Source organism: Babylonia areolata, chromosome 6 (genome assembly GCF_041734735.1).
Source record: "Babylonia areolata isolate BAREFJ2019XMU chromosome 6, ASM4173473v1, whole genome shotgun sequence".
NCBI lineage: Eukaryota > Metazoa > Mollusca > Gastropoda > Neogastropoda > Buccinidae > Babylonia > Babylonia areolata.
The window spans coordinates 28,651,496-28,712,503 of NC_134881.1; the positions used below are offsets into that span (position 1 = coordinate 28,651,496).

At 42.7% G+C, this 61,008-nt stretch overlaps 3 protein-coding genes across 3 annotated transcripts; 2 read left to right on the plus strand and 1 right to left on the minus strand.

The window, feature by feature from the left end:
* The first annotated feature begins 4,794 nt into the window (after nucleotides 1-4,794).
* On the plus strand, nucleotides 4,795-5,646 carry LOC143283488 (beta-1 adrenergic receptor-like). The gene has a single exon (XM_076589730.1). It carries the CDS (start codon nucleotides 4,795-4,797, stop codon nucleotides 5,644-5,646), a length of 852 nt encoding a protein of 283 aa, XP_076445845.1.
* A 9,324-nt stretch (nucleotides 5,647-14,970) lies between these two features.
* LOC143283349 (uncharacterized) lies at nucleotides 14,971-26,334 on the plus strand. Its single transcript, XM_076589556.1, has 3 exons — nucleotides 14,971-16,576; nucleotides 22,545-22,760; nucleotides 25,511-26,334. Exons 1-3 carry the CDS (start codon nucleotides 16,289-16,291, stop codon nucleotides 26,303-26,305), a joined length of 1,299 nt encoding a protein of 432 aa, XP_076445671.1. The 5' UTR covers nucleotides 14,971-16,288; the 3' UTR covers nucleotides 26,306-26,334.
* A 5,606-nt stretch (nucleotides 26,335-31,940) lies between these two features.
* LOC143283350 (uncharacterized) lies at nucleotides 31,941-37,312 on the minus strand. Its single transcript, XM_076589557.1, has 6 exons — nucleotides 37,236-37,312; nucleotides 35,822-36,044; nucleotides 34,868-34,895; nucleotides 34,314-34,511; nucleotides 33,957-34,075; nucleotides 31,941-32,546 (listed from the first exon to the last, which is right to left on the minus strand). The coding sequence occupies exons 2-6, from the start codon at nucleotides 36,008-36,010 to the stop codon at nucleotides 32,427-32,429; spliced, it is 654 nt and encodes a 217-aa protein (XP_076445672.1). The 5' UTR covers nucleotides 36,011-36,044; nucleotides 37,236-37,312; the 3' UTR covers nucleotides 31,941-32,426.
* Between the last annotated feature and the right edge of the window lie 23,696 nt (nucleotides 37,313-61,008).

Below are 61,008 nucleotides of genomic sequence, written 5' to 3' on the forward strand. Positions count from 1 at the left end.
CTTCACAAGTGACTGAGAACGTTGATGTTTTTGACTTTTTGCATTCATTATCAGTTGTTTCGCTTGTCAGTTTAACGACTTCTCTTTTACGAAGTCCTTTAAGTAATTTCCTGTAATTGTATTTAGATTTTTTTTCACATTTCACCCTCATTTCACCCTCAGTTGCCCAGTTTCCCCCAACCCTCCATTCATTCACATCTCCTACCCCTTCTAACCGATAATACTCGAATGTATTCATAAATACTTTAACAAAATGTCTTCAATCACCGATATGTGTGACGGGACATTAAACAAAATTCCTCCTCATCAAATAAGGGACTTCAAAAAACACTTTCTCAAAGATGGTGGATAGGTTTATATTTCATACGAAAATTCTGTCAGAAATCTTGACACACATACTTCATGGCTCATAATGGAAGGGTCTCTTCAATAAAACAATATATAGCAAGAGGAAAAACTTGAATACAATTAACTCACTGAGGACAAAGTTGTTGAGACCCAGAACTTACCATACGTCCTAAAGATAGTCTTTGCCAAAATATAGGGGTGCAAAAATATACTATCAACATTTGATTAGCTTTACATCGGATGATGATTGACCAAAATATTCCGTGTTCAAAATAGATTGGAAAAAACATACAGATATAGATAGACAGATAAATACTGAGACTGATAGTAAAACTCAAGCGAGGTCTTAATTGGAACACAAGTAATTCAGGGCAAGAGGTCCCCCTTCAGTGAGAAGTCAGATTTCTCTTCTCGTTGAAGCCACAGCACTTAGTAACCAAGTGTAAACGATAGAGGCCCTACCACGCTACAACATATCCCAAGTGATCGAAAATTGAAACAAACAATTATACGTGAAAGGTGATCAACTAAAAAAAAAAGTGTTTGGCCTTCTTGCCCCATACGTGGGGCAAAACACCCTCGCGTGAGGGGCAAAGCGCCTAGTGTGGGCGTTTTGCCATCACATTTCGGGCGTTTTGCTCCTCGATCGATCTGATTACAAACTTGATACTCCGGCAGAAAGGTATGAATCACGTTGCATTTAGATTGTAACTGGCCTACTCCAGTAACTTGGCAATGCTTATAGCTTTATTCATTACTCTCTCTCTCTCTCTCTCTCTCTCTCTCTCTTGTATCTTAAAGAAGCCCATCATTGTCCAGACTTTCTTCTGTCTTAGCTAGCGCAAATACTCAAATTTCATCTCAGTTGAAATTGTCGATGTAAATCTACCGAAGCACTTAAACAGAGAGAGAGAGAGAGAGAGCCTGAACAACAGGTAGATCAACACATGCTGCATGCACTACATTTTGCTGTCACTCCTGTTCAGTGTCATGGGCAGAGGCCCGAAAATTAAAACTTCTTTTGACTTTGACATTACTTTCGCTTTGTCTAGTATATGCCTGTCTGTCTCAGCCTCTCCCCCCTCTCTCTCCGTCTCTTTCTCTGTCTCTCTCTCTCTGCGGGGGTGTATGAATGAATGACGAAAGCGCACACATGCTTAGCCGGAAATTATCATCGCAAATAAAGAACTTTGTCTTGTCTCAGTTCCTTCTTTCACACACACACACACACACACACACACACACACACACACACACACACACACACACACACACACACACACACATATATATGTAGTTTTTTCATGACTTGACTCCTGAAGATAAAGTAACGCCAGTGTGGCCATACGTGGTCGCGAACCGGTCAGTGATGTCGTCAGTTTATTAATAATAATAAGCGAGCGTCTGGCGGTGTGGCCGAGTTTTGATGAAGAAAAGCTCAGCCAGCGATGGTTTGTTTCCTTTTCTCTTTCCGACCGACTGAGGAGCGAGACGATCTGTGGACTCCAAGCGTGTTTCCTCGTAAGGTTTTTGCCTGGTTTTCTCTTGTTTTCTTTATAAGGTCTGTGCTTTCTTTTTCTTTTTCTTCTTCTTCTGCTTCTTCTCCTTCTCCATTTTTGTTGTTGATGCTTTTAATAAAAAAAAAGAAAAAAAGTACAATTTATTTATCTGTCGAATAGCGTTACTCCGTACACGCAGTTATTCTGTTAAATCCATTTCAAATTTAATCTTGAAACATATTTGTTTAAAACAATAATATAACTTTTAATTAAACAGGCTATACCGGATACTCATCACGGACCGACTTGTGTGTGTGTGTGTGTGTGTGTGTGTGTGTGTGTGAGGGAGGGGGGTATGTGAGTTGTGAGTGATGTTACTATGTTTTTGAAAATGGTACTTTTAGTGAGTTCACTTTTTTTAAACTATATCTTTGTGTCTTTGTACATCACATGTATTGTTAAAAGCGCTTTTAAGCCGCAGGGTACACGTTACCATTATTATTATTGTTGCTGTTGTTGTTGTTGTCGTCGTCGTTGTTGTTGTTGTTATCATATTGTTTTTATCATTATTTGGCTCAACGCTTGGCGTGTACCAGAGATTAACATAAGCTTACTGTTGGGCCAATAGCAAGCTGAGAGCTGAGAGCTATATTTATGATCAGTGGTTCCTCCTACTGCAATGGGAATTCATTTACAGTTCAGTCTTTTGCCAAGGACTATGATTCTTATATTACGAGAAATTAAGATTGCACTAGTTCTTATTGCCTGCAGCCTCGGGAGCTAGTTGGCCTTTGGGGATGTAACCCCAAGATTACTCGCGACCCCACGATTCCTCTAAACTTCGAGAGAAATCATGGTATTGCGAGAAAGTGTATAGTCGTTCGATCCCCTCCAACGTTTTCTCTCGGTTGCGCCGGAGAAATCGTGGGAGCCGCCCCCATGTTTTCTCACAATGTGCGAGAAAGCATGGAAAGTCTTCCTTTTACATATATATCCCCACTCTCTCTCTCTCTCTCTCTCTCTCTCTCTCTCTCTCTCTATATATATATATATATATATATATATATATATAGTGGAGTGATGGCCTAGAGGTAACACGTCCGCCTAAGAAAGCAAGGAAATCTGAGCGCGCTGGTTCGAATAACGGCTCAGCCGCCGATATTTTCTCCCCCTCCACTAGACTTTGAGTGGTGGTCTGGACGCTAGTCATTCGCATGAGACGATAAACCGAGGTCCCGTGTGCAGCATGCACTTAGCGCACGTAAAAGAACCCACGGCAACAAAAGGGCTGTTCCTGACAAAATTCTGTAGAAAAATCCACTTTGATAGGAAAACAAATAAAACTGCACGCATTCATAAAGGTATCAGAATGAGGTCGAAGCAGACGTTGAATTTTGACATGTGTGTGATGAGAACACCACAACCCCCTCACATCAAACAAACTAACATATGGTGAAACTGGGAGATATCCATTGCGGATCAGAACGTCAATAAAATGCATAAAATATTGGTTGAAAGTAATAAAGTTACCCATGTCAAGAATTTGCAGACAGGCATATGAAATGCTTTTGTTACAGCATGAATCCGGTCATTTCAACTGGGCATCAGATATGCAGAAAACTTTAACTGGAATTGTTTGACTCAGCCAAAGTGTTGGGTATGAGTATGGTTTTATAACTGAGTTCAAAGATCGACTTAAAACTTGTTATAAGCAAATGTGGCATTCAGATATTGAATACAGTGATAAATATAAATATTTCTATTCATTTAAAAGTGTCTTCCAGGCAGAACAATATTTAACATTTATTACAAATAAATGGTACAGAGACAGTTTAATAAGATTCAGGCTGAGAGTAAGCGGATTAAAAACTGTAAGCAGTTGTTTCAAAATGCAGAATATTTAAATGACAGCATCTGCCTATCATGCAAAAACGATAACGAAAATGAAGACCACTTTCTGTTCCACTGCTATGCTTTTGCAGATAAACGCAAGCTTTGTAATGCAATGACTAATTACACATACCACCCTGGTGCAAATAATGTTTCTCATTTATTGTCGAGCAAGAACGGAAACGATATTGTAAGTCTTGCTAAATACATTGCAGAAGCAATGCGTATTAGAAAAACACATTTCTGAACGTGTGTGTGTGTGTGTGTGTGTGTGTGTGTGTGTGTGTGTGTGTGTGTGTGTGTGTGTGTGTGTGTGTGTGTGTGTGTGTGTGTGTGTGTGTGTAGAGAGAGAGAGAGAGAGAGAGAGAGAATATAGAAAGATAGATAGTTAATGTGTGTGTGTGTGTGTGTGTGTGTGTGTGTGTGTGTGTGTGTGTGTGTGTGTGTGTGTGTGTGTGTGTGTGTGTGTGACCGTACCCTCACGTTTTTGAGAGTGTTTCGTTCTGAACGAACAAAAAACCAAAAGGATTTTTCTTTTTGTCCCGTTAAGGTTTATGAAAACGCACTGGAGACCGTACTGAGACTGAACAGAAGACTGTAACCAACAGTGGACATAGAGGAGACACCGGAGACCTCCAGGAAGTGAATGTTGATAGGGAGGTGGGAGCTCCTGAGGTGGTCACCGCAGCTTGCACCGAGGTGAAGAACACAGGACAGAAACAGATCTTCTTCTGCGTTCGTGGACTGCAACTCCTACGTTCACTCGTGTGTACACGAGTGGGCTTTTACGTGTATGACCGTTTTTACCCCGCCATGTAGACAGCCATACTCCGTTTTATGGGGTGTGCATGCTGGGTATGTTCATGTTTCCATAACCCACCGAACGCTGACATGGATCACAGGATCTTTATCGTGCGTATTTGATCTGCGTGCGTATACACACGGAGGGGGTTCAGGCACAAGCAGGTCTGACCTGGGAGATTCGAACCCTGGACCCTCAGATTGAAAGTCCAACGCTTTAACCACTCGGCTATTGCGCCCGTCAGAAACAGAAACCATGGTGGACATCATCGTGGTTGTCGTCCCGGTGCTGGGTCTGGCTGTGATGGTGTTGAACTCCCTGGCTGTCATCACAGTGGTCCGCACCCGCTCCTTGTGGAACCCCAGTCATCTGTACATCTCTTCCCTGGCCCTGTCTGACCTTCTGCTCGGCGTGTTCATGGTCATCTCCGGCATCCGGAAAGTCACCGAGCTGTTCAACAGACCGGTATGTCTGACCATGTGGTTCTTCTTCGTGCTCTGTCTGTGGACCTCCATCTTGCTCACCGCCGTCATCTCCATCGACCGCTTCACCTGCGTGGCCTTCCCGTACCTCTACGAGAGAGTGGTCACCAACAGAAGGGTGATCCTTGCCGTGGCGGGCACCTGGCTGCTGTCCATCGTCCTGTCCGTGGTGATGATCGTCGTCGGTGTCGTGAGGGGCCCGGACAGCTGCATGGCCAGGGAGATCTTTGAAGACACCAATCTCCTGTCCATGGTGGTATTCCTGTTGTGCTTCATCATCAGCGGGGTGATGTATGGACTGGTGTCGCGTCTGGCCTTGCGTCAGCTGAAGATCGTGGCCTGCACACGTGTGCTGGTTCAGGCGGATATACTTCCGCTCAGGGAAACCTTTCGCCAGAAGATGCGTGCCGTCAAGTTGTTTGCCGTCGTCTTTGTCGTCTTCGTCAGTTGCTGGCTGCCGCACAACGTGGTACAGTTTGTGGAAAGGTATACTGATGTTCCGGCCTCTGTCAGCATGGCCTTGTCCGTTCCAGGGATGCTTCATTCCTTGTGCAACTTCTTCATTTACCTGGTCATCAGCAATGATTTTCGAACAGCCTTCAAGCGAATGTGGAAAAGGAACTAGACAATGGTGGTTAGTTTCTGTCTCTACCATCCTGTATTATCAATTATGGTGGTCCGATTGCAGTATAGGTAATCATCGTTGCTGACAGTTTGAAAAATATATCAAACTATGCCTGTTCCTTAAAGCTATCGTTGCTGGCCAGAAGGATGATGATGATCAGATGAGTTTGATCTCGATTTCAGTTCATCCAAAACACAAGAGTTATAGTGTCAAGATTCCTCAGCGAGCTACCGTTATGAAGTCTGAATGTAACTCATTATTTGTGAACATGGTTTGAATGACTCCTCCCACTACCCCTCCACGCCACCCCCACACCTTATCTTGTCCCCCCCTCACCCCCCCATATATATATATATATATATATATATATATATATATATATATATATATATATATATATATATATATAGAGAGAGAGAGAGAGAGAGAGAGAGAGAGAGAGCGAGCTGTGCTTCAGAAACAATATTTTATCAGTTTAAATGTAACAATGTGAGGAAAATCATGAGGATATTAGAAACATCGCCGCATTGTATTACGCATTCTTTTCCCCTGATATATAAATCTAAACGTGACTTTCTGCAAAGTAATTGTCAGTTAATATGATGTGTTGCTGTTGTTGTTTTTGTTGATGTTATCATTAGACTGAATTATTGAGACAAATCAAACCTCACATAAAAAAACAAACAAACTCAACTAATCACAACTTACGATATGACGTAATGTACTGAGAAGCACATCCCCTCCCCCACCCCTTCCTCCCAAAGAGGAGACAAGTATACCAAAATCCTTACCAAAATGCCCAGTACCACGGCTTTTACACAGAACTAAATGGGTGAAAGGCTGCTGGGATAAACAGTCACTTACCATGTATGCTGTCTGGCCTCAGGGCGATACCAGGCTGACAGACTCCTCAGGTGGACATCCATTACCCTTCCATGATAAGAGGCTCTATCAGTGTGACCGAATACATTTGCTCTCCACGTTGAAAACCCTTCTGTGGCTTCTAACAATAACTTGTCTCGTTTACACCAGTAGCTGTCATGTAAAAAGAAAAAAAAAATAAACAGCCACGTCAAATGTCTGTGTCAGTATTATTCTTTGTAATAATTTTGTGTCGTTTTCATTGCTCGAAAGACGTGTCTGTTATTGTTTTCTACTTGTTACTGGTTCGTGTACGTATTATAACAATCAGTGTCGCTATCACATCATATACGTCAGTGTCTGAGGCATGTCTAAATATTTCATGATATAGGTAAGTGGTACCGCTGTAATGACATGTCACAGACACTAACATTTCTATCAACAAAAAATGTTTAGTGAAAAATCGGCCAGTCAGAAACTTGGTGGCATTTGAGGTTGACATTTCCATTCATGACCTTGTTTTTTTTTGTTTTTTTTTTGTTTTTTTTTTTTGTTGTTGTTGTTTTGTTGGTTTTTTTTTTTTTTTTTTTTTTTTTTTTTGGGGGGGGGGGGGGGTTGGGTTTGTTTTGTTTTGTTGTTGTTTTTTTTTGGGGGGAGGGGGGGTTCCCATATCAGTGTCATCAGTGTGCATTTTGTGAATCACTATCATCGCTGAAAGCACCTGTGTCAAAATTCTTTTCTTTATATTTGATGTAAGTGGTTAAAGATCGATGTTGTAATGATTGTGATGCGAAATTATGTGTGAATGCCAGGTATCAATAAAATAAACCTGTATCACACACCTGTTCTTTCATCTCCTTATATCATATTCTTCTCGTTTTGTTATTTATACTGTCTGTCTGCCGTATATCTCTCCCGGATATTTGCTGTTTCGTTTATGAACGATAGAACAACGCGAATAATAGTAACAACAACAACAAAAATGAGAAGAAGAAGAAGATTTTATATTTACATTCAGACAGTCCTCTCTTTCCTCACCTCCACCCCCCACTGTGTGTGTGTGTGTGTGTGTGTGTGTGTGTGTGTGTGTGTGTGTGTGTGTGTGTGTGTGTGTGTGTGTGTGTGTGTGTGTGTGTGTGTGTGTGTGTGTGTGTGTGTGTGTGTGTGTGTGTGTGCACATCATGCAGGGACACCGACATAATATGCGTGTATGTAGGCGCGCGGCATGCATCCCAACGAATAACAACTATCATGATTATGATTCATAATATTAAGGAGTCAGAACAACAACATTTTCATGTAATAATCATACAATTCTACCGTCACGAACTCTATTTAAAAAAAAACCAAAAAAAAAAAACCCCATGTGTAACAAGAAGAATTAATACGCATCTGTCAGAGTATTATATACATTTTTAAATCCGAAAGAAATCTCAGTTCACACTCTACATGACCGCTGACAATCGCAGAGAAAAAACACCACCTCACTGTCTCAACGTAGCCTGAATAATCATAGCTGATACCATTACTGATTCCGGAATAATCAACTTGTATGATTGTGGGGCCCTCAACAACGACGACGACGACGACGACGAAGAAGAAGAAGAAGAAGAAGATTCCGCGGACACAGGGGGCAAAAACCTATACCTCTTCACTGACCATACGTCTGGAAATGAAGTCTGGCACATCATGAAGATCATGGAAGGAAATTATTAAGGAACCTGTTTCCCATCACTATGATAGTCTGCGAGAGGATAATGACTTACGGGTCGATGAGTCAGCGTGCTTCTTCCTTTGTATGGCCAGCAGCTCGTGTGTGGTTCATTGAAGCCAAGTATGATCATACAGGTGTATCTAAACTAGGGTGGTGGCCCAGTCGGTACATATATAATACAGTACAATACAATACAAAACTACACGGTGCAATATAATAAAATGCAAAACTAACGATGCAATATAATACCATGCAAAACAAAACGATGCAATATAATACAATGCAATACAAAACAACACGATGCAATATAATACAATGCCAAACTACACGATGCACTTTTATACCATGCAAAACAACATGATGCAATATAATACCATGCAAAACAACACGATGCAATATAATACCATGCAAAACAACATAATGCAATACGATATAATGCAAAACAACACGATGCAATATAATACCATGCAAAACAACACGATGCAATACAATGCAATGCAAAAAATAACAACAACAAAAACCACGATGCAATATAATACCATGCAAAACAACAGGATGCAATACAATACAATACAATGCAAAACAACATGATGCAATGCAGTGCAAAACAACACGATGCAATATAATGCCATGCAAAACAACACGATGCAATATAATACAATGTAAAACAACATGATGCAATGCAGCGCAAAACAACACGATGCAATATAATGCCATGCAAAACAACACGATGCAATATAATACAATGTAAAACAACATGATGCAATGCAGCGCAAAACAACACGGTGCAATATATACTATGTAAAACAACAAGATCCAATATAATACAATGCGAAACAACTCGATGCAATATAATACAATGCAAAACAACCTGATGCACTATAATACAACGCAAAACAAAACGATGCAATACAATGTAAAACAAAACAATGCAATACAATACAATACAAAACAACACGTTACAATATAACACTATGCAAAGCAACATGATGCAATATAATGCAATGCAAAACAACACGATATAATAAAATACCATGCAAAACAAAACGATGCAATATGATACAATGCAAAACAACACGATGCAATACAATACAATGCAAAACAACACGATGCAATATAATGTAAAACAAAACGATGCAATATAATACAATGCAAAACAACACGATGCAATAGAATGCAATACAAAACAACACGATTCAATACAATTCAAAACAAAACGATGCAATATAATACAATGCAAAACAACATGATGCAGTATAATACAATTCAAAACAAAACGATGCAATATAACACAATGCAAAACAACATGATGCACTATAATACAATGCAAAACAAAACGATGCAATATAACACAATGCAAAACAAAACGATGCAATATAATACAATGCAAAACAACACGATGCAATAGAATGCAATACAAAACAATACGTTGCAATATAATACAATGCAAAACAACACGATGCAATATGACACAATGCAAAACAAAACGATGCGATACAATGCAAAACAACACGATGCAATGATTGTAATACAATGCAAAACAATACAAAACAAAACAATACAATACAATACAACACAGCCTGTCCAACACAGTACGATACATTGTCATTAACCCGACTGGAAATTAACTGCACGCCCACGGCCAAAGGCTCGATCGTCGAGGAAACGAATGAAGAGAGCCCAAAGGCAGCGCTCAGTCGGCTACACCCTTTTGCTCATAAATTACTCCAGTATTTCTAAAGCGCTTAGTCTCTGATCGAGTATATAAGTATTGATATCCATCAATAAATCATCATGCACACACACACACACACAGATCACGCCCACGAAGCTTTCAAAATCAGAAGTGCAAAATGTCGTTAACCCTTTCAACGCCAAGCTAGCATTTATGCACAGGGGTGGAAGACGACCCCTGTCACTGAAGGGTGATCATTCATTGGTCTGTTATCCATGAACCTACTGGTCTTAATGTTCGGTGGTAGGATAGGCCATATTTTCTATACATCGCATGGGGAATCCCCAAGTATTCTTAGCCACTGTCTTTTCTGTGTTTATACCACAAGGGAATTTTGTGCTCTAAATTGACTGGCGGTGAAAGGGTTAAGTGATTGTATGCTTGTTTTTTTTATAATTAGAAACGACAATTTCGACTTATAATGGTGCTATTTTTACACATCTGAATTGCTGGGTTTCACCACCGCTTGATGAGGGGGCCATAGGCTATAACGAACCAAGTATCCATATCCACCACCATATATACAACCTGTCTCTCTCTGCCTCTCTTTCTTTCTCTCTCGGTTGTTCAGGGGGTACACTTTTTTTCTTTTTTCTTTTTTTACAAGGGAGTAGTCTTGACGAGTACAATTAGAAAAGTGTATACACACATTTTAAATCGCAGATAAAGAAAATGGGCAGAAATAAAAGGAAAAAAAAATAGAGAGGAACAGGCGTGCTTTAGAACAGGTTATAGCACTGTTGACCATACATTCGCTTGATACGCTCAAGTCCAAAATCATCTTTTACGCAAGACTAAGCTATACGTAGCATTCGTAGACTTCAAAAAAGCATTTGATTCTGTGAACAGAAAGATTTTGTGGAGTACACTAAGAAAAAGCGGGGTACATGGACAGTTTTACATGGCCATTAAAAGTATCTACGATTCTGTACTTGTATGTGTTCGTGACAAAGGTATTTGTTCCGACTTGTCTACGAGGGGTGAAACAGGTGTCTGTTCATTATGAGGTCTGTCAACTTGGCCAGAGTGAAATGGCTGACGATGACGTCAAAAACGAAGAAATTAATGATCAGTGTGTGTGTGTGTGTGTGTGTGTGTGTGTGTGTGTGTGTGTGTGTGTGTCTGTGTCTGTGTCTGTGTCTGTGTGTCTGTGTGTCTGTGTCGGTCTGTGTCTGTGTGTCTGTGTGTGAGCGCGCGCCCGTGTGTGTGTGTTTGTTTCCATTCGAATCGCGTAAACCTTTAACAACAACAAATCTGAGTATGATGTCGCTTTTTTTTTTCTTCTCTTTTCTCTTTTAAGCCTTCCAACGCAAATGATGTCCAGAAGACAGTAACGCAGTTGCGGACATCTGAATGCAAGAAATATAACGTCAAACAGGATTTACACTGAAAATGAGGATTCACCAAGAAATGTTTAATTTCGATAATTTACCTCTGCTAGTCCTTTTCTTATTCTTAATCAGTAGCTTTTGTACCATTATAGGAGACTCCTGCCTCAACTGAACGGTGTTACCAATAAACTTTGAGGGACCCGTGGTAGATGTCGGTTACTTAACCCTTTCACCGCCAGTCAATTTAGAGCGCAAAATTCCCTTGTGCTACAAACACAGAAAATAAGGTGTCTAATAATAGCTGGAGATTCCCCCTGCGATGTGTAGAAAATAAGTCCTATCCTACCACCGAACATAAAGAGCAGTAGGTTCATGGATAAAAGACCCATGACCTGGTCACCCTTCAGTTACATGGGGTCTCTACCTAGATGCTGCATAAATGCGAACTTGGCAGTGAAAGTGTTAAAGCCGTTTGTACTTTTCTGAACCAGAGTTGATCACCAGTGATCAGATCCTGCCGTGACGCCTAATTATTTCATTCCTTCATTACTCAGATGATTAACTCGCCGCTGATTTGACCACGAAAAACCCAGCAGATCTGGCAAATAAGCTGTGGGCGTCACAAATCTGAGATCCGAGTCATACGGCTAAAAAAAAAAAAAAAAAAAAAAAAAAAAAAAAATCAACAATTATGTCCTGTGTAAGCTACGTCGGTAGCGATCCAGGAGAGAGAGAGACAGAGACAGAGAGAGAGAGAGAGAGAGAGAGACAGACAGACAGACAGACAGACAGACAACCCTCCGTCGCCGCACCCCTCCCTACTCAAACCAACACAGGATGTGTAATGATGATGTCTCTGCGAGTCTGTTTATAAACAGGAAGAGACGGTCTGCTGAGATGCAGTTGATTGTATTGTATTGTATTCTATTGTATTGTGTTGTATTGTATTGTATTGCATTGTATTGTTTTGCATTGTATTGCATTGTACGGTATGTATTGTACTGCATTGCATTGCATTGTATTGTATTGTTTTGTATTGTAACAGTCAGCTGAAATGTAGTCGATTGTATTGTATTATACTGTACTGTACTGTATTGTACTGTACTGTACTGCACTGCACTGCACTGCACTGTACTGCACTGTACTGTACTGCACTGTACTGCACTGTACTGTACTGCACTGCACTGTACTGTACTGCACTGCACTGCACTTCACTTCACTTTACTTCACTGTACTGCACTGTACTGCACTGCACTGTACTGTACTGTACTGTACTGCACTGTACTGCACTGCACTTCACTGTACTGTACTGTACTGTACTGTACTGCACTGTACTGCACTGCACTGCACTTCACTGTACTGTACTGTACTGCACTGCACTGTACTGTACTGTACTGTACTGCACTGCACTTCACTGTACTGTACTGCACTGCACTTCACTGTACTGTACTGCACTGCACTTCACTGTACTGCATTGCACTGCACTTCACTGTACTTTACTGTACTGTACTGTACTGTACTGCACTGCACTGTACTGTACTGTACTGCACTGTACTGTACTGCACTGTACTGCACTGCACTGTACTGTACTGTACTGCACTGCACTGCACTGTACTGTACTGTGTTGCACTGCACTTAATTGCAATGTACTGCACTTCACTGTACTGTACTGTACTGCACTGCACTGTACTGTACTGTGTTGCACTGCACTTAATTGCAATGTACTGCACTTCACTGTACTGCACTGTACTGTACTGCACTTCACTGTACTGTACTGTACTGCACTGCACTTCACTTCACTGTACTGTACTGCACTTCACTTCACTGTACTGCACTGCACTGTACTGTACTGTACTTCACTGCACTGTACTGTACTGTACTTCACTGCACTGTACTGTACTGCACTGCACTGTACTGTACTGTACTTCACTGCACTGTACTGTACTGCACTGCACTGCACTTCACTTCACTGCACTATACTGCACTGCACTTCACTGTACTGTACTACACTGTACTGTACTGCACTGCACTGCACTGCACTTCACTGTACTGCACTGTACTGTACTTTACTGCACTGTACTGTGCTGTACTGTACTGCACTGCACTGCAAATCACTTCACTGTACTGCACTGTACTGTACTGTACTGTAAGACAACGCAATGCAATATGATACGACACAATACATCATTCTTTTTATTCTTTGCTATGCCGTACTACACACACGCACACACACACACACACACACACACACACACACACACACAACACACACACACACAACACACACACACACACACACACACACACACACACACACACACACACACACACACTGTGCGTACGTCCGCTAATGCACGCACACTTTCATGAACGTCCCTGAAACCAACGAAAAAAAACACAACAACAAAAAGCACATTCTTACAAGACAGCCACGTATCGATTTCAAATCGAGACTTCACCTCCATTTTAAACCTTTGAGTCGAAGAAAGAAAATCGATCAGTCTATGTAGGTTAGAAATAATGCGATCATTGAGGCAGAAACATTTCGTGCAGTGGTAGACCTACAAACCTGGGCAGATTATGGTGTGTGATCATGGCTAGTCTTACAGAAAGTCCTGTACCTATAGATCGCAGAATCAAATGTACGGATTGTGGCCAGACAAGCGTAGGTTAATACATGTAGTATAAGAGCTAAGCTTGAATTCCTTGGGTTCCTTGTGTTTGTGTTGCTAAGAATAGAATAAAACGTTTCGTTGTCGTAATAATAGTCATTGCCTCCCCTCTTTTTCGAAAGCGGTATTGTTCGCCAGTTGTGTTGTCCTCTGATGTAATATGAGAAAGTTTATTAGGTTTTTGGTGTGTGTTTTTTTCCAACCACGTTGATCGTTTGTGTTCTTCTGTTCTATCTTTTAAATTGATACGTTTGATTCTTTTTCTACATGATATGTTTATGATATGAATACTGTTACTACGTCTACAAACTTCCTCGAAACCCCCCCCCCCCCCTACCCCAGTCCCCCACAATTTGTTTTAGTATAAACAATTTTAGTGTATATATACCTCCAAAAATCGTACCGTTGTTTTTCGGCAAATAAACTATTTTCATTTTTCCTCTTTTTATCTAGTGTAGTTATTTGTTGGTTGCTGGTTGTTTGTTTGTTGGTGTTGTTGTTGTTTTTTTGTTGGTTTTTTTGGTTTTTTTTGTTGCTTCTTTTGCTTCTTCTTTTTGTTTTTTCCCCCTTTTTTTGTTTTGCGTTGTAGCAAAATCGTGCAGTTGCATATACATGCACATATAATGCATGTAATCCAACACAATGATAAAGCAGAGAGAAGCGCGAACGCGCGCGTACAAGCGCACAGAAACACACACACACACACACACACACACACACATATGCACACACACGGACACACACACACACACACACACACACACACACACACACACACACACAACCTCCCCCTCCCCCACCCCTAAAGACGCGGGGGTGCTCACAATCAGACACACGCACGAAACTCAGCGGGGATTAATAACAACAGCCACAGAAGCGGGACCACTAGGCTGACTCAACGACCCTTGAAAGGAAGGTGCGGATTAGCGTGCGCACAGCAGCTAGCAGTCTTGGACAGAACCCAGAAGACGTTTCTTTCTTTCTTTTCCTTCTGTTTTTTCAGAGCAGAGTAGCGAGCAAACCCGAGGCAGGTTCGGTTCTACACACAGCCCCAAACATACCATGCCCAGTATACCTACACCCCAGCGCTACTACTGGGTGGAGGAGGAACCCTGCTGGGTGCACACTTGTTTGCTGCTTTCGGACAGAATGGCAGCGCGAGGGACAGTCAAGACTGAAATACTCGTAACGCGCTTTACGTGAGTGGAGCAAGAGAAGCGTATCTCACGCTGGATTACGTGTGTGTGTCTGCGTCTACCGAGCTGTGTGTACTTCCACTGTTGATAAAACTTTCGTGAAAATGTTACACATCACGTAGACACATACACTGAACAGTTCGGTTTACCTGCTGTTTTCGAGACTCCGAAGAAAAGGACCTTCAATTAAGACGGATAGCCTATTAATCGTTTCAGTTAGTCGGAGGATAGTCTTTACCTGCTCGAGTATGAATGCTGCTTAAAAGGTTAAGAGTCTGACTGCTGATATAACATTGGTTCTGGAACTGAAAAACAAACAAACAAAACCTTTTTATATTTCGTCGTGAAATATTCTTCAGTCGCTGGAGCACAGCAGAAGACAGTTCGATAATTGATATGTCATTGCAATCGTTTCGGGAGGGAAAAAATATATGAGTTATAACCGCTCAACCAGCCTATCCTTTGAGTGTGTGGTAAGATAAATCTGTGCAGTTTCTGTGCCCGTATTGGAATGGATTTTCATACACCCGACGTCGCCACATGGCTGTTTTAATTTAAACAGTGGTGCAAATTGCTGCCTGGAAGATGTGTTATGTTGACACTGTGTCTAACTTAAACCACTTGTTCAATAATTCGTTCTGTGAATGAGCAGACAACCGTGCACATACAAACACACATATATAATTGCTTTACTGTTTGTCTTTTAGGTGGTTGAAACGAGTGTTTCACGATCTACTGAGCGTTGAACACACACAAAAACAATAACTACAATAGCATCAGTGGAAGTAGCAGCAGCAGCAGCAACAACACCAACAAAAACAACAAAAACAAAAATATCGCCGGCCTTGCAATAACAAATAACAACTTTCCAGAATTGTTTTTTCAATCTCACAAAAAACACTTCGTCCAAAAATCACACCACATCAACAGACGTCAACCTGAAGAACACCACCGGCAGAACATCTCTTCATCAACAGTTTCAGGACCATACCCCTGCTCAGCCTCCCACGCTAGCAAGGACATCAAAGGACTAGCTAGCAACCCATTGACTAACCAGATCCCCACCCGCCACCCGCACCTCCCACCCCCACCCCCACCCCCACCAGTCCATCCACCCCACCCCAGCCGGCGCCATGAGGCTGTTCCAGCAGCAGACAGTGCACAACTCCCTGGTGGAGGACCCCACCACCACCACCGCCCTCCCCCCGGCCCCTCCCCCTCCCCCTTTCTTGCCGGACCAGGAGGAGGAGAGACGGTTGTCGTTGCTGCGGGAGAGCACGACGCACCTGAGGGAGGGCCGGCACAGGCTGCCCACCCCGGACCGTGTGGCCATCATGGACCTCTCCTCCAGCTTCCAGAAGCGGCGCCTGGGCAAGCAGCAGCAGATCCTCAGCGAGATCACGCAGCGCTGCAGGGAGCAGGTGAGGAGGAATTAGGAGGTGGGGTTAGGGGACGAGGGGGAAGGGGGGTTAATTAAGGAGGTTGGGGGTTCGTTTGCTGATTGTTTGAGGCCATCATGAAGCGGCGCCTGGCCTGGGCAAGCAGCAGCAGATCCTCAGCGAGATCACACAGCGCTGTAGGGAGCAGGTGAGGAGGAATCAGATGGGAGGGGTTAGGGGACGAGGGGGAAGGGGGGTTAAGGGGGTTGGGGGTTCGTTTGCTGATTGTTTGAGGCCATCATGAAGCGGCGCCTGGCCTGGGCAAGCAGCAGCAGATCCTCAGCGAGATCACACAGCGCTGCAGGAAGCAGGTAAAGAGAAATAGGGGGAGGGGGTTAGATGGGGGGTTTAGGGGGTGGGAGTGTAGCGGGGTTGGGGGTTTGTGTGCTGATTGTTTGAGGCCATCATGAACCTCTCTTCCAGCTTCCAGAAGCAGCGCCTGGCCTGGGCAAGCAGCAGCAGATCCTCAGCGGAGATCGCGCAGCGCTGCAGGGAGCTTGTGAGGAGGAATAGGAGGAGGTGGTGGGGCAGGGGGGTTGGGAGGGGGGGAGGGAGAATGGGGTTTATTCGACCCAGATATTATCGTCAACCTTGTCTCTCCAAGTTGATTTTACTGTTGCCCTGAACCTACTCTAATGTTGTATGTGATATGTCTTTGTATCCATACAAAAGCCTTTAAATATTGGGAAATTGCTTCTTCTTAATTAATGCTCAGGCGTAATATGGTATTTCCATTGTTGAATTGTTGTGATTGTTTGTTTTGATCTTTTTGTTTCCATGTTCGTAGTTGATGTTACAATAATTGTTCATCGGTTTACATCCCCCTTCATGACTGGCTTAGGCCTAACACAAACAATCCATCAGGTCTCAGTCTCAGTCTCTCTCTCACTGTTTCTCTGTGTCTCTTTCTCTGTCTCTCTCTGTCTCTCTCTGTCTCACTCTGTCACACACACACACACACACACACACACACACACACACACACACACACACACACACACACACACACACACTTTTCTCTCTGTCACTGTCTTTGTCTCTAACTTTTTCACACTCATTCGCTCTCGATCTCTGTCTGTCTGTCTGTCTCTGTCTCTGTCTGTCTGTCTGTCTTTCTGTCTCTCTCTCTCTCTTTCTCTTGCCCTTTCCTGTAATTCTTAAACAATGAAAAGACCTGGTTCATCCACCGAGGTTCTCTACAGACCTACGCCCTTCACAGAGCTGATAATGTCTTATCGCCGCTCCTGGTTTCAAAAATAGTTTCATTTCATTTTGGTTATTCAAGCCATCTTGTCTTTCCTGTTCATCCCTAGTCTTCGTTCCTATAACATCTCATATGACTGTCTGTCACACCGTGTCTGGAACCTGTGCGCGCGGAAATTGCAATGTGAATCAGAGTTCGAGGATATTGTCTGACCGTACATTGACTTTCTAATAAACATGTCGTCGACACGAGTTTGATTGACATTTACAGGGTTCTGATGTCTGGTTTTTGTTTTATTGGTTCCTTTGTATGTTGTCTGTAACGGCTATGATAGTGATGCCGTGTCATGCTTGTTCGTGCGTGTGCATAATTATGTGTTGGTCTGTCTGTCTGTTCAAAAAGCGGATGGACCGATTTCAGTGTGACTCAAACCATCGGAAATACTTTAAAAACACAAACCATCGGAAATACTTTAAAAACATAATTTGCTTGTGATAACAACACCCACTGTTACCGTTTTTCCTAAAATAATGACGACGAAGAAGAAAAAATGCTGATAACGATGATAACAAATATGATGTCGATGACAATTGGAACATGGAGGCCGGAAGCTGTTGATATTCAACCGCCATGACTCATCATCATCATCATCGTCATCAGCATCATCAACAACAACATCATCATTATCATAATCAGCATCATAATCATTATCATAATCATCATCATCATCAGCAGCAGCAGCAGCATAATCAGTATCATCATTATCAACAACAAAACGACGATGTCTATCCTGCGCGAATGAAGATGCAAATTACACCTCATCTGTTGGGTGGTGGTGGTGGTGTAGGTGCAGAGATGACTGATGAGGACCAGTCACTAACAATCTGCTGTGGTGTTGTTGTTTTTTGTTTTTTGTTTTTTTCCGGACTTTCTTGGGTCGACCACCGTTTTATTTTGCATACAAGTTACACAATCAACTAAAAAACGTGGCAATAATCCAAACCAATACCCAGCATTCCATAACTATGCCATAGCAATCAATTACATTTATGAAATAAATCACATACACCTTTCCATTTTCTAATTTTGGGCATGTTTAAAAAAAATTAAAAAGAATAAATGAAATAGATAAATATATATATATATATATATATATGTATATTTTTTTTTTTTTTTTTTTAAGACAATAATAATAATAATAATAATGGATACTTATATAGCACACTATCCAGAAATCTGCTCTAGGTGCTTTACAAAAACGCTTTTGATAACATAAAACATTATATCTATGTTACATACACACACCAAAATGTGACCACACACACACACACACACGCACGCACGCACGTACGCGCACACACACACGCACGCACGCACACACACACACACACTGCATACATACATTTTAACATACATGTGTATCTAACAGCTACCCTAACAAATACGCACACATAGGCAGGCACAAACTTACATAAACACACGCACACACAATACACATTCATATACATGCATGTAGTTGTGGACCTGCCACAATTGAACTTATTGCTGAGGGAAAAGGTGAGTTTTGAGACGAGATTTAAAAGATGCGAGGGAATCAGAGTGACGGAGGTTATCAGGGAGCTTGTTCCACGTCTTTGGCGATTGAAAAGAAAACGATCTGTGTCCATAGGTCTTACTTCTGACGTGAGGTATCCTGAGAAGTCGAGTATCAGAGGAAGAACGGAGCTGGCGAGACGGGGTATAGATATGGATGAGTTCAGAAAGATACTTGGGGCCAGATCCGTTGACTGCAGAAAAGGTCAGAGTGGATAGCTTATAGTCTATTCGATCAGAAACAGGCAACCAGTGGAGAGACTGAAGGAGAGGAGAAACATGGTCAAATTTAGAAGCTCTGCAAATGAGTCTGGCAGCGTTATTCTGAATTCGTTGGAGTCTGTCTAACAGGTATTTGGGAAGGCCGGCCAAAAGAGAGTTGCAGTAATCCAATCTTGAGAGAACCAGAGAGCATACAAGTGTCTTGGTTGCATCGGTTGAGAGATAGTGGCGGATAGAGCTGATTCTACGCAGTTCCAAATAGGCAACTTTACAGATATTCGAAATGTGCTGTTGGAAGGAAAGAGACTGGTCCAGGATTACACCAAGACTGCGAACAGAGGGAGAAAGTGAAACAGGTGTGCTATTGATCAGAACAGAGTCAGGAAAGGAAGGATGTTGACGAAACTTCTTTGGACAGGTTATCATCAATTCAGTCTTATCATCATTTAATTGCAGCTTGTTGAGAGTCATCCAGTCCTTTAGGCCAGCAATGCACTCCTGTGTTTGAGTCACCAGTGCATCAAATTCAGCTATGGAAGCCGACTGATAAAGTTGTGTGTCATCAGCAAAGCTCTCATGCGACATCGCATGATGACTGATGACATCCGACACAGGAGCCGCATACAGCACGAAAAGAACAGGAAGGAAACCGTACAAATCATACAACACTTAGAATCTCTGTTTTTTTTCCTTTCCATTTTTTCCCCAGTGTTAATACATGGTGTCTCATTTCCAGTGGTTTGTTTTTTTTTAGTTTTTTTTTTAGGGGGGCCGGGGGGGGGGGGGGTCTCCTTTTTAACATCAATACTCACCTGTGGTGTGGACGTATATAGGTGTCGGTGCGTGAGTATAAATGACTGTTGCGAAAGTACTTTGATTTGTCACTGCACAAGATTCAGCGCTATATGAATACCATTATCATTTATTATTGTTCAGGCACTTGACTACTACTGGGTCTAGTCATCCTCGCTGCTGGCGTTAAAGCATGACTTCAAACGTTACAAGTCAGTTCAGTTCAGTTTAGTAGTACTGTATAGCAATACGCTGTTGTTCGTCCTTCATAATGGAAGATGACCACAACTTCTTTACTGTTGCAATAAAAGCAGAAGCAACAGCAACAGTCCGCATTACGGTTGTCTGTCGAGGCGATGTAGACTGGTAGCATCGTCGAAGGTTTGATTCAAACCCGGATATTAAAAAAACAAAACAAAACCGAACAGTCATCCATACTGAGGGCAGGCCACTCGGTTGTCGCCCGTTTTAATGGTTCTCATTTCCGGGCCCGTCGTTTGCAATCCAGTTCCATGTCTTCTTTATCATTAGAAGCAGCGGTAATGACAACGTATTTGCAGTGGAGATGTGTGATATCCTGCCGTAAAAATGATTGGAAATGGACTTTAACAGTTTTGCGAAAGTGTAAGAAATAGGTTGAAGGTGTTTGGAAATTATGGTAGAATGTGATTTGAAATGACCCCTTGTATCGTATGATTTGTATTTGTATTTGTATTTCTTTTTATCACAACAGATTTCTCTGTGTGAAATTCGGGCTGCTCTGCCCAGGGAGAGCGCGTCGCTATACTACAGCGCCACCCATTTTTTTGTATTTTTTCCTGCGTGCAGTTTTATTTCTTTTTCCTATCGAAATGGATTTTTCTACAGAATTTTGCCAGGAACAACCTTTTTGTTGCCGTGGGTTCTTTTACGTGCGCTAAGTGCATGCTGCACACGGGACCTCGGTTTATCGTCTCATCCGAATGACTAGCGTCCAGACCACCACTCATGGTCTAGTGGAGGGGGAGAAAATATCGGCGGCTGAGCCGTGATTCGAACCAGCGCGCTCAGATTCTCTCTCGCTTCCTAGGCGGACACGTTACCTCTAGGCCATCACTCCACTGATTGTGGACAATATACATTCTGTAGATGCATCGGCTTTAAAATGTCTGTGATACGCTTTCAGTTTATGTTCATTATCAGTCTTCAAAACACTGTGTCTCTGTATCTTTGTCTTTGACAAGGGCAAACGAAAACTTTAGAAAAGGATAGCAAAAGGTGACATCAAAGTCATTTTGTGATGGAAGGTCAGATTATTTAACTTTAAAAAAAAATCGTTTTTTCTATGACTTTTTGTGTATGTGCGCGCGCGTGTGTGTGACACTTTATGTATTTTTTTATGTATAGGCACACATAAGTACAGTACAAATCACACAATCTGGTGTTCTTGGACTGCGAGCACAATGTTCAGGCATACAAATCGCCAGCGAAACACACATGTAATTCTTCTTCTTCTTCTTGTTTGCTTGTTTGTTTGTTGTTCCATCATCTGCATCGTTCAGATAATTATCAGTGTTCCCCCGTCGCTCAGTCCGGGTGTCACATAGCATACACAGCCACACCCAGCTTCATCTGCCGCTGTCCTAGAGGGTGTAATTGATATCAGGTCATCAGAAGGCCACACGTAGTGTTTAGTTAGCAGCATGCCCCTTTAAGGCAAGGGCATGGAGTTCAGCGTACTTCAGACATTATTTTCACACTTCCCACCCCATGTTTACCCTTCACTGTTGCTGTGTTTTTTATTGCTTTTTTGTTGTTTTTTGTCGTTGCTTGCTCATTTTTTGTCTGTGTTCGTGGGCTGCAACTCACTGTTTTTTGTTGTTTTTGAATATTTATCTTATTTTAATCTTATTTTCCTCCACAACAATTCGTATACAAGTGAGCACTACATAATTGTTTTCACCACCAATCCCCCATCCCCACTGGCCTACTCACCCCAGCCCCTCCACCCCCTGCAATGTGGGCAGCCATACTCCATATTCAGGGGTGTGCATGCTGATACTGGGATGGGTATGAATGCTCCGACATTCACTGGGGGAGATATTTCTGTCCAACAAATGACTGGCGGCACCAACTGAAATAACGGTGTTTGTTTCGCAGGAGGTGACAGATCTTTCATCTACGATCTCCGCCAAGGTACAGCTGAAGAAGACGAGTGAAGGAGCGGGTGAGGAGGGCCCAGCGGCCTCCATGTACACGTCGTCAGTCAGCACCAGGATGCCGCACGTGAAGCCAGCCAGGCCCCAGCATAAGCTGCTCCACGGAGCGTCACTGTCCACTGGCGATCTCCGGGACCTGGACTCCGTGGAGAAACGGGTGGGTGGAGATAAAAACATAATGGAGTCTCCCGTCGGACCGACGGACAAGTAGGCAGGCAGGCTTATCTGTCGGTGTGTGTCCTCATATGGGAGAAGAGGCCGATTCTGGATGCGCAGCACTTCCCCCATGTGTTGCAAGGGAAAACGTCTCCAGAAGTTGAGCCCTGCTTCCTTCGCTCACGCTTCTCCTTAATGGCCAGCGTCCTCTTGTTTTCAAACGTCTTTATGCCACTAGAGCACAGCATCCTCCAGCGAGAGCGGTCAAGAGCATCAGTTTCCAAGGAAGCGATTTCTATGTCACAGGCTTTGAGGTTTGTCTTTAAGGTGTCCTTGAAGCGCTTGCAGGGTCTTCCAAGTTCGCGGTGGCCTTCCTTCAGCTGGCCATACAAGAGCATCTTCATGATCCTGCTGTCTGTCATGCGGACAACGTGTCCTGTCCAGCGTAGCTGGCACTGGATCAGCAGGCTTTCGATGCTGGGCAGGCCGCTCCTCTCTAGGACCTGGAGGTTGGAGACCCTGTCTTGCCACTTTATGCCGAGGATCTTTCGTAGACATCTCTGGTGAAACTGCTCAAGTTGTTGAATGTGGCGGCGATAGGTCGTCCATGTTTCACAGCAGTACAACAAGGTGGTCAGCATAACAGCTCTATAGATTTTGATAAAAACATATCTCTATTCTTTCGGCACTGGGTGAAACCTAGCAGTGGTGAATTTGCATCACAGCATGTACGTCATGGCATGCTTGCGTCATAATAGTTGCGTAAGAGTGACCCTGGTAACATGTAAACAACTTATCCCTCGAGGAAGGAACGAGACCGTTCCGAAAATTTGAAATATGACAGATTGATGTTTTTGTTTTTTGTTTTTCTCTCTCTCAACTCAGACAAAGTTCTGTATTTTGAAACTGGGAGGTATCCTTTTAATGTGAAAACACATGTAAGGTGTATTAAGGATTGGCGTAAACTGTTGAAATTGCCCAGAGTAGACTATAAACAGGAATATGATATGATGTTATACATCATAGAGAAAGGAAAAGAAAATTGGGCTTATTGTGTAAGAAACGTTTTGTCAGAAAATGGTTTTACAGTTGTGTGGATGTGTCATGGTGTCGGGTATGAGCAAACTTTTATTTCAGATTTAAATCCAGACTGCTTGATATATTTAAACAAAACTGGCATTCAGACATGGCAGTTAAGGATAAGTACAGCTGGTTCCATTCATTTAAAGGTGTGTTTCAAACTGAAAATTTTCTAACTGTTATTACGAATAAATGACATCGTACAATGCTTGCCCAGTTTAGATTAAGAACTCTTGGCTTTAATGCCAACAAAAAATGGTTCATGCTAGGTACGTCCACAAATTCTCCGTGCCCTTTGTGTAGCTCCACAATTGGTGATACATTTCATTTTATGTTTGACTGTAAATCATATGATGATTTGAGATGTAAATGTGTGATTTTTGAAAAAAACACAAAAAAACAAACAAAAACAACAACAACAACAACAACAACAAAAAACCGAAAAGAAAGGACCTCATTACAATGTTAACATCAGAAGATCACGAGGCGATAATCTCGTTTGCGAAATTTATATCAGAAGCTATGAAGATAAGGCAAAAAGCACAACAAGCATAACTACGTGGTCAGATAGGTTTAATAATTTTCTTCTGTAGCCAGTGTTGGAATATGTTGCATGGTGCATTGATAGATGAATGAACGGATTTATTATGTGTTGTGTGGCCTGTTTGTTAGTATCATTTTTTTCTTCTTCAAAGAAGGACCTTTGTTTTGTTTCATTATCAATTTTGCTTTCACAGTTTCATTCGTTCATCATATTGGTTTGTTATAAATTGAAAGTATGTTGATGCATTCACCCATGTCTTTAGGACCTCATGGCCAATGACATTAAAGTGTCAAAGCGTCTCTGTATCTATGTCTATATCTCTGTCTATCTATCTATCTATCTATCTATCTATATATATATATATATATATATATATATATATATATATATGGCAGCAGTACTATCTATCTCTCTCTCTCTCTCTCTCTCTCTCTCTATATATATATATATATATATATATATATACTGCTGCCATTGCTACAACTGCTGCTGCTGCTGCAGCTACTACTACCATGAATGACAATGATGATAATAATAGCGATAACAACAACGTCAACACTACTACTTACTGCTGCTACTGCTGCTGCTGCCACAACGACTACTACTATTATTTCCACTACGAATGACAATAATGGCAATAACAACAATAACGATAACAACAACGTCAACACTACTACTACTATCGATAATGATGATGATGACGATGATGATATACTGCAATGTTAAAGATCTCTATTAATCTTTGAAAAAGCCAAATGCAAAATGGGAGAGAAATATAGATAGACAGATAGACATATAGACTGCAATGTTAAAGATCTATGTTAATCTTATTCTTTATTCCTATCTTTGAAAAAGCCAAATGCAAAATGGTAGAGAGAGAGAGAGAGAGAGAGAGAGAGAGAGAGACAGACAGACAGACAGACAGACAGACAGACAGACAGACAGACAGAGAGAGACAGAGAGAGAAGCAAAGACAAAGATACAGAGACACAGAGATAGACAGACAGACCCACGGATACAGACACAGACGGAGAGCTACCAGCAGTGACACACCTCATTGATCGCAACAATCTTCACCCTCGCCACCTCCAAACCTCAACTCACCCCACCCCCTCCCTACCTTGCAGGTGAAATCGGAGAAAGCATACAAATTCTTCCCAGCCCGGAAAATCATGAGACGCCAGCCGACGCGCCTGCAGCTGATCACCTCCACCCTCCTCAAACCAGGAACAACAGGAGTGGCGCCAGGAACAGGGACAGGAGCAGGAGGTGGAGGAGGAGGGCTGTCCGGAAGAGGCGGGGGAAGCACCTACAGAGAACCCCCAACCACCGTGGGCACGGGCAGCCGCTTCAGCATCGACTTCCTCAAAGGCGTCAGACCCACGGACCCGGAGGCCCGAGCAGAGATCCTGGAGCGGCAGACCATCAACGGTTCCATCCAGCTCCAGCACTACCTGCAGCCCAAGCTTGACGCCATGGCCCCGCTCCTCCTCCCGGACCTCTACAACAGCCTGGACGTCGGCGGCGGTGGAGGAGGAGGAGGAGGGGTAGGGGATGGAGGAATGGGTGTGGTAGGAGGGGTGCACGACCGTCTGGACACCTACTTCACCTCGTCCAGGCTGCCTCTCAACCAGCGGAGCAGGTCCTTTTTCGACACGTCCTCCATCAGCGGGAGGAGCTTCCGGAGCATGTACACGGCAGGCCACCACCACCACCACCGGCCCACCGGCAGCCGCCATCACCTCAGGTCCAAGAGGTCGGAACGTGGGGCCGGGGTGGCGCACGTGCTTCCTGTGGCGGCTGAGGATGATGATGATAATGATGATGGTGGTGATAACTTGGGTAATGGTGGAGTAGGGGTTCCCATGGATCTGAAGAATTCGGCCTCGGCGGCGTTTCGGCCCGGTAGTCAGAGGGTGTAGGTTTCTGGGTTTTCTTTTTCTTTCTTTCTTTCTTTCTCTCTTTCTTTCCTTCTCCATTTCTTTCTTTCTGTGTGTCTACTTTTCCTATTGTTCTCCTTCCTTTCCTCTTCGTCTTCCTTCTCTTTCTTTTCGTTCTTGTTCTTCTTGTGAAGTGCTTTCATCCCTGGTGTAACCCTGTTATACTGCCGGGGCCCGGCTCAACTTTCGGCTTACAATTATCAGATACTGACACTGCTCACAGCTGGGCCAGCAGCAAGATCAATGGTTTCTCTGCTGAAATTGGAATTTACTTCCAGCTTAGTCTTTTGTAAAAGGACTATTGGCTCTCAAACTAGGAGGTAAGACTGCACTGGCTCCAAGTGCTGCAGCTTCGGGGGCTAGTTGGCCTTTGGGTACCATTCCAACACTGACTGTCCTAAATCCCTCTTGGCCGAGAGAGAGTGGGGATGTTATATGGTAAGAAAGCTCTCCATTATCATAACATTCTAGCCAGATAGTCGGACAGCATTTGCTTCCTCTGCTGTCCTGTTGGTGTTAGTTTTAGGCTGACATAACTCTCATACGCTGGTTGGACTTTTCACATTCTTTTATGGATATCTCCTTTTTCTGTATTTTTTATTTTTATTTATTTTTAGGGCTTTGGAATCCACCACCATATAGCAAGACTTTGGGACAACAGTGAAACTAAGTTGAGACTGGCTGAACAGTTTTACTGTTTTGAGGGGCAAACATACGCTGGCATCAATTGTATATTTAGCAAACTGACATTGCCTGCGTGTGCAGGCAAAATCATTCGCAATATCATACGCATGCATGGTAAGACAGCGATACAAATACACTAAAGATAGCACGCACGGGCGCACACACATACACATACGCACACACACGCACGTACACACACACACACACACACACCATTAAACAAACAAACAAACACACACACACACACACACACACACACACACACACACACACACACACACACACACACGCACTCACGCACTATTAAATTGCTCGCAATTGTTGGATCGGAAAGTATGGAAAACTGAAAGTGATATTCGAGATGATTATATCTCGAACATTGCATTTCGCCTTTCGCGGACATGGTACCAATTTTCGACTTATGTCATCCATTTCCGATACACACAAAAAACAACATGTTTGCCTATTCGGACATGCAAATAAACAAAGAAACAAAAGGGTTATCTCAACACCCAAACAAAACTGGTTGAAATCAACGAATGAAGTAACCAATCTCATATAGGGAAAATTTGGCCTTTAGATATACTCGTTATCATGGCTGGCCCCAGAGAACTGAAGATATCGAGAAGGATGAGCGTGCACAACGTGATCTGAGCGTGATAGTTATTCTTGTGGAAAGAGCCTTTGTTCAGGATCAATTATTCTTGTGGAAAAAGCCTTTGTTCAGGAACAATTATTCTTGTGGAAAAAGCCTTTGTTCAGGAACAATTATTCTTGTGGAAAAAGCCTTTGTTCAGGAACAATTATTCTTGTGGAAAAAGCCTTTGTTCAGGAACAATTATTCTTGTGGAAAAAGCCTTTGTTCAGGAACAATTATTCTTGTGGAAAGAGCCTTTGTTCAGGAACAATTATTCTTGTGGAAAGAACCTTTGCTCAGGAACAATCCGACTCTCTCTCTCGGCCTCAGAAGTTCGGGGATCATCAGTACGTCTGGGATCTTCTCTGGCTGCAGCAGAAGACCGTGTCGTCTTTCGTGCTTCTGGTTCTTAGTCGGCAGTGATTGCATTGAATGAATAAATGAATAAATAAACAAATAAACAAAGAAAAGAAAGAAAGAAAATCACTGTGAAGACAAAGAAGCTGTGAACAGAAACGTCTCAACAGGTTGATGAAAGCTCGCGACAAGTGCTTCCCCCGTCCCCATTCTAAACTATCGTCTCAGCAGCGGCTTCGCTCTTTTTTCTTCTTTTTTTTTATATGATAAAGTCAGATTCTGCATCAAAGGCAGACCAGAACTTTTACTTTCATTTAAACCTTGCCAACGTCGTGGTGGACACGAACCCATGCATGCACGTTGCTGGAGATGTCAGCTGGCTGTGGTGGAAGAACAAGCAAGGGGAAGACGTGGGAACTGCCCTGTGTGTAAGACAAGAGCCTCGCCGTCACATTACTGCGAGGGAAACGCATGGTGGTTCAGACAATGATACAGAAAAAAAACAGACGAACAAATTGAAGGACAAACAGACAGACTGACAGGCAAGGCAAACGCTAAGCACAACCATGTATGGAAAGCCTGCAGTTAACCATTTTATCAGCTGGAGAGCTGTGTGGAACGTTGTTCAGTCAGCGATTATTCGAAAAGACGATGAGTGGTCTTCATTTCAGAGATTGGACTTGGACCGTTCGCTTTGCCCCAGTTTTGAGTTTTCTCCTTTTCGATCTGAGTGCTTGTTCAACGTGTACAAACAAGTGCTTGCTCATGTGTGTTAAGTGGTGTGTGTGTGTGTGTGTATGTGCGTGTTTTTGCGCGCGCGCATATGCTGGCGCGTGTGTATGTGCGTACGCTCGTGCGAGCGCGCGTGTGTGTGCGTTTGTGTGCTGCGCGCAAACGCGTGCATGCATTGAAGCATTTGTTTTTCTCCATGCCTAGTACAGGATTGTATGATTAAACACTTTGAATCTGGGGCACTTGAATAGTAGCTGAGCAGACGGGTCGCGGTGAAATTGTTTTCCTTTCTTATGAAAGCAAATGCACTGTGTTGGTGACGGTGGCAAAGTTCACACCACATTTGAATTCCTGACATATGTTTTGGCTTCTCTTGTTGAATATGCTGACTGAACATCTGCCTGTAACATGTATGCATCAAAAACTTGTCTTTAATCCATTCGTGTGATTTATTCATAGGCAGTGGAAACATCCCCTTAAAATTATGTATATATGATATTCAGTTATTGTTCCCGTGCTTTTGCATGCGCAGTTTTTCTTTGGGTATTTATACAAATTTGGGTAAGTTGTGCTTTTGGATTCTTCAAATTCTATCATGAGAGAAAGGAAGAATTAATAAAATTTACTTGTGCGTGTATGGAAGCCTGTTTTCGTAATTTTTTAGTGACTGCGTTCGTGGAGTGTGTGTGTGTGTGTGTGTGTGTGTGTGCGCGCGCGCGTGCGTGCGTGTCTGTCTGTGTGTCTGTATATATATACATGTGTGTGTGTGTGTGCATGTGTGTGTGTGTGTGTGTGTGTGTGTGTGTGTGTGTGTGTGTGTTTTCCGTATTTCCATCCTGATAATGCTTTTATTATACTGGGCTTACTCCACTAATATGTTCTGGAAAGACCCCTGATCGGTCACGGCAAATCATTATAAAGCGTGTATATCTACCAATACTACCTGCTCCCAAATCCTAAACAACCGATGGTGCACTATAGGATGGTAGACAAATAATTGATATTGTTGTTTATTTGTTTGTTTGTTGCAGTTGTTTTTAAAGACAACTGTTGTTTTTGTTGTTGTTTTTTTTGTTCCTTTCTCGAGAGTCACTTCTAGATCCAGGTATGCCCCTTGGTCTGGACGCTTGTCATTCGTCGATGAGACAGGCGATAGAACGAGACCCCGTATGTATCATTCGCTTAGCGCACGTAAAAGAACCCACGGCAGTAAAAGGGCAGTCCCTGGCTAAAAGCTGAGACAAATCCAGTTCGATAAGGAAACAGATAGAGTTGAAGGCCGAGAAAAGGGTAGTCCAGCAATGTAGCGATGCACTCTCCCTGGGGAGAGCAGCCCGAGTTTCACACAGAGAAATCTGGTATGGTACAATACAAGACTAGATTAGACTAGACTAGACTAGACTAGACTATACAATGCAATGCAATGCAATGCAACACAACACAACATAATAAAATAACATACAATGTACTTGGTTTCCACTCGTGTCGTACACTATATAGTCAGAAAAAGGATAGCATGTACCTTCCTTTCTCTCTCTCTCTCCATCTCGTTCTCTCTCTCCCCCCCCCCCTCTCTCTCTCTCTCTCTCTCTCTCACACACACACACACAGATAGATAGATAGATGGATGGATAGATAGATAGATAGATGGATGGATGGATAGATAGATAGATGAATGTACGGTTGAATGATCGAATGGGAACCTGTTTGCTGGCAAGCTGTACAAAGCAAAGCTTGTAAATAATTTTTTTTTTTTTAAAGCATGCAACTTATAAAAAAAATCAAAATGAGAAATAACAACGTCAATGTGAAAATAAATGAAAAGTGAAGAAAAGGATAGATGAAAGAATGATTCACAGTTATATGCTGTACAACTTTTCTCAATGGCTTCGGACATGATGACTGGAGTGACAACAAACACAGTTGTTTCCCTTATTCCCTCTTTCCTGGGGTATGCTGTATTTGCAAGATAATATTTATAAATAATTCCGTTCGAACCAACGTGTTACCACAGGCGGGTTACATGTGCGTGCGTGTGTGTGTGTGTGTGTGTGTGTGTGTGTGTGTGTGTGTGTGTGTGTGTGTGTGTGTGTGTGTGTACGTGTACGTGTGTGTGTGTGTGTGTGTGTGTGTGTGTGTGTGAGGGCGTGTGTGTGTGATTCCACCGTGTGATGCTTTGTCTGTCTATGAGACGCACACAGTTTATGCCAAAAAAAAAGAAGAAAAAATCTATGTCACTTGATTTATTTGTATTTGTATTGATTTTCATCACAACGAATTTCTCTGTGTGAAATTCGGGCTGCTCTTCCCAGGGAGAGCGCGTCGCTACACTACAGCGCCACCCATTTTTTTGTACTTTTTTCCTGCGTGCAATTTTATTTGTTTTTCCTATCAACGTGGATTTTTCTACAGAATTTTGCCAGAAACAACCCTTTTGATGCCGTGGGTTCTTTTACGTGCGCTAAGTGCATGTTGCACACGGGACCTCAGTTTATCGTCTCATCCGAATGACTAGCGTCCAGACCACCACTCAAGGTCTAGTGGAGGGGGGGGGGTGGAAATATCGGCGACTGAGCAGTGATTCCAACCAGCGCGCTCAGATTCTCTCGCTTCCTAGGTGGACGCATTACCTCTAGGCCATCACTCCACTCATCAATACCACAACGTGTTTCATGTTTCTTGCACGTGTGCATTTATACTTGTTCTGACTCCTGTATTGTGACAGTAATGTGCATTTCATTGACAGAATACCTGTACCAGTGAGTTTCCCATCAATGGCACAGGTGTGCACTGTGTGTGTGTGTGTGTGTGCGTGTGTGTGCGTGTGTGTATGTGTGTGTGTGTGTGTGTGTGGGGGGGGGGCGGGGGGGGTATGTGTGTGTGTGCGTGTGTGTGTGTGTGTGTGATTGTGATTCAGTTCACAGCTCACATATTACACGGTTTTAAAAAAAAAAGGGGGGGAAGGGTAAGAGCTCTCAACAAGATGAGTTACAATGTGTGTGTGTGTGTATGTCTGAGAGAGAGAGAGAGAGAGAGAGAGAGAGAGAGAGAGAGAGAGAGAGAGAGAGAGTACAATTTTCAAGGTCAGTATAAGCATTTTATTTTTGAGAGTGCAACTGTCATTGCAGTGCTCTCTCTCTCTCTCTCTCTCTCTCTCTCTCTCTCTCCCTCTCTGTGATAATTTGGAATCAGTCATAATGTCTGCTGCTTGCTTTATTGACAAAGACCATTGATTTTTCCCAAAGAATCATGAGAAGACTGACTTTCAGTTCAGATCTTGACAATGAACATTGGGAAAGAATGAAGGAGTTGAAATCAATCGACACAAACAAATCTTTGAGCATCTGTTTGCATATTCCTAAATATTTTTTTTACTTACTTTTATGTGTACGAAAGGAAACTACAGTTTGTAGCAAACAGAAATAGCGACAGACTTTACAATGTCATTTTTACCCTAAACACTGCAACATGGCTGGTCACAAAAAGCATTATATTAACAAACTAGGAAACAATTTGGCAGACAATTTACATTTACCCAATGTCTCAGCAAACGGTTTCTCCTGTTTTGAAAACCCCTAGGCCCGAAAGCATTATATCAAAAAACTTGCAGGCAATCTGACAGATTTACTTCTACGCAGAGTTTCTGCAAATGGATTTGAAAACCCCGAAGACCAAAAGCGGAAATGACGTCACTTAGATTTTGACAAGGCGCGTGGTGGTCAGCAGACTCCTTCCGGGTCCCCCCACCTGTTCCATTCCCATTCTGACCACGTTCTGCATGGCGTTCTCTTCAAACTTGTTGAAGATAAAGATCTGAAACCAAAGCAAGTCACAAGGTCGCCAAAACGAACATACATCTGTACTTTGATTAACTCACTCAGTACGGCCAGTCCTCTCTTCTCCTCTACACAGACCCCTCGGATGTCCAGTGGGTGTCTGAATGACCCAACCTTTAGCTTCCGTCGTCAGAATTGTATTATTCTTTGTCAACATTCACGTCTTCAGTATAAGAGCCTTCCGCTTGTAATATTTTGATGATGGTAATTGTGGTGAAACGCTGTTAACGTCGTCTCTTTCGCCGTTCGTATGGAAAGAGTTAAAGCTGACACGTGCACATCATTTTCAGTTACGCCAATGCGCTGTGTAGACGTTACGTACTTCTCAAGGCTTAACCCTCAACGCTTAAGAAAATGGCACAAGAAAGTTTACCTGTGTGTGTGGACCCATAGTGGCGCTATGGGTCACTGACTAATTAATCAATGCTAATTACTTTAATCTGCAGTCTTCACACCCATAAACCTTCAACTAAGACCTAGCTAGGGTGCCGAACAGCACGCGAGTTTAACAGGAGGCCCATCCTTGCAGTACTCTTGAAGGAATATGCAGACATAATCAACTGCCCTCTGTAGACATCACTTTGTCATTTGTCATTTATTTCTCACACTCGGCACATTTTCTAATACAGGCTTCCTTAAGAATTTATCTGACATATATGTTTAATACCATGGACACACTGCCCGTCAAATTTCATGATCATCAACATTTCTATGTCTGCCTGGTTGTCAGTCTGCATATCGGGTTTTTGTCTTCCTCCCTACACCTGTGATCCCCCTCACCAACCCCTAGCTCTCCCCCATTCTGTCATGTTAATCATGGTTTTTCTCTCTCTCTCTCTGTCTCTCTCTCAATGGCTGTTCAGCAAATGGCTTTGATCTCATTTAAGTATTGACATATGACATTTACATGATTTGTTTCTGTGTCCTAGGATATGAATCTAATTGATGGAGTCTCCCGTCGGACCGACGGATGAGTAGGCAGACAGGCTTATTTGTCGGTGTGTGTCCTCATATGGGAGAAGAGGCCGATTCTGGATGCGCAAGTGCTTTCCCACAGGTATTTGAAAGGAAAAAAGCCTGATCAGCAACAGTTACTTTTTTCTTTAAGTGAAGAGTTGTGCAGTCCTTCTCACTCTCTGCCTACCGACGCTCACAGTCTCACAGGTGCAAGATACTGCAGATCGGTTACTTTCCTCCGCCTGGTCCGATCGTTGCGGAGCACTTTACATCGCAGAATCTAAAACACTAGAGTAACTGTCATCATATCCTGGTTTGTGTGCTTTTTTGTATCCCATCGGGAATGAGGATTGGATTTTTTTTAACTTTAAATGTTTTCTTCAAAGTGCGTGTACCCCTCTTGGACTCCCACTGCATCTACGTGTCTCACCCTGGGAGGATAGGCAGCGAGGGCAGCATAGGACACCGGTTTGACCAAGGCGTGTGTCTCTGCATACCTCCTGGCCCAGTCGGCCATCTCTCTCTCATACCGTGTCAGGCACTGGGTCTCTGTAACCATGGAGCAGATTAATATGTATGATGGCAAGAGAAGTTCAAGATCAGTTGGGAGTAAGTTACAGTACTGAACAGAGCAAGCATAACTGTACGTATACACTGAAATGTTGAAATATGCTAACGAAAATATTAAAAAAATTGTTTCGGCTAAGACGGACGGACAGTTTGGCCAAATATGTCTTAACGATAGAAATTCAGACAAGCAGGCTGATACAGAGATACATAAATTCACCTGGCTGCACGAACGTCCAATCATGAACCAGCAGGACAGTATCAGGCAATGCGTTTTCCTCGTCAGTCTCATCCCAGGCTGAACTGACACCAAACATGGCCATGAACTCGCTGGTGTGTACCACGGCATGTTGCGTCACCACAGAGCCTGCTGGGAAGCTGAGGTGACGCAGTGCAGCTGTGTCGTTGCTGAGAATCACTGATGAGAAACAGGAAACTGGGTCAGCAACCTTTACGACATGGCGTGGCATCTGTTTCAAAACTTCCTCTCTCTCTCTCTCTCTCTCTCTCTCTCTCTCTCTCTCTCTCAATTCCCTCCCTCGATCACTCTTTCTTCATTATCTTTGTCTATCTTTCAGAAGAATAATACTCATGAGTATCAGAGATTTAAAGATAATCATACCAGCCAAACATTTTGCTTCCTTCTTTGGTTCTTGCTTCTCCTGTCTAATTTGTCTACTTCTTTATGGGATCTTCGACTTGCAATCGTTTGCAGACCACGTTATTTGATATGCACCTTACTCAAATAAAAAAGAAGATGACGAGAATACTTACAAAACATATACTTGTCTTGTCCAATCACCTGCACACACACACACACACACACACACACACACACACACACACACACACTCATAGATTATCACATACAATAAACATATTTGCATATTTCCTTTTAGTAAAGCAAATATCTCATATGAAAAGGCGAAAAGTCGTGGAAATTTGGAAGTATGCATGAATCTGTAGCAAACCAGCGTAACAAATCACAGCAAAGTCAGGTCTGATATTTGTTACCATATCACGCAAAATGAATGCTGATCAAGTCCTTTTGGGTAAAAAAAAAAAAAAAGATACGTATGGGTTCTTCTCATATAGTATACTTTCAATAGGCTGTTCTGTTGACTTTCTTTTTAGAATGTCAGTAGTTTTCTGAAGATGGACAAAATCACTGCTGTAAGGTAAGTTACCTTAAGACTGTCACCGTGTTACAAACACACATGAGACATTTCTTACTCAGTGTGACTGACCTGTTTTTTCTTTCTTTTTTCTTTTTTTGTCGTTATTTCTTTTTCTTCATTCTTTAACCCTTTCCGACGTTTTCGTCAATAGGTATACTTAGTTACAAACCCCTTCTATTCACTTAATTTGTCATTACTACAAATAGATATTTTATATAAATCAAATAAACGATAAAATCTATCCAGAAAATAAGAACGGGTGAAGATTCTGTGCTTGTCTTTCTACCTCTCTCTCTCTCTCTCTCTCTCTCTCTCTCTCTCTCTCCTTCTCTCTGCCATCTTGCAATAATATAGTGTTGCAGAAACAGGCCCATCTTTACTTGTATTCCCTTTGAAACATGCTTCAGAGGAAAAAAAAAGATTCAGGAATTTCAGATATGTCCCCCCAAAAAATCACAGCCACAACCCTACCCCACCCCAATTCACAGCACCCCCCTCCCGCCCCCGCACACACACACACACACACACACACACACACACACGACATTACCTTGAAGCTATGGCGAGGGTTGAAAGAAGCAACCGACCCCTTGACGTCAGCAAGAGACGCGTCAGAAATGACGTCAAACAAGTAGAGCTGTTCTTTGAGAGGAGTCAGCTGGAGGTTGTCACTGATTGGATCAGCGTGTGCCGTCATGACCACAGCCGTCATCAGCAGCAGGAAACCCACAGTGTGCATGATGGAACGAGGAGCTCGGGTCAGCTGGTACGGTCTGACGGTATGGAAGATAGTGTTCACAGTTTATATGTCGATATTATGGCAGTAAACTAGGTGTATCGATGTCACGATGAAGTATTTGTATTTGTATTTCTTGTTATCACAACAGATTTCTCTGTGTGAAATTCGGGCTGCTCGCCCCAGGGAGAGCGCGTCGCTGTACTACAGCGCCACCCTTTTTTTTTCCTGCGCGCAGTTTTTTTATTTCTTTTTCCTATCGAACTGGACTTTTCTACAGAATTTTGCCAGGAACAACCCTTTTGTTGCCGTGGGTTCTTTTACGTGCGTTAAGTGCATGTTGCACACGGGACCTCGGTTTATCGTCTCATCCGAATGACTAGCGTTCAGACCACCACTCAAGGTTTAGTCGAGGGGGAGAAAATATCGGCGGATGAGCCGTCATTCGAACCAGCGCGCTCAGATTCTCTTTCTTCCTAGGCGGACGCGTTACCTCTAAGCCATCACTCCACACAGTTGTGTACATATATCGACACTACAGTGAAATGCGTATGTGAAGTGCCTGCGTCAACGTTCCGGCTTTGGCCAACATACAACTGACAGTGCTGGAAGAATCTGATGAATAGTTACTCAATGCACAGCCCCAGTGACTCTTCACAGAGGGAAGGGAGTGAAGAAAAAAGAAAGACGAAATATATGAAACAGGCTATTCTTATGATGAACAATATGTGTAGCATTCCTCGAGATGGATACTTTTTAAAATCTGAAATTTATATCAATATTATATTAAATATATGGTGAAGATTAAGTCCCAAACACCCAGAGCTCAACATCTGTAAAAGCCGTAACAAAAAATTGAAATAAAATAGATAACTTCAACATAATTACATGAAAATTAACGTTTCCAAATGTTATTAGAGGTGTTGACCAAATAAAAAAAAAAAATCGATTGCTAAGCTATGATTCACTGTACTTTTGATACATGAATAAATTTCACCAGACTTTGGGACAGAATCAAGGTCAAAAGGATGTCCTGTACCTCCACTCAAGGTACCACCACTCAAGGTTTAGTGGAGGGGGAGAAAATATCGGCGGCTGAGCCGTGATTCGAACCAGCGCGCTCAGATTCTCTTTCTTCCTAGGTGGACGCGTTACCTCTAGGCCATCACTCCACTTAATGGTATGGATGGTACTGTGTTGAGGGGAAACAAAGGCAAGCGATACTGACCAGTGTTGGTGAAGCTGTCAGAGTAGGACCTGTCACAGAAGGAACCTGTCGTTGATGAAGAATCACCCCAGACGTCTGCTCTCCACCGCTTTTCTGCCAGCATTTATAGGATATACGTGGGGAGAAGGGAGTGTGTGAGGGTGTACCCACGTGACTGTCACTGGCCAATCCCAGCGGTGAAGTGTCGTGTGCAAAAACAATAATGCAGTATGTCACATCAGCACTCACACTTGTAAGTTCCCTTTATGTCGATCATTTTTCCCCGTGATTGTGTTTTTTTGTTGTTGTTTTTTGTTGCTGTTTTTTTTTACTGCTTGAAGTCAGTGTGCAGATGGAACATCATCATTTTCTTTCCGTTGAAGTTATGGGAGTGTTTCATTCAAAAATGCCATGGGGCAGCTCACGTTAGAAATGTATGCCAAAGTTTCAAACACCTTTCACAAGTAGGCTATGACTAATTGTTCAGTTTGGCTTATTTGCCTGCTTCATCCATTCAGTCCCTCCAGCGCATACAAAACTCTGCTGCCCGACTCGTCCTCAGAAAGAAAAGATCTGAGCACATCACTCATATTTTGCAGCATCTCCATTGGCTCCCTGTCTCACACAGAATAAAGTATAAGATCAGTACTGTATGTTACAAATGTATTCACAAATCTGCCCCTTCCTATCTCTGTGGCTGCCTTCACCTCTACACTCGCTTTCTACGATCGGCTTCGGATCCACTCTGTTTACGCATACCCAGATTCAAACACTCCACTGTTAGACGCCGTTCTTTCTCTGTCTCTGGACCTTGCATTTGGAATGAACTTCCTCTTTCGCTTCGTCAGGTCTCCGCACTCAGCTCTTTCAAGTCTGGCCTTAAAAGCCACCTCTTCACAAGATAGCCTCCCTCCCCTACCTCTTCCTTGTCTTCAGTTTCTTCAGTTTTAGAGTTATGCATGCGTGTGAATGACTGGTGTGAAAGGGCTTAGATTTGTCTCTGCACAAGATTCAGCGCTATATAAATACTATTATTATTATTATTATCATTATTATTATTTCATCATTTCCTGACTTAATTAAGGAATTTGTGCCGGCATGCTGGGCGAGCACATGTATAAATTGTTCTCTTAGCTTTATAAACAGTGGACACAAAAGCATGAAATACATCGTTTCATCATCAACAGCGTTTCAACAAAGAGTACCAACAAATACCGTTCAGTTGCTTTTCCTGTAAGAAATCCGATGTTTGCTCAATACCGAAACGCTAATCAAAATACAATGACAATCATTTTCAAATGGCCTTTTTTCAAATTCAGGGAGAGAAAAAATACATGCATAAAAATCAAACTGGTAAAAGGAGAGCTGAAAACAAAAACAAAACAATCGAGGATGAGCACGTAAGCTTTCTAGCATCTTTTCACAAAACAGCATACAAGAAAAACAAACAAAACTCAAGACAAAGGATCTTTGATGTCTGTCCGAGTATGCAGGAACATGTCAATTTTTTGTTGTTGTTGTTGTTGTTTGTTGTTGTTGTTATTGTTGTTGTTTTTCTATATCATAGAGCCCAAACATTGTGTATTTTGTACGTAACTGCATTTAACAGTGTCTGAAGAGGGTTTTTTGTGTTTTGTTTTTCACCGAACTTGAATTCTTTAACGGCACGATGTGTTGGCTTTCTTTTCAAAGGTTAAACAGACTTGTGACCAAAAAAATACAGCGAGAAGCAAAGTATTTTACGAATCAGCGCGTGTACGTACGTGCGCGCGCGCGCGTGTGTGTGTGTGAGTGTGTGTATGGCAACAGACAGGGAGGGAGGAAGGGGGTGCAGAATATTCTGCAATTTGAACATTGGTTCCTACAATAACCGATTGTGACGGAGAAATTATAGCGCAGAAGTAGGCTACATGTCGTTATATCCCCCAGATAATTAGTTTTGCGCACGGTACTAAGCCACGAGTATTGAACAATAGCAGTCATCCAAATAATATACAGTGTCCAAGACTCCCAACCTTTTATCCTCCTCAGTGTACCTGCGGACATCTGACAGCGAACAGTGTTATTATTCTGGCTGGGCACGTTCACATTTCGGGCTGTGTTTCCATTGAAATTTTCAGGAAAGATGGGTAACTGCTCTTTTTCTCTGTTTCTATCTCTGTCTCTGTCTCGGTTTTTGTCTCTGTCGCTCTCTTTTTCGCGCCTTCATCACGTTTTTGCGCCTTATACATATTATTATTAGTAGTAGTAGTACTTTTTATGTATTTATCCTTTTTTTTTCTCAAGGCCTGACTAAGCGCGTTGGGTTACGGTGCTGGTCAGGCATCTGCTTGGCAGATGTGGTATAGCGTATATGGATTTGTCCGAACGCAGTGACGCCTCCTTGAGCTACCGAAACGGAAACGGAAACTCTTTCGCGCACGCGCACTTTCATTTGTGTGTGTGTGTGTGCGTGCGTACATGTCAGTGTTTTAAACGCATACAAGAAAAACAAGAAAACATTTCAAACAAGGATCTTTGATGTCTGTCCGATATCAGGAACATGTCAATTTTTTGCTCGGGTTGTTTATTTATTGTTCTGTTATTGTTCTGTTTTTCTATATCATAGACCAAACATGTATTTGTATTTTATCGAATGCATTTAACGTGTCTGAAGGTTTTGTGTTTGTTCACGACTGATTCTTACGGCATCATGTGTTGCGCTTTCGTTCAAAGGTAAACAGACTGTACCACAAAAAACAGCAAACAATATTACGATCAGTGGTGTACGTCTGCGCGCGGCGTGTGTGTGTGTGAGTGTGTAGGCAACAACAGGAGGGAGGTAAGGGGGTGAGATATTTGCAATTGAATGGTCCTACAATACGATGTGGGAGAATTATAGGGAAGTGGTATGTGTTATATGTCCAGTAATTGTTTTGTGTCGAGGTAACCCGAGTATTGAACAATAGGTCTCAATAATTAGTGTCAGATACTTTTTGTGTATGATTATGTGTGTATGGGCGTTGGGTGGGTGAGTTTCTGTCGTCAAGGTGAACTTCTGTCGTCATGATAAGTGATGGAAGGTAAAGCGTGTGCAGATTTGGTGTGTTGTGTGTGTACGCGCGCGTGCGCGCGTGTGTGCGTATAGGTATACTCGCCCCCTCCCCAACAGATGCACACACACACAAGCATACCAGTACACAAGCACACACACATACATGCACGCGCGCGCGTGCGCGTGCACGCACACACAAACCTTTGCACACAAACCAGAAGAAGACATAAAAAGAAAAATAAGTCACAAAGAGCACTTTTTTGCCGTGAAACTCGCTGGTACAGGTGTTCTGTCAATAAAATTCTCATCACTGTCACAAGACAGGGAGTCAGAACGAGTATCAAACACACACGTGCTGGAAACACGTGGCGGTTTTGATAAACGTATCAAATGACAGAAACATTTCATACAGGCTACGGTTGTCCCCGCTCAAGCTGACCTCATCAGGTAAGTCGACACATTTCTTTGGCTCCAGCCAGCAGATTTAATACTAAATCATTCTCTGTAAAATGTCCTCGTTTAACTCGACCTCCTGTAATTTGATCATCTTCATTCGCAATGGCATTCATACGTTATGTGTAAGTCTCGCAGACACATTAGGCATCACTGGGCGCGCGCGCGCACACACACACACACATATATATATATATATATATATATACACGCACACAGACATATAATATTATGTATTTGTATTTTCTGTTTGTATTTCTTTTTATCACAGCAGATTTCTCTCTATTGAGACAGACAGACAGATAGCAACCATCACAAAAAGAAGAAAATTACTATTTTTTCAATCTGTTTACTTTCATTTAGTGGGTGGCCATGTTTACTCCTTCAGCTCACAAAAAAGAAATCCCTTCTTTTCGCAACTGAAGATCATAATCATAAATTTTATAATAAAAAAAAAAAAATCAGTTTCCCTTTCTCATACTCATACAGGCCACGGTTGTGGTCGAGCATTCGGTTATTTGAAGATTTGTTATTAATCATCGCAGTCTGGCTCAAACCCTTTGTGAACCCTCGTCTGATGGAGTCTCCCATCGGACCGACGGATGGGTAGGCAGGCAGGCTTATCTGTCGGTGTGTGTCCTCATATGGGAGAAGAGGCCGATTCTGGATGCGCAGCACTTCCCACAGGTGTTGCAAGGGAAAACGTCTCCAGAAGTTGAGCCCTCGTCTAATCATTGCAGATTGGGCCAGTTCCTGAGTGAACCCACACCACTCAGCAGTCACCCTTGGCCAGTTTCAGAATGAGGAGGACATTATAATATGCACTCCTGCATTTCATTACAACGTCAGTTCAAGCACGTCCAGCGAAGCAAACATAAAAACGCAGATTTAAAGTGGAATTATGACTCAAATTTCAGCGGATAAGAACAATGTGTTCCACACAAGAGACAAATTATTCATCATCCCGAGTTTTATTGATTTCCTAAATCAAGTTGTGTGGTTCTTTTCCAATACGAAATAAACTGCTAAAACCATTCGTGAACATGATTTGTACTTTATAGGTATCACTATATTGGTATCAGTTTATTGCTTTTTGAGCATATAGTGGAGAGTGTCTTGCCCAAATTACATCCCCATTCTCTGGGCCGAGAGGGTTTTTGGACAGTCGGCGTTGGGATGGTTCCCAAAGGCCAACCAGCCCCCAAAGCTGCAGCACTAAGAGCCAGTGCAATTTTGCCTCCTAGTTTGAGAGTCATAGTCCTTCACAAAAGACTAAGCTGTAAATGATTTCCCATTGCAATGGTGTAGACTTTGTTGTTGACCCAACTGTAAAGTTATGTCCATCTTTGATGTAAGTTGAACATCCAAAAAGAAACTCATCTCCGACAGTGCTGACGTGTGCACCCAGACCTCGACATTGCATACTGGGTGAAGTCCTAAGCCTACCCGAACTAATTTTGTCGTCGATGTATAGGTCTTTTGCTAAACCAACCCTGACATAATCATCACATACTGGATCCAACTTCTAAGCGCTAACCCACGTCTTAGTATAAAAAAGGGAGAAAAAAAACACCTTGGTAAACTCCTATGCCAAACAGACCGAATCATCGCAAGTTTAAATCAGTTACTGTACTACACCAACCCTCACGAAACGATCGCACATTAGATCAACTCCTACGCGCCAACCCAGGCAGGCCTCGTCATCATCAACTGGATCAACTCCCACCCATCCGATCCCAGACCTAATCATCGCAGTTTGGGTCAGTCTCTTCTTGAACCCACTTGCCACTGGCGTCACAGACGCGCTGTCCGTTACCCCCGCCCTCCTTTTCCTCTTTGCAGGTGTAGGTGACGACGTCACTGGTCAGGTAGGACTCTTGGGTCGGCTGGTGTCGCGCCCCGGACACCGACGGAGGCGTTGAACAGGTCGCTGGTGGAGAGGTCGTGGTGGTGGTGGTGGTTGACGTGGTAGTCGTCAGCGGAGTCGTTGTGGTGGTTGGTGTGGTGGTGGTTGGTGTGGTGGTGGTTGGTGGGGACGTAGTGGTGGTTGGTGGGGACGTAGTGGTGGTTGGTGTGGTGGTGGTTGGTGTGGTGGTGATTGGTGGGGACGTGGTGGTGGTTGGTGTGGTGGTGGTTGGTGTAGACGTAGTAGTGGTCGGGGACGTGGTGCTGGTGGTTGGTGTGGACGTAGTGGTGGTGGTTGGTGTTGTGGTGGTTGGTGTGGATGTAGTGGTGGTGGTTGGTGTGGTGGTGGTTGGTGTGGTAGTGGTGGTGGTTGGTGTGGTGGTGGTTGGTGTGGTGGTGGTTGGTGTGGACGTGGTGGTGGTGGTTGGTGAGGACGTGGTGGTGGTTGGTGTGGTGGTGGTTGTTGGTTGGGACGTGACGGTGGTTGCTAGTGACATGGTGGTGGTCGCTAGGGACGTGGCGGTGGTCGCTAGGGACGTGGTGGTCGTCGCTAGGGACGTGGTGGTGGTGGTGGTGGTCGGCGGAGATGCGGCTGGCTGAGGCAGTGGGAGGGAGGGCGTGGGACAACCGGATCCTGTGGACATTGATCACGAGGTTCATTGTTCATTTGTCGTTGCTGCAGCAGTAGGTGGGTGTGTATAGATCAATTAAGAAATAATCCTGCCTGCACGCGCTTGCGTCGCGTGCCCACCTTCTCAGGTCCTCCTCCTCCTTCTCCTCCTTTTCCACGTTCACACACATACCCACACGCACTCACACAGGCGCACGAACCCACGAGCACATGATTCATATTCACACATGTACACAGGCACATACAGACACGAAGAAAAAGACACAGAGACACAGAATACAGAGACACAGAAACTCGCACACGAGTGCGCACACAGACATACGTACACGTACACACAGACACAGACACTCACACACACACACACACACACACACGCACGCACACGCACACACTAACATACACACTAACACACACACACACTCTCTCTCTCTCTCTGTCACACACACACACACACACACACACACACACACACGTTTGAACAGAAGCCGCATATTACATGCGGATGGGGCTGATGACTAGATCTTCAGGTAGATGGTTGTTGATTACAAAATTCTATTGATCATACTGGATTTATTCGAGAGACAGGGCATTGACTGCTTTGGGGAAAAAGCTATTGGCGAAGCGATTGGTTTTCGCCCTTATACGTTTGTACCGTACGTACTAATGCTAAAAAAGGCACATGTTACCAGTTGATGAATAACGATAGCTCGACGATCGATAACTGTCGCTCGCTGAGCGCGCTAACATGACCATTAGAGCAGTAAATATTTGCATTTGTATTTCTTTTTATTACAACACATTTCTCTGTGCGAAATTCGGGCTGCTCTCCCTAGAGAGAGCGCGTAGCTACACTACAACGCCACCCATTTTAAAAAATTTTTTTTCCTGAGTGCAGTTTTATTTGTTTTTCCTATCGAAGTGGATTTTTCTACAGAATTTTGCCAGGAACAACCCCTTTGTTGCCGTGGGTTCTTTTACGTGCGCTAAATGCATGCTGCACACGGGACCTCGGTTTATCGTCTCATCCGACTGACTAGCGTCCAGACCAACACTCAAGGTCTAGTGGAGGGGGAGAAAATATCGGCGGCTGAGCCGTGATTCCAACCAGCGCGCTCAGATTCTCTCGCTTCCTAGGCGGACGCGTTACCTCTAAGCCATCACTCCACATATAGAGTATCAGTATAAGTACCAGCAGCTCAAGGAGGCGTCACTGCGTTCGGACAAATCCATATACGCTACACCACATCTGCTAAGCAGATGCCTGACCAGCAGCGTAACGCAGCACGCTTAGTTAGGCCTTGAGAGAAAAAAAAACGATAAAGACAAGATAAGATCAAATAAGAATAAATAAACAAACAAATAAATGGTCACACACACCAAAAAAAAAAAAAAAAGTAATAAAAGTAAATAGAGATTTTTGATACTCATGCCCAAATTTCAGTCGGACACGAGCTGTAAAAGTCAAAGCACAAGAAGCGTATTCTGCAGTAGACAGGAACGTCAGGAAAGATAGGCGTGACTGCAGGGGAACGCTGGCAAACGAAAGAAGCAGAGGAAGCGGCTCACCACGGAAACATGCAGAGTCTCTATGCGACCATCACGGGGCTGTCAGGAAACCAGAAAGACCCAAGGAGGACAAGCGGGTTGTGAAGCATCCGACTAGGAAGCGAGCGTCAGGCCTTGATTCCCGACAGGACGGGCGCAATAGCCGAGTGGTTAAAGCGTTAGACTTTCAATCTGAGGGTCCCTGGGTTCGAATCTCGGTAACGGCGCCTAGTGGGTGGGTAAAGGGTGGAGATTTTTCCGATCTCCCAGGTCAACATATGTGCAGACCTGCTTGTGCCTGAACCCCCTTCGTGTGTATACGAAAGCAGAAAATCAAATACGCACGTTAAAGATCCTGTAATCCCTGTCAGCGTTCGGTGGGTTATAGAAACAAGAATATACCCAGCATGCACAACCCCGAAAGCGGAGTATGGCTGCCTATATGGCGAGGTTAAAAAGGTCATACACGTAAAAGCCCACTCGTGTACATACGAGTGAACGTGGGAGTTGCAGCACACGAACGAAGAAGAAGAGAGATTCCGGACAGGAACGATTTTTCTTTATTCGCCCCTCCACCAGAACTTGTGGGAGTAGTAGGTGTTTGGGGGGGGGGGGGGTCCTGGGGGTCTGTCATTTGGATGAGATGTTAAATGGAAGTCACGTTGCAACACACGTTTGCGCACTTAGAATAACTCACGGCTGAACAAAATAAACAAACAAACAAAAAAAAAGTTGACTCCAGCTAAATTAAGCAAAAAATTCCCATTTGAAGAGTAAAAACGATACAAGATACACCTCTAATTGTCAGTAAAGTATGGGCATACAAGGGCATACAAGTACATACATATAGAGAGAAAACGAGAGAGAAAAGAAAAAGTGGTAACTGATTATGGCGAGGCGATACCTTGCACACGTGTGCATTCATAAATAGACCAACCCCTTTCCCAACATAATACACAAGAGCAACCTCCACCCTCCACCTCTTCTCCCCCCCACCAACCCCCCTCCCGCCCCTCCGCCCCCCACCCCGCTCTTCACTCACCTTGGCATCCTTTGAACGTGTACGACCTGGCTGTAGGAGCAGCAAACGACGACGGCGAGAGCCCAGAGATCCCCACAGAATAACAGGTACACGCCCTCCCTGGATCCACAGACTCGGGCCAGAAGGTCATGCCTTTGCTGTCGGCCTCCACGCACGTGCTGGCACACTCCAGGAAAGACCTGACGTTGGCGGAACACAGCACGGACTCTTGGAACACTGACCCGTGTCTTTCCAAGACCTGCTGCATTCTGATGGTTCGCAGGGAGCAGCAGTGGGGGATGCAGAGCCACGCCACTAACATGAGGCTGGGGATGGGAGAGTGACCCATGATCTGGATTGGAAGGGGGTGGTGGAGGAGGAGGGTGGAGGAGAAGATCAGATCTCACGAGACAGGTGAGGGGGCGGGGGACGGAAGGTGGGGGGTAGCGGGGGTGCGGGGGGGGTAAGCCAGGACAAACGTGAAGAAAGGCTCTTGTTGTCTGGACAAGTTTTTATTGTTGTTGTAAGGAGTTAAGGGCCGAAACACTTGACTGAGGGGGGCTTCTTCTCTGAAGACCTTGTACTGTCCAGTTCTCCTAAGAGTTTCGAATCACTCTTGATCACTCTTGTTGTCTGGAATTTTTTTTTTTTATTGTTGTTGTGTGGAAACTGAAAAAGGCCTCTTGGTATTTGGTTGTTTTTTTTTAAACTGTGTATTGTATTTGGATATTGTTGTTTTTGTTGTTGTTTTTTAATGGAAATTAAAAGGTCTCTTATTCTTAGGAAAAAGCGTTGTTGGTTTTATCGAAACCTAAGAAGGTCTCTGGTTGGCAGGAAAGGGTGTGGGTTTTTTTTGTGTATACAAAAAACAGAAAAAGAGTCAATGGAAACTGAAGGTCTCTTGTTGAACGTAGAACGCCTCTTGAATGGAAAGTGAGTCTTGTTGTCTGAAAATCAAAGAACGTCTCCTGAATGGAAAGTGAAAGTCTTGTTGTCTGAAAATCAAAGAACGTCTCCTGAATGGAAAGTGAGTCTTGTTGTCTGAAAATCAAAGAACGTCTCTTGAATGGATAGTGAGTCTTGTTGTCTGAAAATCAAAGAACGTCTCCTGAATGGAAAGTGAGTCTTGTTGTCTGAAAATCAAAGAACGTCTCTTGAATGGAAAGTGAGTCTTGTTGTCTGAAAATCAAAGAACGTCTCCTGAATGGAAAGTGAGTCTTGTTGTCTGAAAATCAAAGAACGTCTCCTGAATGGAAAGTGAGTCTTGTTGTCTGAAAATCAAAGAACGTCTCCTGAATGGAAAGTGAGTCTTGTTGTCTGAAAATCAAAGAACGTCTCCTGAATGGAAAGTGAGTCTTGTTGTCTGAAAATCAAAGAACGTCTCTTGAATGGATAGTGAGTCTTGTTGTCTGAAAATCAAAGAACGTCTCCTGAATGGAAAGTGAGTCTTGTTGTCTGAAAATCAAAGAACGTCTCCTGAATGGAAAGTGAGTCTTGTTGTCTGAAAATCAAAGAACGTCTCCTGAATGGAAAGTGACAAAGAACGTCTCCTGAATGGAAGTGAGTCTTGTTGTCTGAAAATCAAAGAACGTCTCCTGAATGGGAAAGTGAGTCTTGTTGTCTGAAAATCAAAGAACGTCTCCTGAATGGAAAGTGAGTTGAGTCTTGTTGTCTGAAAATCAAAGAACGTCTCCTGAATGGAAAGTGAAAGTCTTGTTGTCTGAAAATCAAAGAACGTCTCCTGAATGGAAAGTGAGTCTTGTTGTCTGAAAATCAAAGAACGTCTCCTGAATGGAAAGTGAGTCTTGTTGTCTGAAAATCAAAGAACGTCTCCTGAATGGAAAGTGAAAGTCTTGTTGTCTGAAAATCAAAGAACGTCTCCTGAATGGATCATCATCATCATCATCATCGCTATTACTATAATGATGATGATGATAATTACAATTGTTATTATCATTATTGGTTATATAAGTAGTAGAAGTAGCAGTAGTCGTGGTAGTAGCAGCAGTAGTAGTAGTAGTAGCAAAAGTAGTGGTAGCAGTAGTAGCAGCAGCAGCAGTAGTAGAAGTAGTGGGAAGAGGTGGAGGAGGAGTGCTCTTCTACATATTATTATCATAAATTTTTTGTTTGTTAACATTGTTATTTTTAGTATCATTGTTGTTGTTGTGCTGCTACTATTGATTTTTGCTTACTGGTGCACTGTTCCCCTTGTTTATGCTACGCTCAGGAGATTTCATCATTGCCATCGTCGTCATGGCAGAAGATAAGAATAAGGAACAGGATGCTTTTTTTTTTTTTGCTTTTTTTTTTTTTCAAGCTGTCTTGTTGTTTGAGATGTATTACTATGAAATATTTCTGAATATGTGAATTATGGCCCGAAATGTAAATCGTCGCATGATTTGCGATGCATCTTTAATACAATACAATAATTAGAATTGTCACCGAGATAATCAAGTATACGTACTTCAGGAAAGAAAACAAAAAGAAAAGAAAAAGATTCAATTGTCTCTTGATAAATCGAACCCGCCAAGGGGAAAAAAGTCGACTTATCCAAGGTGTGGTTAAGTCGACCATTTCTTGAAGAAAGTTGACTTATTCAAGGTATGGGATGTCAGCATGAAAAGAAAAACAAACGACTAACAATCAATTACTTTTAATCAGGTGTGATGATTTTCACGGTTTCTGCTTTTGTGCTAAATAACAATTACATCAAACAATAAAGAAATAGTCAGCAAAAGCAATAAAGGTAAATAAGGCGATTTTTTTGTTCATGAAATAGAGTATGGTTCCCACTGGTAACAAATGTTAACCATAAAGGAAACCTAAGCACGAATAGACTAAAGAAGGAGTGGTTCCCATCCACACACCATTCACCCACCGCTCGAGAATTTGACCGAAATAGTTAAGGGGGAAAAGGTAGGGTGGTGGAGGAAGGAGGGAGGGTGTACTGAAAAAAAAGGGGAAAAAGAGAGAGAGAGAAATGGCTGCATGGTAAAAAATAAAAACACACACACACACACAAAGCACAATACAAAAAACAACAACAACAAAAAAACACAAAAAAACATGTTACGAAAGTTTTGTTTTCTTTCAAACAGTCCAAACAGATAAAACAAAAATATAGTTTTAAACAAAACGCCATATGAAAACTTTGTAAACCGTCCACAAATGTATTCAATGGTGAAAATAAAACATGAAGTAAATCATACATGAATCTGAAGATAAGAATCAGCAACAAACTCATAAAACATGAAGTAAATCATACATGAATCTCAAGATAAGAATCAGCAACAAACTCATAAAACATGAAGTAAATCATACATGAATCTCAAGATAAGAATCAGCAACAAACTCATAAAACATGAAGTAAATCATACATGAATCTCAAGATAAGAATCAGCAACAAACTCATAAAACATGAAGTAAAATCATACATGAATCTCAAGATAAGAATCAGCAACAAACTCATAAAGCATGAAGTAAATCATACATGAATCTCAAGATAAGAATCAGCAACAAACTCACTCTGAACAGGATTCTTCAACAGCACAGAGACAGACAAGAACGCAATTGGCCTACAAAGCAAAGGCGGCAGTGTCTGCAGAGCCTGTGTTAGTTCGTATGATCACCCTGAAGATTTGTTCTTGCCTTCCCAGTAAAATCAATTTCGGATCTGACTGGTGCAGTAGTACATCATGCTGTATTTCACACTATGGGCCCAGGCATGCAAAGTCTCTCTTTTTATCTATTCATTTATTTTTCTTCGTCTCCTTGTTGTTGTTGTTGTTGTTGTTGTCCTTCTTCTTCTTCCCTTCTCCTATCCACATCTTTATACTGCTCTTCCTTCTTCTTAATATTAATATTATCATTATTATTATTATTATTACTATTATCATCTTTTAACTTTTTTTTCCTCTTTTTTTTTCTTCTTTTTTTTCATTGTATATGTATATATATATTTTTTTTCTCTCAAGGCCTGACTAAGCGCGTTGGGTTACGCTGCTGGTCAGGCATCTGCTTAGCAGATGTGGTGTAGCGTATATGGATTCGTCCGAACGCAGTGCGCCTCCTTGATTCACTGATACTGATACTTCTTCTTCTTCTTTTTCTTCTTCTTCTTCTTCTTCTGCTTCTCATGCTCCTCCTGTTCTTCCTGCTCCTCGCTCCTCTTCTTTCCTTTTCTTTTTCTCCGAATTCACCATCACCATCACATGTTGATCCTCAGTCCCCCTCCTCCTCCTCCTTCTTCTCTTTGGCCCCCCTTCCCCCCTCCCCATCCCTTCTTTCATATCCTCCTACTCCTCTTCCTTCTTCCTTCTCCTCCTCCTCCTCCTTCTTCTTTTTATGTTCCTTCTGTTCTTCCTCCTCCTTCTCTTTCCTTTCCTTTTTCTCCAAATTCACCATCACCATCACATCTTGATCCTCAATCCCCCTCCTCCTCCTCCTCCTTCTCCCCCTCCTCCTTCTCCTCCTCCTTCTTCTCTTTCCCCCATCCTTTCCTTCACATCCTCCAGCTCCTCTTCCTTCTTCCACTTCCTTCTCCTTCTCCTCCTGCTCCTCCTCCTTCTTCTTCTTCTTTTCATGTTCCTTCTGTTCTTCCTGCTCCTCCTCCTCTTTCCTTTTCTTTTTTCTTCAAATTCACCATCACCATCACATCTTGATCCTCAGTCCCCCTCCTGCTCCTTCTGCTCCTCCTTCTCCCCCTCCTCCTCCTCCCCTCCTCCTTCTTTTTCTTCTTCTTCTCTTTCCCCCATCCTTTCCTTCACATCCCCCTACTCCTCTTCCTTCTTCCACTTACTCCTTCTCCTCCTCCTCCTCCTCCTCCTCCTTCTTCTCTTTCCCCCATCCTTTCCTTCACATCCCCCAACTCCTCTTCCTTCTTCCACTTACTCCTTCTCCTCCTCCTCCTTCTTCTCTTTCCCCCATCCTTTCCTTCACATCCCCCTACTCCTCTTCCTTCTTCCACTTCCTTCTCCTCCTCCTCCTTCTTCTTCTCATGCTCCTTCTGTTCTTCCTGCTCCTGCTCCTCCTCCTTCTCTTTACTTTTCTTTTTCTCCAAATTCGCCATCACCATCACATCTTGATCCTTCTCCTCCTCCTCCTTCTTCTCCTCCTTCTTCTCCTCTTTTTTTTTCTCTTTTTTTTTTCATTCACGTTTTACCAGAATTTTCATGTTCCATATGTGGGAACAGTTACGCGACACATGTGCATTATCAGGTAATTTTTATCTGCTGTTCAAGAAGAAAAAACAAAGATACAGTAGACAAACACTATTAAGTGTATTTACATGAAGCTTTTTTATTTTATTTTATTTATTTATTTATTTATTTGTTTATAATGAACTTAAAGGTAGACGGGAAAAAGAGGGAAAATGTGTTCAATTTTGAAAAATACATTTAATCACGAGAGAGGGAGAGAGAAGAGATGTGTTGCATATTGTACTGACATACACAGTGGCAAACTCTCATTGATTATTTCACGAGAAAAGGCATTGGCGGTTAAGAAAAGTGACATGTTCATTGATTTTCTTTTTCCTCCTCCTTCTTCTTCCCATGTTTTGCTCATTTGTACGATACTTGTATGTGTTTGACCGTTTTTACCCCGTCCTGTAGGCAGCTATATACCGTTTCGAGGGTTAGGGGGTGCATGTTGGGTATATCCATTTCCATAACCAACAGAACGCTGACATGGGGTACTAGCAGATCTGCACACCCGAGAGATAATTATAAAAAAAAAATTAAAATCTCTACACCTAACCCACCAAGCCATGCACCAGGAATGGGATTCCAGCTCAGAACACTATCAAACAAAGTCCAACGTTGTGATTACACAGCTGCTGCGCCAGTCACACTAGGTCTGTTGAATACAGTGTTACAAAAACTTGAGCAGTTTCACCAGAGATGCCTACGAAAGATCTTCGGCATAAAGTGGCTAGAAATGGTCTCCAACCTCCAGGTCCTAGAGAGGAGCGGCCTGCCCAGCATCGAAAGCCTGCTGATCCAGTGCCAGCTACGCTGGACAGGACACGTTGTCCGCATGACAGACAGCAGGATCCCGAAAATGCTCTTGTATAGCCAGCTGAAGGAAGGCCACCGTGAACTTGGAAGACCCTGCAAACGCTTCAAGGACACCTTGAAGACAAGCTTCAAAGCCTGTGACATAGAAATCGCTTCCTGGGAAACTCATGCCCTTGACCGCTCTCGCTGGAGGATGCTGTGCTCTAGTGGCATAAAGACGTCTGAAAACAAGAGAACGCTGGCCATTAAGGAGAAGCGTGAGCGAAGGAAGCAGGGCTCAACTTCTGGAGACGTTTTCCCTTGCAACACCTGTTGGAAGTGCTGCGCATCCAGAATCGGCCTCTTCTCCCATATGAGGACACACACCGACAGATAAGCCTGCCTGCCTACTCGTCCGTCGGTCCGACGGGAGACTCCATTATACAGGACGACATGCTGGTTCGCTCCAGCCCCACCTGTCAATCAACTTGAGACTTGAAAAAAAAAAAAATACACACACACAAAACAAACAACAAAAATCTTGGAGGCCGGTTCATCCGTGTGAAAGGTCACATTCTGAAATCTAGAATTTCCGTACATACCCCTTTACACTTTTACAGGAAACGAACCCGCTTTCGTCGAAAGCGATGCTCTTTTGTACAGGGAAGTCGTTCAAAACAGTCAATCGGGCGCCGCAGGCGAACTCGATAAATCAATTTTATCCCCAGAGTCAATGCACCGCTCTGAGGCACGGACGGAGCATACTGATATATTTCAAGAAAGAACTGCCGTCACTGTTTTTATCAGTTTACTTTATTGCGTCATTCTGTCTCATCGAAATCTCTGCTCTGAAAACACATCTTTTCAACAGCAGTAACAGCAGGTGTTTTTTGTTTGTTTGTTGTTGTTGTTTTTCCCTGATCTTGGTGTGGTCTGGTTTGTGGTGCATGTTTTGTTGTGGAGAGGGCTGTTTGCCGTGTGTGTTGTGTGTGTGGAGGAATACTGGCGAGTGTCCCTGCGTTAGTGTGTGTGTGTGTGTGTGTGTGTGTGCCTGGAGGGTGTCATGGGTGGGTGGGTGGTTCCCAATGTTCAGTTGCGTGAGTATATGGGGTGTATGGGGGGTGCTTTAAAAATCCTGCATGGAATCTTTCCCCAATACTCACCTTTACCTTTTGTCCCGTGACCCATCGGGTCGTGGGGGGTGTGCGTGTGGAGGTTGGGGGGGGGGGGAACACAAGGGATGCAGCGGACGTCACTCTCCTCCAGCCTGGTCTGCTCTCGGCCTCAGACACCAGCTCTGGCATCTTCAGATGAGTCATCTGTCCAGCTTCTCCTTGGTCTTCCCCTCTTTCTTCCGCCCTCCATGGTGCCCTGCAGGATGGTCTTGCACAGGGTGTTGTGGCGGGTCACATGGCCAAACCAGGCCAGCTTCCTCCTTTTGATGGTGGCCAGGAGGGGTTCTTGATGTCCGGCGAAGGCTTCGACTTTGCTCCGGACATAGTCGTTGGTCTTGTGTTCGACCCATGAGATGCGGAGCAGCTTTCGGTAGCATTTCATCTCAAATGCTTGGATCCTCTTCTCAAGCTCGGCTGACAGTGTCCAGCTTTCACATCCATACAGGAGAATGGTGAGCACTAAGGATCTGTACAGTTTGAGTTTGATGGCAAGGGAAATGCTTCTGCTCCTCCAGATCTTGTCCAGTTTTGCCATCGCTGATGTTGCTGTTGCGAGGCGGATCTTCACTTCTGTGTTCGACCTGCCGTCCTTTGTAAGTGTTGCTCCCAATACAACGCGGTAAAAGTGAAAGAATAGTGGCAGGACTAAACTGCCAAAAAAAAACTGAAACCGTATCTCCATATTTAACAATAATGGTGGAAAAACAGAAGCAGGCACTTGTTCAGGAATAGCTGGCGTTGGAGCTCATGTACGTTTATATGTATTTGACTGTGCTTTCATATCTGTGAAACTACGTGTTTGGTGCATATCTGTTATGCATGTGTGGGTGTATGTGTGAATGTGTGTCTTCTTTTTTTTACATTTATTTGCTTATTTATCATCATTGTTGTCTTATTCATTTATTTATTATTATTATTTTATTATTTTTTTCATTACAACTACCTTTTTTATATCAAAATTATTATTTATTTATTTATGTAAGCTTATCTAATTTTTTTTTCTCAAAGCCTGACTAAGCGCGTTGGGTTACGCTGCTGGTCAGGCATCTGCTTGGCAGATGTGGTGTAGCGTATATGGATTTGTCCGAACGCAGTGACGCCTCCTTGAGCTACTGAAACTGAAACTGAAACTCCATATCACCACAACATAGCAAAAGTATGGTGAAGGGTAATAACTAAGTTCTCTCGGCTGTCTTGCAGGAGATTAATGCCCAAAGAAAAGCAAAAAATAAAACACGGAATCATGAAACAAAAAAACAAAAAATCAGATAGATTAAGATATTACTGACTTTCATTTCCGATTGACAGCTCATATTGACCAGTTACTAATTCCGCTAATGTACGCGCGTGCAAGGCGCGATCATGAGAGTTTTTGCGCGCGCACGTGTGTGTGTATGTGTGTGTGTGTGTGTGTGTGTGTGTGTGTGTGTGTGTGTGTGTGTGTGTGTGTGTGCGTGTGTGTGTATGTGAGAGTGTATGTGTGTGTGTGTGTGTGTGTGTGTGTGTGTGTGTGTGTGTGTGTGTGTGCACGTGCTCTCACTTTGGCAGTTGTGTTTGTGTGAGAGAGTGAATGAAGAAGAGAGAGAAATCGTAGGTGTTTACACACATTCACGAGTGTGTGTGTGTGTGTGTGTGTGTGTGTGTGTGTGTGTGTGTGTGTGTGTGTTCGAGTGAGGGAGTAAGAGAGAGAGTGTGTGCACACATGGGAGTGGGCACGTGTGTTTCTAATTCATTTTAAATAACTTTAAAAGGATATGATTTTCTCACGTACAAAACACCTCCCACGCACATGTAGACCGTCCCACCCCCCGCCCCACCCCCACACTCCACCCCCTCAAGACTCAATATCAAACAATTTCATTACTCAAAGATAAAAATTTGAGCATTGCCTGGTCTTCCAGACGGTCCCTCTGGCAACAGCATCAGCAACACATATAAAGGTGATAAAAGGAACACACACACACACACACACACACACACACACAGAGGACTTTCAGGAAGTCAGGAAATTTAATGGAAAGGCCACCAGCTTGTTCACATGAGAACATGTATACATAAAGGCATGAAAAACTAAAGAAAAAACAAGAGAGGCAAGGCCTTCAAGACACTTGTAATACACTTTTTTTTTTAATCTAATCGTTAAAATTTGTTCTGTATTTGTTATTATAAAGCCTCGGGTTAAAAAAAGAGAAAGAAAAAGAAAAAAAAAGTCTTGACGGCAGATTCCAATCCCGCGTTCTCGGGTGAGAAGAAACTGTCTTATCCATTACACTATCGGCGCTCCTTAACTGATGTTCTAAAATTTAATATTTAAATATGCTTTTTTAAGGGTGATAAATCGATTGCGGTATTCGCAGTGAGAACGCTGTTTAAATCATATTATTCTGGTGTATTTTGGGCATTCAAAAAATCATTAAGGGCAAATAAAAATTCATTTTAAGTCCGCGGTAAAGGAGACGTGGCTATCGCCGCAATCACATGCAAAATTTAGCCGTCACTTTTCTCTGGATCTAGATAGATGTACAAGTTTAGTTACACCCGCCGGGAATGTAGTATGAAACGGTCGATTCAATTTCTCTTTTATGTTCATTCTAGTTTTATAGCTTTGAAGTTGATATGAAAATTTAGTATTTTGTTAAACTAATAACATGTAGAGCCAAGTACAAGTATTTCCTAAACGTCGTATGAAGTGAAAAGGACTTCATTTTGAGAAAAGTCAAGACTGGAAATTTTTACGTTTCATGAAGGGTATTAACTCTCATGGTTTATTATTTTTAACTGTGAATTTCGACTGATTTTGTTGATATTTTTATGGCAGTTTGGGGCATAATCCAGTAAATGATGAGGCGTTCACAAATCTTTCTCAGAATAAATATTTAACGGTCTCCTTCTCCAACTTTCCATCACATGTTATCGTGTATTGTTGATTGAATATAGGATTGAACGGGCAGGTCAACAACTTGAACTTGAACAAAATGGCGTCCTTCGTTCGCGAGGAATATGAGCAGGCGCTTTGAATATGTATAGATATGTGTACGCAATTGATTTTTGCCCATGACCTTCAGGGCTCAGCCAATAGATCTATAAAGTTCACTCGTAGCATTGATTTTAGTATTTTCCGTAAAAGACCACTTCGGCGAACGAACATAGTGAAAGCCCTGTACACTGAGAGTAAAACACACAAGCTTTTTATGTATTGAGTATAATTTCAAAATGTAATGTTTAAGATGAGAAAGATCAGTTTAAAGCAAATTAACCCCCCTGGCATTAATTACAATTTCCCTTTTTTACTATCTGCACCAAAGACATGCAAAATAAATATAACTTCCATCCTTAGCAAAAGAAGTTCCTGTTTGAACAAAAAATGATAAAAATGACTGCTCTTGTTGTGTCAGAACATCAGATCAAAGTGCCAAGTTTAGAGAGAGAGGGAAAAAAAAAATATATATATATATATATATATGACAGTAAATTCAGTTTGCATATAATTTAGCTTCTTCTTTTTTATTTTTTGTTGTGCCCATCCCAGAGGTGCAATATTGTTTTAAACAAGATGACTTGAAAGAACTGAATTTTTCCTATTTTTATGCCAAATTTGGTGTCAACTGACAAAGTATTTACAGAGAAAATGGCAATGTTAAAGTTTACCATGGACACACACACACACACACACACACACACACACACACACACACACACACACAACCGAACACCGGGTTAAAACATAGACTCACTTTGTTTACACAAGTGAGTCAAAAAACAACAGCAACCAGTTTAAACAGCACTAGAAGAAAAGGACACATTTTTACTCGCCCAAACAATCTGAATTAGACACTAAAAACACAAAACTACACATTGATAATTCCTCTCCGGAATGGAAAGCACTGTAAATAAACATGGCAACATCTCTTTATCTGTCTTCATATTGTAATATAAAGGGTATTGGCAGAGTATTAGAATTTCTATCATGTTTAAAATGAATTTAGTTTCCAGGTCATCACAAAACGGACAGTTTTTTGTGCTGACTATGTTTCTTGTTAATTTTTTGATTGATTTCGCCAAGGCGGAATTTCACCACAGTGACGCTGAATTTAGCTATTGTGATACCTCGAAGATATCTTTCTGTTTTAAATAAAGATTTGATTTGTGGTATTCATTAACCGATTACTATATTTCAGCTTTCTGTTCCAGTCTTGTACATAATAGTTAACTATTATTCTCTGTCTGAACAAATTTAAGAACTTTCTTTTTCATCTCCCTACCGTCCATACATCCATACTTCTGAAAAAAACAAAGGAATCTAAACTCTGTTTTTACCTGAAATGCCCGGTTTTGAGACTGTCTTTTTTCGTTCATAGTTCTTCTGTGTGCTTGTTTAGATGATTCAGTCGGTGTCATTTTTGTTCTTTAAACCGATATATAAAGGGGGTATCTGTCCGTCTCTCCATACAACACCAAAGAAATGTTTCCAGGCAGAAAGAAGTATGTTTTCTATACCTACACAAGGTTTGACTTGTGTTTCGTATTGTTTAAAGAAAATCAAAATACCTACATTACCAGCTTTTTTTTTTTTTTTTTTTTTTTTTGCTTTTTTTTTTTTTTTTTTTTTTTTTTGCTTTTTTTTTTTTTTTTTTTGCTTTTTTTTTTTTTTTTTTTTTTTTTTTTTTACCACTTACCCTTCGCCCTGCTTGCAAAGCCCGACAGTGATATATCTAACGATGATCTAGTTTACAGAGTAAAGCTTCAATGTATGTAGTTATTTAACAATTTCAGTCTTTTGTCCTTTGCAGTAACATTTCTCTTAATTACTTAGATGACCATTTATTCTATAAAAAAACAAAAAACAAAAAAAACAACCTTTTTTTCGGGGAAGGGGAGGGGGTAAATTTAGTGTCAACTAAGAGAGAGAGCGATAGAGAGAGGAGGGATGGAGGGAATATATATGTATCTCTGTGTGTGTGTGTGTGTGTGTGTGTGATATAGATAAATAGAAAGATAGATGAATGAGAAACAATGTATAGACGTACCAAAAAAAAAGAAAAAAAAAGAGGTTGGTTGATACGATTGATTGATTGCAAGGGGAAAACGTAAACAAACACCCATACAGAATCACTGAAGAAGGAATGGCAGAAATGAAAGAGGGTAGACTAGACATAATTATCCTAATAGACATACAAGAAACACGTCAGTCGGTGGTGTCTGCCTGTGATGTGCGCGTTTGTTTCGAAGCAATGTGCTGTTTGAAGTTGCGCGTTGTGTTACTTCCTGTTTTTGTTTTTTGGGGGGGGGGGTTGTTGTTGTTTTTTTGTTTGTGTTTTTTAACATTGAGAAGAAAAGTGTATGATCACTTATGTGGGTTTTCTTTTTTGTTTGTTTGTTTTTTTGTAGGTTTTTTTGTTTTTTTGTTGTTGTTTTTTTTTGGGGGAGGTTATTTGTTTGTTTGTGCGTGTGGGTGTGGGTGTTCTCACACAAAAAAAAGCATTTCACGAGAGATCTCTGTGGAATGGTTGATTGATTTGCGCTACTTGAATGTGAAATAACAGAGCACATGTTGGTGGTGTTGGTAGGTACGATCTGGTTCCAAACACTACGTTTCATTGTGGGGAAAGCCGCTTCGCCGTTAACTCTCTCTCTCTCTCTCTCTCTCTGTGTGTGTGTGTGTGTGTGTGTAGCAGGAAGCTTGCGTGTGTCCGTGAACTCGCGCGCGTGTGTGTGCGTGCGTGAGTGAGTGAGTGAGCGCGTGTTGCTGAGACGTGTCTTCTGGAGAGCATTGTTGGTGGGGGTGAGTGGCGTGGTTCAATGGGGTTACTCACTGCGTATCTTGGCATGTGTGTTTCCCTCTGTATGTGTGTGAGTGGGGGGATGGAGGTGTGGGGGTCGGGGGGGGGGGTGGGGGTGTAGGGGGAGTGGCTGGGAAACGTGGAACTGGGAGGGGGTAGGAGACGGGAGGGAGGGAGGGTGAACAAAATGTAAAGCGCTTTGAGCAGTATTTCTTGGGGCTGGGAGGTGGGGGTGGGGGGCGGGGCGTGGGGGTAGGGGAGGGGGGACGAGGCGGGGTATGTGTGTGGGGGGGGGGGGAGGGGGGGTGGACGGGTTGTTTTAATATCCATTACTTACTGTAGTCGTGACTAATGCTTTCATCTTCTTGGCGATTCCTGCTGCCATCATCATCATCATCATCATCATCATCACCACTGTCATCATCATCATTATCATCATCGTGGTCATCATGGCCCCTTTTCTTTCCGCGGCGATTCTTGCTGTCATCGTTGTCGTCGTCGTCTTCTTCGCCGTCATCATCATCATCATCATCACTGTCATCATCATCATCACTGTCAGACAAGGGAACGTTGACGCTGGTCCGGGCAGTGGTGGGGGCGGTATCCGAGAAGACTGTTTCGTTGAGTGTCGTCAACTGGGCGGCTGTGTCCTCCTTGCTCTCTCCTGTGGCAGTGGGTGCAGATGGCTTCTCCGCTGACAAGACTGAGGACGTCTCTGTAGAGGGGACGGGAGGAGACAAGGGTACGGATGGAGTCTGCCGGGTGGAAGAAGCGCTGTGATCCCGGGTGGCTGTGGCTGTAGCTGTCGCCAGGTCTCTGTGAGGAACCGTGGTCTGATCGTCGTCGTCGTCGTCGTCGTCGTCGTCATCGTCAGGTGGCGCCGTCGTCGTTGACGTTGTTGTCTTTTCCGCAGTGGGATGATCTTCTGCAGACAGGACGAGGATAAACTCAGGACATGAAAAAAAAAAAGAAAAAAAAGAAGAAAAAAGAAAAGAAAAAAAAAGATATCCAGGTTCTTGAGGTCGTCGTCAACTGTAAGAATGTGCAGTGTGTGTGTGTGTGTGTGTGTGTGTGTGTGTGTGTGTGTGTGTGTTTGTCTCTAGCTCTGTGTGTGTGTTTGTCTGTGTGTGTGTGTGTGTATTTGTCTGTGTCTGTGTGTCTGTGTCTGTTTGGGTACGTGCGTGCGCGCGCATGTGCGTGCATGCACGGCGTGCGTTCATGCATGTGTGTGTGTTTGTGTGTGTGTGTGTTTGTGCATGTGTATGTGTGTTTGTGTGTGTGTATGTGTGTGTGTGTGTGTTACTGATACAGGTGTAAGGGATGGGCAGAGATATAAATCAGTCAGGCTTTTTATTCACCTCCACGTATCCGTATGCCTCGTTCGGGGCGGGGAAAAAAAACGACTCTGAACCTCTCTCTCCCTCTCTCTCTCTCTCTCTCTCTCTCTCTCTCTCTCTCTCTTTATGCAAAGAATCAATTGAAGATGAGGTCCATTTTGTGCTTAGTTGTCCAGCATTGAGAAATATTAGAAAACGATTAATTCCACTCAAATTTTATAGACAGCCTTGTTTATTTAAACTCATTTTGTTATTGTCGTCTACGAACGAAACTATTGTACAACATTTTGCTTTATATTTGCATAGAGCTTTTAAACAAAGCAATGCTTATGTAACGTATAATTTTTCTTTGTAGTAATATGCGACTTAATGTCAATTCCATGTGTACCCCCTTCTAAGGGGCTATGGCCTATATGAATAAAACATCTACATCTACATCTCTCTCTCTCTCTCTCTCTCTCTCTCTCTCTCTCTCTCTCTCTCTCTCTCTCTGTGAAATGGAACTTAACCATCTCCGACTTGCTAGCAGTGTGGTCCAGTACCTGCAGCAGCAGTAGCAGCGACAATAATGATAATAATGATAATAATAATAATAATAATAATAATAATAATAATAATAATAATAATAATGACAATCATGATTAGTACAATAATAATAATCATGGTTAGCACTATCATTATCATCATTATTACTACTATCGTTATTATTATTGTTGTTGTTGTTATCATCATCATCATTATCATTATTATTATCATTGCTGTTATTATTATTATTATTATTATTATCATCACCACCATCATCATCATCATCATCGGCATTGTTATTATCATTATCATTATCATCGTTAGTGATGATGAAAAAAAAAATTACAAGTTTGGTGATAAACTTGAGTTGATAATAATGATGTATCATGTGG

Excerpts from the sequence above, each read along its gene's own strand:
- LOC143283349 (XM_076589556.1), top strand. The coding sequence starts at position 16,289 with ATGAGGCTGTTCCAGCAGCAGACAGTGCACAACTCCCTGGTGGAGGAC. Across the intron at positions 16,577-22,544 it reads CGCAGCGCTGCAGGGAGCAG|GAGGTGACAGATCTTTCATC; the intron begins GTGAGGAGGAAT and ends TTTGTTTCGCAG. Across the intron at positions 22,761-25,510 it reads TGGACTCCGTGGAGAAACGG|GTGAAATCGGAGAAAGCATA; the intron begins GTGGGTGGAGAT and ends CCTACCTTGCAG.
- LOC143283350 (XM_076589557.1), bottom strand. The coding sequence starts at position 36,010 with ATGCACACTGTGGGTTTCCTGCTGCTGATGACGGCTGTGGTCATGACG. Across the intron at positions 34,896-35,821 it reads ACCCTCGCCATAGCTTCAAG|GTGATTGGACAAGACAAGTA; the intron begins GTAATGTCGTGT and ends GTGTGTGTGCAG. Across the intron at positions 34,076-34,313 it reads TTGGACGTTCGTGCAGCCAG|AGACCCAGTGCCTGACACGG; the intron begins GTGAATTTATGT and ends CCATGGTTACAG.
- LOC143283488 (XM_076589730.1), top strand. The coding sequence starts at position 4,795 with ATGGTGGACATCATCGTGGTTGTCGTCCCGGTGCTGGGTCTGGCTGTG.